Source organism: Capsicum annuum, chromosome 8 (genome assembly GCF_002878395.1).
Source record: "Capsicum annuum cultivar UCD-10X-F1 chromosome 8, UCD10Xv1.1, whole genome shotgun sequence".
Taxonomy (NCBI): domain Eukaryota; kingdom Viridiplantae; phylum Streptophyta; class Magnoliopsida; order Solanales; family Solanaceae; genus Capsicum; species Capsicum annuum.
The window spans coordinates 96,987,014-97,059,102 of record NC_061118.1 but is presented as its reverse complement, the minus strand read 5'-3'; the positions used below and the strand labels follow the sequence as shown (position 1 = coordinate 97,059,102).

At 35.1% G+C, this 72,089-nt stretch overlaps 1 non-coding gene across 1 annotated transcript; it reads right to left on the bottom strand.

The window, feature by feature from the left end:
* Window positions 1-55,166: 55,166 nt before the first annotated feature.
* LOC124886942 lies at window positions 55,167-55,273 on the bottom strand. The gene has a single exon (XR_007044338.1). It is a non-coding gene; the product is annotated as a small nucleolar RNA R71 (small nucleolar RNA).
* Window positions 55,274-72,089: the final 16,816 nt, after the last annotated feature.

Sequence of the window (72,089 nt, the reverse complement as noted above, 5' to 3'; positions counted from 1 at the left end):
TGTAGTATTTGCAAGATACATGAGTGCACCAATTGCACTAAGATATGATACTTCATAACCAATTCAATTTAGTATATTTCTCAGTTCAGCAAATAATCTATTGCTTTTGAAAACTCTCCAAGAATTTCAATAATATTCAAATCATCAATTTATCCCTTATGAGGATAATAAACAAGTTTCCCAGAAACTTTATATGCTTCAGACATTTTAAATCTTTTAGGAATTTTCATACAGATTTTTGTCAAGTGATAATATTCAATATGTGTGACATTTTCAAGCATCTAGATTGCGATCAAATAAGTGTTATGCTTATCAAGATGCATCCTTTCATATCACTTGATAAATATTTCTATGTCAGCATGCTTAAATAAACGTAGAATTCAGATCATCATAATCTTTCATAATATTGCATCAATAGTGTATCAAAGATATCATCGATGATATATCATTTTGTATCGATTCATAGTGTGACATAACATTTTGAGTTCTCATCACTTTATTATTTTCAGGTACCTGAACCTTTATAAGATTTCATGAGGTGTTATATCGTAGGCTCTTTAAGAGCACATTGCCTTCTTATTATGATTATTTGCTCCTTATCATTTTCAAGGATTATTTCATTTGGAACCGATTGGTATACCATGTTTCACGCATGCATAAACTTTGTCCTTTATGGACACAAAATAGGAGCACTTGCAGCTTAAATATAAGATGCATTCGGCATTTGACTTGAATTATCTTTTGAATGAGGATCTAATGATAATTCCTAACATATTTTATAGTTGCTTATAATCTCCCCCGTATGTTAGGAAAGCTAGCATACACCCTCAATCTTCTTTGAGGAATCCATCTTTGTGTATTATGATATATTCATTAACCGTATACCGCACATCAAAACTATTAGATGAGCAACGTGTGGTTCCTGACTCACAACCAACTTTGAGGGAGAATTAATCATAATTTATTAATTTGATGTATACAAGTAATTTTGTGTATAATATTTCAAACCAGCACATGAAGTTTTTGTTCTCATTAACAATGATTTAGCTATTTATCGAATGCATTCAATGTCAAGCCATCCTCATCAAGATGAATTATCTTGATTACACGATCTGAAAATTATATTCTTAACTCAATTTATATTGAGCAAGAAATTTTATGAATGTCAAACTGCAGGTTGACAATAAATGTACATGTGATCATCTTATATCGATGCATTTTATCAACATATCACATGATAGGTGAACGGACCCTTATTCACCTTTGATACTTTTCAGATTTTAAGGGATCCAATCTCAAAATTAGTTGGTCCAACCAACTTATCATGAGAACAAGCAACACTAAAAGTAATGAAGAATTTTTTAATTCTTTAATATATGTTCAATACTCAGTATGCACATTTTTGGGATGTCACAATCGTTCATGTTAATTTATGAACTTTTATTCTAGCAAACTCCAAGTTTACCATGACATTTATTTTTACTTTAGTAAATTTCAAATTTGCTACTATAGAAGTAGATTTCAAAGTAACTCTTCTGAATTATTCAGCCTCTTTCGGAGGTGAGTTGTGATACTATCACAATCAAGTGCTCGTTTGCATTGATAAACTTCTCATTCCCCAGGAATGAAATATAATCATGTCTAAAATCTATCAGATTCTGATAGCTTATAACATTTATCATGATATTGCTACATCAAGAGCACATCGAGGCATATATATCTTTCAAAGTGTATCATATATTGCTACCACATTCACTTCAAGAATTAATGTAAAACGAGTTACAAGATATAGAGATTCAAGAGATAATCAAGAAATTAAGAAGAGATAAGTAAGAATGAAAGAATAATCCTACAATTGAAGTAAATTAGAGATGAACAAATATTGATTTGTGACTCTCTAATTTGAACAAATAATTACATGATTAATTCAAGGGAGAATAGAATTAAACTCATACATGAATAATCTTACCAAAAGATATTCAAGAGAGATCCAATGTAGAGACAAAGGAATAAACCCACAAACTCATCAAAGAGCGTTCAATCTAAAAATGCAGTCTAACCTAAAATATGCTCATCATATTCTATTTATACTTCTAGGGTAAGCTAATATATGAAAAGACATAAATGCCCTTGATTTAATATGCATCATATTATGATTAAAAAGGACCCTAAAACATCATGTTAATGTTCTATTATGTTGATTCTTGGCTTCCATACTCTCTTGAAATACTTCACGTTTTTTATGTCAAATTGAAATCCATCTATGCAATTAGCACTTTCTGAACTTGCACCATTCTCCCCTTGTTGAAAAGAATTCCACCTCGAATTCAAACCTTGTAAATCATAGAGGGGAGTTAGTACTCAAGCCAGAAATAATCTTTCAAGTAAGTTACATACCACTCCCCAAACGACACTTTTGTGATAGAGCCAAGAATTATGTAGTTCCCTAAAAATCAACTTTTCAAACATAATATCAAGAACTTCACTCAAAAACATATCACAATCATAAAAAAGGATAAAGAAATTAATAATTTTACACATTAGAACTTTCAAGTTAAAACTAGTTTCTTCAACAACTTGAACCAAATAGTTCCTTAATTCACAATTTAATTGTACTCTTCTAACCACATGATTAAGAGAACTAGCAATATCATCCACAAACATTAAATAAAAGTATGCATTTTCGGAATAAATCACAAACATCAATCTCAAAAATTTCTTGTATTTCTCACCTAGTAACTCACAACATGAATCAAATAGCAACATCAAAGAATTCTCACTAATCATAACAAAGTTGCTACTATAACGGTCTAAGGCATAGAAATTTACCTTCATGGCTTTAGAAAGTCCAAAAATAAGCACTAGCCATTCAAACAAATCATTCTTGAATTTAGAAGGAAAAGATACCTCAAATCTTTTTGTTTCCCAAGAAGATGCTCTCAAGTATCTTACCTTATTGTAGATCCTCTCTTGATGGTGTTTCACAAATAGATTAACAAGGTTAGCAACTCATCAAAAAAAGAATTATCACATTTATGCCCATAGATATTTGGCAATGCTTCAAATAGATCATATTTACATTTCCTTCTAGAAGCATTCAAAAATTCATCCCAAATTATATCCTTAAAGGCAAGATTCGAGTAAGTAAATAAATTGATACAAAAGCTAGCATCTATCAATTTACTACTCTAATTGCTTGTGCCTCTCCCATTCTTTAAAAGATTTTCTTCAATTTTGGAGGACTTTTCAACACAAGAAGTACTTTCAACAAATAATTTGGGAGTTAGCTTGCTAATATCCAAAGAATTAACACCCTCAGACAAGTCACAAGAATCATTTTCACAAATCATGCACTCTTTAAATTTTGGATCATCACTTTCATCAAGTGCATATGAGTCAACAAGAAAAGAATCATTCAATTGAAAATCACCAAAAAGAGGATTGTCAAAAAATTTAAAATTTTGACATTCTTTAAGCTCAAAAATACTATGATCACACTTCTCATGCTCCATTTCAAGAGTACTACCACCAAGAACATTCATGTCCTCACAAGATAAAGAATTGTTACAATAAAATTCACTTGCAAAGAGACAATCATCATCAATCACATTTTTAGTGTTTCGAATAGCTAAAGAAGAAGTATATTCATCTTCATCACAAAAATTCAAGGAAACATTATGTGTTTTCATATTTGACATAACACTACCTTGAAACATTTTAAGCTCACAATCAAAAACAATTTTAGCTCAACAATCATATTCAACTAGTGTATTGTCATCATTCATTCGTCTATTGACACAAAGTAAAGAATCATCAACCTCACTAAAAGATGGTCTAACATTCACACTCAAGTCACTATCAAGTTCATTTGACGTAACTAAAGAGTTAGGATTAGTCTCCTTACCTTGATGAACACTTAACGAATCTACTTTACCTAGATTTTCTAAAAGTAAGTTCACTTGCTTACTTGAAATAGTTCCAACTTGACTTGCTTCTTTCAATTCTTCAATTTCTTTCCATGTTGAGTCAGTCTCTTTGTGCTCTTCTTCAAGAATACCTATAAAAAAGTGGCAATACTAGAAAAAAAGGAATTTAAAGGGTTAGAATTAGAATAAGAAAATCTCTCACTCACATTCTCTTATTTTTCTATTATCTTATTTTCTTTTCTCTCACTTGCTTCACTCTTCTCCTTTTCTTCTTGTGACAATTCATTGTCATTTTTCAACTCTCTTTTCTTTTGTGCTTGTAGCCGCTCACTCACTTCATTCCAAATATCCTTTCTTTTTTCCTCTTTCAAATTGTCACTATTCACTCCCTCACTCCTCTTTTTCTATTCTCGTTCACTCATTTCATTAGGAGTGCAATAGGCTCCAATGATACCTTTTGAGTCATTGGGATGACTCTTCACATCAATTTTCAACTTAGCATCACTAGAAGCTCCAAAGACTCTACTTGAATTATTGAAATCACTTTGCACATCAAATTTCAAGTTGGTAGCCTTCACTTTCACTTTCTAGACTGCCTCATTTGTTATTGAAGATTCCTTAATAGCCTTAGGAGTTAAGACATGCTTTCGTTCCATCGAATCTATAAGAACAAACTTTTCCAACTGTCTATCAAACCAAAATTTATTACGATTGAACCAAGTAGCTCCTAAACATAACAAACAAGTAGACAAAGGATAGACATCACACCAAATACCCCCTTAATAGCTTCCATGGTAAACAATGATCTTCACCTCTTTGTCAATCAACCTTCCACCAAATTTATATGGTGAACTTTTCGTATGACAAGGTATATCCAATCACTCAACTAAAGAAGGATCAATGAAATTGGTATAACACAATTTGTTTACACCTAAGGTGCAATCAAATGTGCAACCACTCTCATACCCCTCCACAATGACTTTAAATTTAGTCAAACCTTCATTAAGCTCATGCTCTTTTTTTCTTCTACAAGCACCACTATAATCATGAAAAACTTCACAACAACTCTTACTAGAAGTAGAATTATAAGATGATATTCTCCTTTTTCCATTGACATGTAAACCTCCATTGTAACTCCTTGAACCTATATAAGACATAATTAGGACAAGAAAAGTAGTTAGTAAAATAATGGACCTCATAAGTCACTCCCTCATGTGTATAACTCAAATGATGGCACTCAATTTTTTTTCAGCTCGTGTATACACTCAAAGGTCGTAAGCTTTTAGGACCACACTCAAATGATCTCACCACTCAAGCCTTTTACCACTCAAGAGTATTCCTTAGTCTCTTCACGATTCTACAATCTCAAATAATCTCAAAGTAAGCTTTCAAGTATCGGTTCGGAGTAAAGTTTATGTCAATAACAAAAAAGGACAAAACACACTAATGGACAAGGAATGAAATAAACACATAATGAAATTAAAAAGAGAAAAGCACGAAATAAATTGACACGAGAAATACGAACACAAAATTAACTAGATAACACAAGTATGACTAATACTCAATGTAATCTAGCTAAAGAGATTGACATACAATATGATTTTCCCATAAATCAAACAACTCAAAATTTTAGAGTTTGGGAAGAAAGATCACTCAAGACACCACATTCATCAAATCTATCAAGACCCAACTAAATTAAGTATACCCAATCAATATGGGACATTTTTAAGCATCACTTAATAGTTTCGAAGTAAGGAATCAACTCAAACTTCAAAATTTTACTAAAATTCGTACAAGGAAAAAATACACAATTTTTTAACCCAAAATTGACCCCAAATTCATCCTTAGATTCCAAAATTGAAACCTAATGTAGTTTACCCATGATCAAAACAACTTAGATCCACAAGATGGGGATAAATTTGTACAAGAGAGCTCAAAAACTCAAATTTTTGCACTTTAGAAAGTGCTGAAATTTCAGCTGCGAAAATGGGAGAAAATAAGGCAAAATTAACTCCAAATCAACTTCAAATGCTCCCAAATTTAATATTCAAGAACTTTGAACTATTCTCAACAAAACCCAACAACGCCCACTTGAAAATTTCTCCAATTTTTGGATCTTTTTTTTTTTTAATTATTTTTTGAGATTTTCAGAAGATGCAAGCCAAGGATTAAGAACTATAGGAACAATTCTTTAGCCTTGCTCTGATACCAATTGATGTAAAACGAGTTACAAGATATAGAGATTCAAGAGATAATCAAGAAATTAAGAAGAGATAAGTAAGAAAGAAAGAATAATCCCACAATTGAAGTAAATTAGAGATGAACAAATATTGATTTGTGACTCTCTAATTTGAACAAATAATTACATGATTAATTCAAGGGAGAATAGAATTAAACTCATACATGAATAATCTTACCAAAAGATATTCAAGAGAGATCCAATGTAGAGACAAAGGGATAAACCCACAAACTCATCAAAGAGTGTTCAATCTAAAAATGTAGTCTAACCTAAAATATGCTCATCATATTCTATTTATACTTCTAGGGTAAGCTAATATATGAAAAGACATAAATGCCCTTGATTTAATGTGCATCATATTATGACTAAAAAGGACCCTAAAATATCATGTTAATGTTCTATTACGTTGATTCTTGGCTTTCCATTCTCTCTTAAAATACTTCACGTTTTTTATGTCAAGTTGAAATCCATCTATGCAATTAGCACTTTCTGAACTTGAATCAAGAATGGATCAAATTGTCATCTTTCAGACTTATCATATATTGCTACCACATTCACTTCATGGAATGGAGCATATTCAATGGACAAGCTTCATGACTTTTTATAAAATACATATTATTTTTGCCTTAGCTATTATAACATTATTAATATGGTGCATTGAGATTCAAACTCAACGTCTTATCCATATAAAGGCGTCTTAGGCATAACTCAGTGGGAATTGAACCCAACATCATATCATCGTGGTGCATTGAAACTTTTAACCCAATGTTTTATCCTCTTAATGAGATGAGACTTAAATTCATCATCATATTTTTTAACAATATTGTTCTTCAGGAATAAATTGAAAGTATAAGTGGTTCCAAACCAATTATTTTTTCTCAAATTCAACAATAATTATATCATTAGTAGCAAAAGACAAATAACATAAGGAATCACTAACCTTGAAATTACTTTTAGATTTATAATCCCACCTTGTTTGGTAGTGTCTCATGCTGATAATGTGTTATAAACTAATAAAGAATAAAGAAGAAGAGTAGAGAGAATAGAGAGTAATTCTTATTTCTCTTGAGGGATTCTTGAGGACTTAATTACAATGAAGGGAAAATTCCTTTATTAATGACAATATATTTATAACAATTACACAATATTTATTCAATTTAATGTGAAATAACTCAATCAGTTAGTAACAATAACAAACAATTACACAACAAAATATTATAAATTATTTTAATAACTTTTCCTTTTTGGCCACTATAAATTTAATTTAATAAATTCTTTTTTATGTTGACAGTAGATGCTTCTGCAGTTTATTTCCATTTTTGTTTTATCACTTATTTTTGGTCTTTTTAATTGCTCATATATTATGAGTTATATTTGGCTGAAAATTGTTGGATGCAAAAATGAATACAAATTAAGTGATTTTAATTTTTCACTAAATGTTACGAAAATGATCATATCTTATGTTGAAGTTAGATTTTATTTCTATTTCAACATATTAAGTTTCAAACGAGCTTAAATTACAGTGTGACAATTTTTGAACAAATCTAATTGAAAAAAAAAAAAAAAAAAATGAACCAAGAATTAGAAAAAGCGTATATAAATTTGAAGAGGGTATTACTATGTTAGGAGCAATGTGTCTAACATTGAGATAGATACTACATGCGTACCAAACTCTTCATGTAGATTACATACCATAAAATAATAAAAATTAATTACGAAATTCAGAACTGTAAAGTTTTCAACCAAAATATTTGCTAATCTTATGTAAAAATAAAAAAAAATAAAAAAAATAGGAAGATCCATTTGCAAAGAGATGATCAATATTCTTTCCATTGATTTCATTGTCTTCCTGCACATAATACGGAATCTTATTTTTCTTCTACATAAATAATTGAAAAGAAATAAAACATGACCTGAAGTTAACGTGGCAAGTATACCATGAACTCAATCGAGATGTGCGCAAGCTCATTCAAACATCATGATTATAAAAAAAAATAAAACATGATTCTCACATAAATTCTTCCTTTAATTGCTTCTTTCCTTTATGCATATAACAAATAATCCAACTCCCTATTAAACATACAACAACTGAAAATAAATTAAGCAACGTATATACAACTACATAAGTTTTACATACAAAAAACAAAAAAGAGAGTGAGAACAAACAAAACACATGTGGAAATTAGACTTTTAAACAAAAGCTTATAATTGAAAAACTGAATTAATACATTTTTATTAATTCTTTTTCCTCCATAAATAAGAAATTTGAGTAGATGTAACAATAAAAACTGTTTCATTACTCAATGGACATTGTGATTTAACTCAATAAATTAGTTCATGAATAAGAAGAGTATTAATAATAAAGTCATTTATTGTTATTATAATAAAAAACATTAAAATAAAATAGAATATAAAACAAAAAAAATAAAAAAAATAAAATTAAAAAAAGAGAAGAAAGATAAATATAAATGAATGTTATAGAAAAGTGTCACATTACCTTTGCTATGATCTTTCTTTATTTTATACTTGATAATTTATCCATGTTTTGCGCAGTCATAAAGGACTCAATAAATTTATGAATAAAAACATAAATTTTGTAGGTACAGAGATAAAATTTTCACAAAAATGCATATAAATTAATTATATAAATTGTTTAAACAGCTTAAATACTTTTAATTATTTATGATAACACATGTTAATTTTTTTTATTTTCCATAGTGATTGATGTCCGCATTAAATTCCCAACTAATCTTAATCACGTACTTCACGGCCTATTCTGAGGATGGGGCTCTCAACGTGATTTTTTCTATATCAAGGACTCGAACCTGAGAACTCTAATCAAGGATAAAACAATGTCCGGTAAATATAACGAAAACAAAAACAATCGGACTATAAAAAGTATTTGAGTTAAAGCGAATATGATCAAATTTTAAGATGGTATTGTTCGTCAAAATCCAATTTCTAAATTAGCCATATAAAGAATATTCGAAAAAGACCTTGTTCTTCAAAAAGGATTAAAAGAACTTTTGTATTTTGTTGGTATTCTCCAAAAATAAAAAAAAAATTATATTAAAGCCTTAAAAGAATCTAAATTTTTTTCTTATGGTGATAGTTATTTTGAAACGACCTCCCTACTTTATTTGATTTAGTGATATGGACTAGTATATTTTATCCTTTCAAAACCCTACTTTGTGAAAATACATTAAATATGTTGTTGTGCTATTTATTTTAAATAAAAAAAATCCTCTAATAAGTTCAACTTAAAATTCGAAAGCAAATAATGTATAAAATAATTTTAGATTTTTATTATTACTTAATTCACCATTTAAAATATTTTTTATTAATGCATTACAATTGATATTCGGACTGCTCTTATGTCATTCTAAATTTCAATTGTAACACAAACGAAAAAACTGAGAGGGAACCAATATTATACTGGCTTATAAGAAAAGTTGCATAGACATGAGAGAGGATCTACCTTAACCAAAACATAGCCACTCGGGATAGCTCATCATTCTAAACATTACTTATACTTTAAATGTTAAAAAGAAAAAAAAAAATACAACCTCACAAGTGAATAAAATATGAAAAATAGATAACCCATGGACTCTTGGCTTCAAAACATCTCCAAATATGCTTTAAAAAACAGAATGCCCTTCTTGTGTTAGCTTTCGTGGATAGAGTTATCTAGTACTTGCTATCGGTGGAAGGTGGCATGTATTCAGTGAAATTCGTCAAGGTGCGCATAAATTGACCTAGACAATACAATTATCAAAAAAGAAAAAACAGAATGCCCTTCCTATCTGTCGAAGATATATTGTTAGTTATTTTCTTGACTTTTCTTTCTTTTTTAAAAAAATTATACAAATGTAGCATAACTTAAAAAATAAAATTTATCTTCCGAAATGATGATTCGGTCACTTGCCCCATTCATGAAGCTATTAAAATCACATGTATCTTGAAATCTCTTCACTGCAATTTTCTTGTTGATAGTGTTGAAATCTAATTTTTGCCCTCTATAACTAAGTTTAATTTTGAGTTTCTTCAATTTTAAATAAAATTACAACATTTATTTTATCCGAAAATTATTTTTCAAAGTATTTTTCTGGATAATTTTTTCATTTTAAAAGAAAATTATATATTATCGTATTCAACTATACAAGATAATATAATTCTGTTACGTAAATATTTATTTTTACAAAATATCAAATTTTAATCAAGATTTATCTTGAAAATAAATTCAAATAAATAAAATCTTAGCTTAAATGTAATTTTTTCTTGAAAATAATTTATTTGAAAAAATATTTGTTGGATTTTTATTAAATCAAGAAGCCCGAAATTAAAGGAGGAATTAATTCTTGTCGAATTTCAATTGAATTTAATCAGTCTATTAAATTTGATCATAATTAAAACTAAATTGACCACAATTGCAATGCAATTGTCCAATTAACTTTTAATTTGATCAAAATTTAAATAGAATAGGCTAAATTCTAAATTGAAATTATTTTTGAATAACCTTTAGTCTAATTGGGATTATTCAGAAAATAACTCCAAGAAATTGTCTAAATTCCTAATCCACCAACCAGCCCAAAATAAGCATCAACAGCCCATTCCCCTAAACCCAAACCGCCCCAGCCCATAACAATTTCAACCCATCTAATAACAACTCCAAGACCCAGCCCACTCAAGCCTTCAACAACAACAACAGCCGACAATTATCAATAATACAAGAATACACGTGCAAACAGCAATGATAACAAACAACATCAAAATCTACAAAAACGACCCGTCGATGATCCGACGAACAACGAGAACCCTGACCTAACCAGCACCGACCCTCAACCCGATCCCCATCTCCAAACCCCTCAATGTCGTTGTCTTATCCTGTCGTAACGTAAAGAGGTATGCATGGCATAGTTGGAAGCCACAAGAAAAGAACGTCCAGGTGGATGAAAATTCAAATTCGACGTACGGATGGTACAATCTTGTACCAAATCCAGGTCATATCTTATCCCATTTCAACATTCAAAAAAATTCCTGCTAAGAATCCCAAAATTACCGTCAAATTGGATGTGGGAGCTCAAAAATTGCCCTCTTTTATTTGCTATAAATAGCTCTTTCTTGAACGAAAATGGACAAGTCTTGAAGGATTGAAAAATATCTTTTGAGCAAAAAGTTTTGTTTTTAGTTATAAAAAAAAAATATTACAATGAAGTTCATCAGCTAATTGGAGTTTTCGAGTTGACGAAGATTGTTTCTTGGTGGTTGCGATTTCGATGAATGCTCGAGTCCTGTTTTACTGCTCAAGAAATGGTTAGTCTTTGATTTTTCTTCTCTCGTATTGTCGCATTGTTGTAGTGGCTTTGAGAGCTGTAGGTATCGCGAAGAAAATGACGATTGTTGTTTGAGACGAAATGCTTGTCATTCTTGATTTGGCATCTTTAGTTAGTCTTTTGAGTTTGTCTTCCTGCTTTGGATGATATTTCTTTTGGCATAAAACCTGTGGTCATTGTAATCTTTTAATTTATCCTAATCGTCATCTCAAAATTTGACATTTTTCTCCTTTAAATCGGATGTCCTGTTTTGCTTTAGTCCACTTTGTCGTAGCTGTAAGTTTTGGTCAGTCATTGTCTATCTTGAATCTGTTCTGTGTTGTTTGTTTATGTATAAACTTGTGTTATCTAGGAAGTTTCTTCAAGTTTAATCAGCGTTTAAATTTCCTTGTTTTCTTTGGGTTGATAGCGACTGTTCTCTAAGCATTCCTGATTTCTCACCGACAAATGGTAGTAATAGTCTTAGAATTCCTCTAGGATATTTTGATCTCTTAGTTTACTAACTTGTTGAGAAAAGATAGCATAGGCCTTAAACGACAAAATCTGGTGTTTATGAGTTCTTTTCACTTAGCTGTTCATCTTTTCCTTTACAAATATTTTCTAGCTTCTCTTTTTTTTTATGTGTAGATTTTCTTTGTCATTATGGTCGTTTGTTGGGAACTCGCATTGCTGAAAATATATCGTGCTTAAGTCGTTAGTGCAAACTTATTTATCGTTGTTGTAAGTTAAAAGATGCATTTTTTGGGTGCGTCATGTATGATGTAACTTGGAATTTTATTTAGCATAACGCTATGTTTTCTTGATAAATTAAAATCCTACTCATATCTAGTGTCTTACTTCTCCAATCTATTTAGTTAGGAGTATAGTCCGATCGTTTGAAGTGTTCAACGCTAATTCGGTATAATGTTTAAATGCTCTCGACATCATATATTGTTTGATAACCTTCATGTACCTGAAAATGCTTAATCTAACACTGATTGATTCTTCACATACCCCAAGTGGATAATCTTTATGTAATTAAACTTCCATGAGTTTTCTTTTTGCTTTCTAAGGAGAAATTTCATGTGATGTAGGGTTTCTGTGATATGTTTTTTTCTCTGTGACAATTTTGTCATCAGTACTTTGAAACTTTGCACCATGCTTAGTATCATAGTTTAAGTAATGAGATATTGAAAAGGAGATTTGACTCAAATTGTGGAAAATCTGTTACACATACACCTCTGATCAGTTTGAATAAATAATATGTATATGTTACGTGGGCCAATCAAGTCAATAATATTAATTGATCGAAGTCATGCTAGATTTTTTTAATTATCATTCTGAGTGGATATTGTACTTTTTGTTGTTTGGAGTGCATCAATATAGATTTAAAGTTTATGTTTAATATGTTCCTATAGCACAAAAGTGTTTGTTAAGATCAAGATTAGTATAACTCCTCGTACCCAAATTTTAAAAAAGGATATACAATAAGTGAACTCAAAACGAGAGATATCTGCAGCAACAAATGATGACTTGATGTTGTGAATTTCATTTTGGTGTATATTATTATAAAATAAACAAGTGTTACTATAGTACAAAACTTTATTTTGGGATGGCTAGTGTTTCATAATATTAAGGAGGGATACTTTAATTTTGATTTTTGTCTATTTGATAATATCCTAGTTACTTTGTTGATATAGTTGGCATGTATTGATTCGCTTTATATTTCGTCTCTTTCTAGGGTTGATCATGTATTAACTATGTTCAAATTTTTTTGTTTTGGTTAAATTATAAACTTGAATCGATGCGAATTTGTCTTACTATTTTTTACATCGGCTTATGATTATTTAAGATTCATACTATGTTTAGTTAAATCTGCAGTAGTTTTCGTCTATTTTTTCCTCTCTTTGACGGATCATGTGTTAACTAATTTTATTCCTTGGTTGGCTATGTGTTAATTTTATCTATCTTTCCCTTTTTTATTCATGTATTAATGTCCTTTATTCTTCTTGCTTTGCATGAAAATTCGTTGGAGTCCAAATGGACTCTTTCCCTTTGCTTTTCATAATGGGCCAATGAGGCCAATCTTTTGAGTCAAGCTTGAAAGAAAGCCCAAAAATTGACTACATAGCTCACGGATACAAGGAGTCAAAAGGAGAAGAATGGGCTAACTCCCATCTTTGAAGCGGCTAAGAGACTTGAAAGTCTCATTTGTTATTTTATTTATTTATTGTTGTTTTTATTTGTTTTATTTTATTTATTTATTTATTAATTCATTTGGGCCTCGAAACCAAAGTTGTATTTAATATAGGTGAAGCAAAACTTGAGCCAAAGGTTCGAAATATAGTTTAGGACAGGCTATGGGCCAAATCTCAAAAAAACTTAAGATTAGGACAGGTACAAGTGGATCAAAAGACAAATTAGAATAGACAGGGTTTGTTGACTTGGGCCCATTGACCTAAGTCTTTTACTTTCTCTCCTTCCCCCTTTTATGTGTTATTTGTTATTTTAATCACTTAGACTTAGTTGAAATTCCTAGTAAGTCGTCAAATCTGGTTTTGCATGAACCTTGAAAACAAAATTTTACCTTAATTGATTTCTTTTGAAAAATCAATATTTTCTTCTTCTTTTTTTAAGTTAGTTGAAAATTATTTTCAAACAGTCCGGATAACCACAAGTTAGCGGACGTTTTAGGTACCTTAAAAACCTTCCTAAAATGTCAATAAGAACTGCTTACCTAGAATTTCTAAACTTGAATGATTTTTTTGTTTGAGTTATTTAAAAGTTTTTAATTCCTTCTCAAAATTAAGTGGCGACTCTAAAAGTTAAAATTTTTACAAAACAGAAATTGTGACTCCATTGGGAATTCTCATTAGGTCCTAACCAAATGTTTGATTTCATCTTTTGACTAACTGTTTAAATTGCTTACGTGTTTATATGTTTCAATTTCTGCGAGATTTAATTATTACATCTCATGACATAATCCTACATTGATTATTAAATTGCTTTGGAATTTCGTGGATGTACCAGTCCCTGTTGTTTAATTCTCAAATAAAGTGTGGGTAATACGACAGTTTATTAGCACGTGAGGCGTCTGCTGGTTGTTCGTATTTTCAAACCCAGGTCGTCCACTTGGGAACCTAGTTCAGACCCACTCTAGACATTCAGGATAAAGCTAAACCAAAACATTATTTTTAGGCATGAGCCTAGGATGACCCAATACCTGAGGGAGTATTGGGCACATAAGAAAACTTGCCCTGGGCTTATAGACCTTGAGTCAATTACCGGCGAATCATATTTGTGTGTTGAAGAGATATATGTTTGTTTAATTCAATTCATTTTTCTTTGGAGGATAGGAGAAGTCTTATTTTGCTTACTTTTGGGTAAGGATGCCTCAAATCATACACTTATTGAGAAAGGAATTGAAGCAAGCAGAGCAAGAAATTGATTGATTTGGACGGTTGCATCTAGAGCACAGTTATACGATAATTGCTTGATCATCAACGGATGTCGCCAATGAAAAAAAAGTGGATAAAGTTAAAAGGACGAAGACCGATAAAATAGCATTCAGAAATTAGTATTTCCTATCCCCTGTGCGGTACATTGTTCTTTTTCTCAGGTTATTTTTTCCCCTTTTCCTAAAGATTGTATCCCTTTTTGTGCAATTTTTATAGGCAATTATGTCATTTATATATACCTATGGAGGTTTTTGGGATAATGGATTGGTTTTTAAAAAGGCATATACTTCCTTTAAATGCGTTAGGCCAACCCTTGGCTTAAAAGGGTCACCCAACTAGGATATGCGTTTATTATATGATATAACTGCCTTATGTGTTTATATCCTTTTGTTTGAATCAAAGACAAATTACCTGTGTAGGTTTTTGGGATAATGGATTGGTTTTAAAAAATCATATACTTCCTTCAAATGTGTTAGGCCAACCCTTGGCTTAAAAGGGTCACCCAACTAGAATATGAGTTTATTATATGATATAACTGGCTTATGTGTTTATGTCCGTTTGTTTGAATCAAAGACAAATTTATCCATTATGCTCCCGTGGATCAGTTTGGCTATGATGCAAATAAATCTATGTGGTTACTTCTTGTCAAATATCTTGCATTACTTATCACATATGGAACTAACACATTTGCCTTTGAGTTATTCTACTTTACAGATAACAGAAAACTACTCCATGTTGAAATAAGCTGGCAGGACATCCTTACTTCACCCGGTCAAAAGTGCATAAGATCTCATCCCCTAACCATCATTCAAATATGACTGTAAGTGACGAAGAAAATGCATTGACTATCAGGGACAATGTAATAGCCGAACAAAGTGAGATTATTACTGAACTCACGAGAAAATTGGAAATACTTCAGGAGGATATGAATTGTACTAGAGATTTGGCTAATTTGGCCATCACTGTCAATGCTCCTACCTCAGGAAGATATGGGCCTCCTCTCTAGATCTCTCCCCTCTGTATGCCTATTCTCGATATCGTCCGTCTCCGCTCCTTAACTTGTCCAAAACACCAATCGAGAAAATAACCTAGATTCTCCCCATCCACAAAATCCATCCCTAACCCCATAAAATTCGTCTCCAAATCCATAAAATTCATTCTCGAATCCCCAAAATACATTTTCAAACCCACAAAACCCGCTCCCAAATCCACAAAATCCGCACCCAAATCCACAAAATCCGCCCTCAAACCCACAAAATCCATCTCAAAATACACAAAACTCGTTTCCAAATCCACAAAATTTCTCTTAAATTCCACCAAACTATTATCAAATTCCACAAAGTGCTATCAATTTCCAAAACCTCCCTCCTCCCTACCACCCAACCTTTTCTCATCTTCAAAATCAAGTTACCATTCTAAATTTTTCCCATGTCATCATATCCCCTGACATCTACAATCCCTTTTCTAATCCCGAGGTAACCATTACGAGAAGAAGGAAAATGAGCGAAGGAACGAGCATGAAAAGAAGTTGCTAGCCATGCATGAAGAGATCATGAGAATTAATGAATCTCACGGGGCAGGTGATAATGATGCTTTGGGGTACTATGATCTGTGTGTGCACCCAGAGTAGATCTACCAGAAGGATACAAGGTCCCTAAATTTGAAGTGTTTGGTGGTACCAGAAATCCAATGGCATATCTAAGAAGGAATTATGATCAGATGGTTGGGGTAGGAAGAAATAAGACATTATTGATGCGTTTATTCAATCGAAGTTTAAGTGGCGAAGCCTTAGATTTGTTCACGTCTCAAGAACTGAAAAGATGGTCTAGTTAAAGGGCATTGACTAAAGGTTTTCTCCTTAGATTCACATTTAACATTGAGATAGTTCCTGATCAATACTCACTAGACCGGATTAAACAAAAGAATGATTAGTGTTTTTGAGACTATGCCTTTCATTAGAGAATAAAAGCTGCTAAAGTGCAATATCCCATATCTGAGGAAGAAATGGTATCGATTTTCTCTCGCACTCAAGAGGGAGAATTTTATACCAGGATGGTATTCGCGGTTCGAGCAACTTTCACAGATTTGGTAAAGATTGGGGAATTGTTAAAGGAAGGCATCCGAACAGAAAAAATTGCCTAAACCTCAACATCAGCTGAATTTTTTGCATTCTCAAAGAAAAAAAAAGAGAATGTGACTGCTATCTCTACTAATTCTGTTGATAAATTAAAGAAGAAATTCAAGCCTAGGAATATTGTTTCCTCACCTCCGTCACCGAGTTTTCAGCATGTATTCTACACTCAACTCCAGTACCAAGTACCACTTTTAAATATACAACCCCAGTACCAAGCTCCACTTTTAAATATACAACTCCAGTACCAAGCTCCACTTTCAAATATCCAATCCCAATACCAAGCTCCACAGCCAAATATTTTATGCCAATATTAAGTTTCACAACCAAATTATCAGCCTCATGGTCAAGCTGCCCTTTCAAATAACCGGACAAACATCCAAATGACTCCAAATTATCATCAAGTACCTCCTCCTACTAATTAAAATCATTATAACCCCCACGCCCAAACCTTGAAAAAAGACCTCCCCGAAACTTCATGCCATTAGCTGAAAGTCGTACCCAACTCTTCGAAAGATTGAAGAATGTCGGTCAATTGCATCCTATTCAACTGAAACTTATCAATCTGAATTCTCAATTTTATCGTGCCAATCAAAATTGTGTCTATCATTCGACAGCGGCAGGGCACAGTACCGAAGATTGCGTTAACCTGAAGCATAGGATTCAAGACTTGATCGATCATAAAGTCATAACCCTCCAGTCACTGGCACCAAATATGAACAGTAATCCATTATCTAATCATGGGGGAGCCGCAGTTAACATGATCGAAATAAAGGGCGAATAGGTGTCTAGCAAGCCCATCACTAAGGTGGATTCGAAAAATCCCAAAAAGACAGAAGGAGTGGAGAGGACAGAGAAAGTCATGATTGCCTTAATTATCTTGAGTACGGATTTCGAAGAATTAATTAAGCCCATTGTGATCACAAAAAAACATCTAAACATGGGTTAGGATACCAACCAAGAAAAGAAGATGAGATTGGAGATAAGTCAAAGACGAGTCTGTCTAAACCATTGTCACTCATGTACCAGTCTTTTCCTATGCTTAAGATGTTAGAGGATGATGGTCTTGGGGATGGGATAAGAAATCGGTTTGAGGGATACAATTATATATTAGAGGATTTCCCAAAGTCTGATGGGGTGACAAAGGTTGCACCAGGAGAGGCTTTGCAAAACTGAACCTCCACTTCGCTCATAACTCGTCGCCCATCGGGGTAGATAAAAGGACAGTTTTTAGTAGTTTTAAAAATCGATGATCATCCAGAGGAGGCCCCGTGATCCACCCTTTTATGACCTAAATTTATTTTTGTGTTTTGAAACTTTTAAAAATACATGGGCCCGTATTTACGCGGGTCATGAGCCATAGTTTGTGTTATTTTTCAAATTTCAGTAAAAAAACCCTTCTTTTATTTAAGAGGTTGTTTTGAAGTGTTATTGTCTTTTATTATCTTGTTATCATCTAACATGGTTTATTTTCATAGCAATAATTTAAAAACCTGTCAATGTCATGTCATGTCGAAGGTTAGACGAACAAAGCAAAGAGAATGATGATGAACAGAAAGAAGGTGATGAGGAGCAGTTAGTGGAATATATAGAGGAATTTAAAAATCAAAAGAAGCCCAAACTGGAGGAGCCCTAATCCTACCTGAGATAGATGGTCAAGAGTGGAATAAACCAATCAATTCTGATACGGTATAGAGATACTGTGTTTGAAAACGTTTTAGTTTTTGTTTTCCTACTTATTTGTAATCGCCTTTATGATATTATTTGTTTTATGATGTGTAATTGACTAGAATCTCTTTCCTTTTATGTACGAACTACGTTTGACCTAAATTCCCAAGAAAGGAATACGTAGGCGGCCTATGTCAACTTCTGTCAAATCCTTAGGAGAATTTATCCTTTCCTTTAATTTACGAACTACGTTTGACCTGAATTCCCAAGAAAGGTATACATAGCCAGCCTATGTCAGCTTCGGTCAACCCATTGAAATTTATATATCCCTAGCATAGTTATGAACAATGTTTGACCTGATTTCTGCTTCAACGGGATACGTAGGTGCCCCAATGGCTCGGTTATATAACCCCAATAAATGGAAACTGGGGCAAAATTTTTGAGAAAGAATCTCAAAAATTCACAAGAGGAAAATTATCGTCTAGCAAAGAGAACGAGGACTAACAAAGAGTTCAGATTCTCTCAAGCCAAGATCATCTCAAATAGTAGTAAACTAGGGCAGAAATTTTAAGGAAGGCCTTAAAATTTCTACTGAACACTGGAATATATTTCAAATGCCCCAGCACTAGAGGTCAAAGTCAAGCTTTAGAAATCACCAGCTGTGATAAAGTCTAGGTAGACTAAATCTACGGTTATGATAGAACTTTTGATAGAAACCCTCAGCAATGATGATGAATCCCTGAAATTCCTCCATCAAACATCGGATACAGTCAGAACCAAGAGAAAGATGTTCGTTGAGCTAGTAAATGACATGACTGGCAGCGATTTCCTAAATCTTTTACAGAAGTTTTGAAACTAGTTTTTTTATAAAAAAACTTAAGACTACTTTTGAAAGTCTATACAAATATTTTTTACTTAGTAATTGCCTAGGCATCTATTGGAACGAGGAGTCAGGGTGGAGGTCCCAACATGACGGAGCACCCGAAAGATGTCGAGGTGCAAACCAAGGATCGAAGGAGATCAACACGGAGTAGTTTCACTCAAGACTAATCATTTTACTATGGATACAGGGATCAATACACAAAAAAGAAAATCTTTTTCAAAAAATCCCCAAGTGAGTTACGAGCCTACACCAACGCATACAATGCTCAAGAACGGTATTTTTGGGTGCATTCAAGGGAGTTGGCACAATAAATACGACAATCAAAAGGACCACTCAATAGGAGGAAGCGCAGAAAGTCATCCACAAAATTTGCTTTGAAGCGAAGCAAACGGTATTTGAGTAATCTTCAAACAAAGACTTTGCCCCATTTACTTGCATCCGATAGATTTGTATTTTAATTATTTCTTCAAAAAGAGAGTATTAATAATGGAATAAGTCATTCAAATCATGATGCTTAGTATTCATCATTAAACTATCATAAATCTTGATGGTGGTCGCCAGTGAGAACGATATTGTGTCTACTAACTATCTACCTTCAGTACAGGTACATGTAGAAAGACACACACAGATGAACGAACTTAGGTGAAACTATTTTCAAATCACCGAAAGAACCATTTCATATCATTGCCGAGAGGTCTATTTTATGTCATTGCTGAGAGGGCTATTTCATGCCATTGTCAAGAGGGTCATTTAATGTCATTGTCGAGAGGGCCATTTCATATCATCTCATCATCGAGAAGACCATTTCATGCCAACGCCAAGAGGGACATTTAATATCTGTTGATACGCGAGACACAAATGCTGGCATCAAGGATATTATCAATATTTAATATCTATTGACATGCGAGATAGCATACGCTAGCATCAAGGATATCATCAGCATTCAATATCTGTTAACATGCGAGATAGCATACGCTGGCATCGAGGATATTATCAACATTCAATATCTATTAACACATGAGACACAAATGCTGGCATCGATGATATCATCAGCATTCAATATCTGTTGACACGCACGACACAAATGATGGCTTCGAGGATATCTTCAACATTCAATATTTTCTGACACGTGAGACACAAATACTGGCCTCGAGGATATCATCAACATTTAATTTTGTTGACAAATAAGACACAACCATTGGCGTCGAGGATATCATCAGCATTCAATATCTGTTGACACGTGAGATAGTATACGATGGCGTCGAGGATATCATCAACATTCAATATCTATTGATACTGGTCTTGAGGATATCATCAGCATTTAATACATATTGACATGCAAGACATAAACGCTGGCATCGAGGATATCATCAGTATTCAATATCTGTTGACACGCGAGACACAAATGGTGGCATCGAGGATATCATCAGTATTTAATATCTGTTCACATGCAAGACATAAATATTGGCATTGAGGATATCTCACCATTTTATGAATCAGCATCTGAATGCATCAAGAGCATACAATTTGAAGGGATGCCTTTAAGTCGCTATATGAAAACAAGTGATATATGAGATTTCCTAGAAATTGATAATTTGAAGGTCATCTGTAAGTCATATTATTTGAAATAGAATAGCGTGCAATATTACTTATGATTTTATAACCCATAGGTTATCCGTAAGCCACAACGATATCCTAATTGGATAGTGTGCAAAGTTATCCAAAAATTAGTAGTCCTAAGGGTATCCATAAGTCGTAACTAAATCCTTATCAAAGAATATGCGAGATCATCAAATTGATAAGTCCAAGGAATCTTATATAAGCCGCGTTATATCCAAGATCGATTATGTGCAGGATTACCCAAAGACTAGCAATTTGAGAGATATTTATAAGTCATATTGTATCCAAGGTCGGATGATATGCAGGAATACCTGAGAGCCAGCAATTGGAGGGATATCTATAAGCCATTTCTTATCTAAGGTCGGATAATATGCAGGATCACCTAGAAGCTAGCAATTCAAAGGATATCTGTAAGTCTCCTCATATCCGACATCAAATTATACGCAAGATTATCCAAATATTGACAATTCAAGGGAAATCTATAAGTCGTATCGATACAAAAGATGTGCAAGACCTACCCGAGATCATATGCAAAGAATTATTGACAATAACCGAAAAGGTTTTTATTCCACAAGCATTATAGGGGACTTAAAAGGGTTGCCGCATCAACATAAGATTACATAATTGCAGGGACCATTCTGCATAAAGTGTCATCGGTGTCCAAAGGGGCCACGCCACTTTGAAGACATATTCACTCGACAAATGAGATAATTATGCAACAACCAAGATGGTTGTTGTCTGTTGTTGCAAGTTATTTCCTTCCAAACAGGCACATGATAGGATGACTTTGCTTTTCAGGTGAAACTCACGTGGAGATATAGTAAAAACTATATACCTCTTTCGTGAATTATGTTTAGCACTAACGATTTTTGTTTGAGACATTATCAAGAAAATCTGAGAGGATGAAAATATCAAATTAGAACCACAGGTGCGGATGACTCTAGATAGGATACAGCACAACGTGAAACTCTTTCTTAGAAGCAAAATGAGACATAGTCTAGAGAGGGACGTCAAACTCTTTGTACGCGAGCTAAAGGATCATCGCCACCACTAATAAAACCACACCCATGTTAGGAGGAATGTAGGTATTTCGGGATATTCTGGTTTCACCTTCACTTTTGAGATATTTCTAAACTCATATCGAAGGTAACCTTCTCCTTTCTTTTAAATTCGGGTGGCAACATAGTTAGAGTTTTGAAAATTATGTCCAGGTAAATTTTATGTATGGATGTGAAGAGCTCCACATTCATGGTTAAGATGTTACAAGCCTCTTTCTGTAACTCAATCAACTTATTACTCATCTTGAGCCAAAGATCGTCTGAACTAAAATACTATCTTTTTTACCGATCGAGTCAAACTATAAGCAATTTGATTCCCTGAGTCTCGGGGATATGTAGGCTGGGATCTATTTTGAAAACTCAACTGCATTACAAACTCGGATAAAAATTAGGAACATCAAACACCCTTTGCCCAAGGTTACTTACATCCACCTTACCTAAAGGGAGGGGGGGCTATTGTTGATACCTAATTTTTGCCCTCCACAACTAAGTTTAACTTTGAGTTTCTTCAATTTTAAATAAAATTATAGCATTTATTTTATCCGAATAAAAGATTTTTCAAAGTATTTACCTGGGTAATTTTATTATTTTAAGATAAAATTATATATTATCGTATTCAATTATACGAGATAATATAACTTTGTTACTTAATTATTTATTTTTATAAAATATCAGAATTTAAACAAGGCTTATCTTGACAATAAATTCAAAGAATTAAAATATTGGCTTAAATGTAATTTGTTCGTGAAAATAATTTATTTGAAAAAATATTTGTTGGATTTTTATTAAATCAAAAAACCCGGGATTAAAGGAGGAATTAATTCTCGTCGAATTTCAATTGAATTTAACTAATCTATTAAATTTGATCATAATTAAAACTAAATTGACCACAATTACAATGCAATTGGCAATTTAACTTTTAATTTGATCCAAATTTAAATAGAATCGGCTAAATTCTAAATTGAAATTATTTTTGAATAACCCTTAATCTAATTGGGGTTATTTAGAAAATAACCCCAAGAAATTGACTAAATTTCTAATCCACCCACCATCCCAAAATAAGCATCAGCAACCCACTCCCCTAAACCCAAACCGCCCCAGCCCACAATAATTTAACCCATCTAATAATAGCTCCAAGACTCGGCCCACTCAAGCCTACAAAAACAACAACAATCAACAATTATCAACAATACAAGAATACGCGCACAGCAACATCGATCAACAACAAACAACATCAAAATTGGCAAAATCGACCCATCGACGATCTGACGAACAACGACAGCCCCGACCCGACCTGCACCAACCTCAACCCGATCTCTATCTCCAAACCCCTCAACGTCATCGCCTTATCCTGTTGTGACGTAAAGAGGTATGCGTGTCAAAGTTGGAAGCCACAAGAGAAGAACATCCAGGTGGATGGAAATTCAAATTCGATATACGGATGGTACAATCTTGTACCAAATCCAGCTCATATCTTATGCCACTTCAAAATTCAAAAAAATCCTGCTAAGAATCCAAAAATTGCCCTCAAATTGGTTACTCCCACATTGGTGGGAGCTCAAAAAATTGCCCTATTTTATTTGCTATAAATAGCTCCTTCTTGAACAAAAATGGCCAAGTCTTGAAGGATTGGAATATATCTTTTGAGAAAAAAGTCTTGTTTATAGTAAAAGAAAAAATTTATTTCGATGAAGTTCGTCGGCTAATTGGAGTTTTCGAGATGACGACGATCGTTTTTTGGTGGTTCCGATTCTGACGGAGGCCCGAGTCCTGTTTTGCTGCCCAAAAAATAGTTAGTCTTTATGTTTTCTTCTTTTGTATTATCGCATTATAGTCGTTAGTAGCGTTGATTAGTATATTGTGTGCCGCGAGTTATTGTTGTAGTGGCTTTGAGAGCCATAGGTATCGCGAAGAAGATGGCGATTGTTGTTTGAGACGAAATGCTTGTCGCTCTTGATTTGGCGTCTTTAGTTAGTCTTTTGAGTTTGTATTCCTGCTTTGGATGATATTTTTTTTGGCATAAAACCTGTGCTAATTGTATTATTTTGATTTAGCCCAATCATCATCTCTAAATTTAACATTTTTCTCCTTTAAATCAGATGTCCTGTTTTACTTTAGTCCACTTTATCGTAGCTGTAAGTTTTGGTCAGTCATTGTCTATCTTGAATTTGTTCTGTGTTGTTTGTTTATGTATAAACTTGTCTTATCTAGGAAGTTTCTTCAAATTTTATCGGCGTTTAAATTTCCTTGTTTTCTTTGGGTTGATACCGACTGTTCTCTAAGCATTCCAGATTTTTAAATGACAAATGGTAGTAATAGTCTTAGAATTCCTCAAGGATATTTTGATCTCTCAGTTTGCTGACTTGTTAAGAAAAGATAGCGTAGGGCTTAAACAACAAAATCTGGTGTTTATGAGTTCTTTTCACTTAGCTGTTCAGCTTTTCCTTTACAAATATTTTCTAGCTTCTCTTGTTTTTGATGTGTAGATTTTCTTTGTCATTATGGTCGTTGGTTGGGAACTCGCATTGCTGAAAATATATCGTGCTTAAGTCGTTTGTGCAAACTGATTTATCGTTTTAATAAGTTAAAAGTTACATTTTTTGGGTGCGTCATGTATGATGTAACTTGGAATTTTATTTAGCATAACGCTATGTTTTCTTGATAAATTAAAATCCTACTCATATCTAGTGTCTTACTTCTCCAATCTATTTAGTTAGGAGTATAGTCCGATCGTTTGAAGTGTTCAACGCTAATTCGGTATAATGTTTAAATGCTCTCGACATCATATATTGTTTGATAACCTTCATGTACCTGAAAATGCTTAATCTAACATTGATTGATTCTTCACATACCCCAAGTGGATAATCTCTATGTAGTTAAACTTCCATGAGTTTTCTTTTTGCTTTCTAAGGAGAAATTTCATGTGATGTAGGGTTTCTGTGATATGTTTTTTTCTCTGTGACAATTTTGGCATCAGTACTTTGAAACTTTGCACCATGCTTAGTATCATAGTTTAAGTAATGAGATATTGAAAAGGAGATTTGACTCAAATTGTGGAAAATCTGTTACACATACACCTCTGATCAGTTTGAATAAATAATATGTATATGTTACGTGGGCCAATCAAGTCAATAATATTAATTGATCGAAGTCATGCTAGATTTTTTTAATTATCATTCTGAGTGGATATTGTACTTTTTGTTGTTTGGAGTGCATCAATATAGATTTAAAGTTTATGTTTAATATGTTCCTATAGCACAAAAGTGTTTGTTAAGATCAAGATTAGTATAACTCCTCGTACCCAAATTTTAAAAAAGGATATACAATAAGTGAACTCAAAACGAGAGATATCTGCAGCAACAAATGATGACTTGATGTTGTGAATTTCATTTTGGTGTATATTATTATAAAATAAACAAGTGTTACTATAGTACAAAACTTTATTTTGGGATGGCTAGTGTTTCATAATATTAAGGAGGGATACTTTAATTTTGATTTTTGTCTATTTGATAATATCCTAGTTACTTTGTTGATATAGTTGGCATGTATTGATTCGCTTTATATTTCGTCTCTTTCTAGGGTTGATCATGTATTAACTATGTTCAAATTTTTTTGTTTTGGTTAAATTATAAACTTGAATCGATGCGAATTTGTCTTACTATTTTTTACATCGGCTTATGATTATTTAAGATTCATACTATGTTTAGTTAAATCTGCAGTAATTTTCGTCTAGTTTTTCCTCTCTTTGACGGATCATGTGTTAACTAATTTTATTCCTTGGTTGGCTATGTGTTAATTTTATTTCTCTTTCCCTTTTTTATTCATGTATTAATGTCCTTTATTCTTCTTGCTTTGCATGAAAATTCGTTAGAGTCCAAATGGACTCTTTCCCTTTTCTTTTCATAATGGGCCAATGAGGCCCATCTTTTGAGTCAAGCTTGAAAGAAAGCCCAAAAATTGACTACATAACGCACGGATACAAGGAGTCAAAAGGAGAAGAATGGGCTAAAATTCCATCTTTGAAGCGGCTAAGAGACTTGAAAGTCTCATTTGTTATTTTATTTATTTATTTATTTATTTATTTATTGTTAGTCTTTATTTATTTTATTTTATTTATTTATTTATTCATTATTTGGGCCTCGAAACCAAAGTTGTATTTAATACAGGTGAAGCGAAACTCGAGCAAAAAGTTCGAAATATAGTTTAGGACAGGTTATGGGCCAAATCTCAAAAAAACTTAAGATTAGGACAGGTACAAGTGAATCAAAAGACCAATTAGAATAGACAGGATTTGTTGACTTGGGCCCATTGGCCTAAGTCTTTTGCTTTCTCTCCTTCCACTTTTTATGTGTTATTTGCTATTTTAATCACTTAGATTTAGTTGAAATTCCTGGTAAGTCGTCAAAACTGGTTTTGCATGAACCTTGAAAACAAAATTTTACCTTAATTGATTTCTTTTAAAAAATCAATATTTTCTACTCTTTTTTCAAGTTAGTTGAAAATCATTTTCAAACTGGATAACCACAAGTTAGCGGATGTTTTAGGTACCTTAAAAACCTTCCTAAAATGTCAATAAGAACTGCTTACCTAGAATTTCTAAACTTGAATGATTTTTTTATTTGAGTTATTTAAAAGTTTTTAATTCCTTCTCAAAATTAAGTGGCGACTCTAAAAGTTAAAATTTTTACAAAACAGAAATTGTGACTCCATTGGGAATTCTCATTAGGTCCTAACCAAATGTTTGATTTCATCTTTTGACTAACTGTTTAAATTGCTTACGTGTTTATATGTTTCAATTTCTGCGAGATTTAATTATTACATCTCATGACATAATCCTACATTGATTATTAAATTGCTTTGGAATTTCGTGGATGTACCAGTCCCTGTTGTTTAATTCTCAAATAAAGTGTGGGTAATACGACAGTTTATTAGCACGTGAGGCGTCTGCTGGTTGTTCGTATTTTCAAACCCAGGTCGTCCACTTGGGAACCTAGTTCAGACCCACTCTAGACATTCAGGATAAAGCTAAACCAAAACATTATTTTTAGGCATGAGCCTAGGATGACCCAATACCTGAGGGAGTATTGGGCACATAAGAAAACTTGCCCTGGGCTTATAGACCTTGAGTCAATTACCGGCGAATCATATTTGTGTGTTGAAGAGATATATGTTTGTTTAATTCAATTCATTTTTCTTTGGAGGATAGGAGAAGTCTTATTTTGCTTACTTTTGGGTAAGGATGCCTCAAATCATACACTTATTGAGAAAGGAATTGAAGCAAGCAGAGCAAGAAATTGATTGATTTGGACGGTTGCATCTAGAGCACAGTTATACGATAATTGCTTGATCATCAACGGATGTCGCCAATGAAAAAAAAGTGGATAAAGTTAAAAGGACGAAGACCGATAAAATAGCATTCAGAAATTAGTATTTCCTATCCCCTGTGCGGTACATTGTTCTTTTTCTCAGGTTATTTTTTCCCCTTTTCCTAAAGATTGTATCCCTTTTTGCGCAATTTTTATAGGCATTTTGTCATTTATATATACCTATGGAGGTTTTTGGGATAATGGATTGGTTTTAAAAAATCATATACTTCCTTTAAATGCGTTAGGCCAACCCTTGGCTTAAAAGGGTCACCCAACTAGGATATGAGTTTATTATATGATATAACTGCCTTATGTATTTATGTTTGTTTGTTTGAATCAAAGACAAATTTATCCACTATGCTCCCGTGGATCAGTTTGGCTATGATGCAAACAAATCTATGTGGTTACTTCTTGTCAAATATCTTGCATTACTTATCACATATGGAACTAACACATCTGCCTTTGAGTTATTCTACTTTACAGATAACAGAAAACAACTCCGTGTTGAAATGAGCTGGCAGAACATCCTTACTTCACCTGGTCAAAAGTGCATAAAATCTCATCCCCTAACCATCATTCAAATATGACTGAAAGTGACGAAGAAAATGGATTGACCATCAGGGACAATGTAATAGCGGACCAAACTGAGATGATTGCTGAACTCGCGAGAAAATTGGAAATACTTCAGGAGGATATGAACCGTACTAGAGATTTGACTAATTTGGTCATCACTGTCAATGCTTCTACCCCAGGAAGATATGGGCCTCCTCTCTAGATCCTTCCCCTCAGTATGCCTATTCTCGGGAACCATCCTAAAAACATATCGTCCGTCTCCGCTCCTCAACTTATCCAAAACACCAATCAAGAAAATAACCGAGACGCTCCCTATCCACAAAATCCATCCCTAACCCCATAAAATTCGTCTTCAAAACCATAAAATTCATTCTCGAATCCCCAAAATACATTTTCAAACCCACAGAACCCGCTCCCAAATCCACAAAATTAGCACCCAAACCCACAAAATCCATCTCAAAATCCACAAAACTCGTTTCCAAATCCACAAAATTTCTCTTAAATTCTACCAAACTATTTTCAAATTCAACAAAGTGCTATCAATTTACAAAACCTCCCTCCCCCCTACCACCCAACCTCCTCTCATCCTCAAAATCAAGTTACCATTCCAAATTTTTCTCATGTCATCGTATCCCCTGACATCTACAATCCTTTTTTCAATCTCGAGGTAACTCATTATGAGAAGAAGGAAAAGGAGTGGAGGAACGAGCATGAAAATAAGTTGAAGAGATCATGAGGATCAAAGAATCTCACGGGGTAGGTGATAATGATGCTTTGGGGTACAGCGATTTGTGTGTGCACCCAGAGTAGATCTACCAGAAGGATACAAGGTCCCTAAATTTGAAGTGTTTAGTGGTACCAAAAATCCAATGGCACATCTAAGAAGGAATTGTGATCAGATGGTTCGGGTAGGAAGAAATAAGGCATTATTGATGCGTTTATTCAATTGAAGCTTAACTGGCGAAGCCTTAGATTGGTTCACGTATCAAGAACTAAAAAGATGGTCTAGTTAGAGGGCATTAACTAAAGGTTTTCTCCTTAGATTCACATTTAACATTGAGATAGTTCTTGACCGATACTCACTAGACCGGATTAAACAGAAGATTGATTAGTGTTTTCAAGACTATGCCTTTCATTGGAGAAAGAAAGCTGCTAAAGTGCAATCTCCCATGTCTGAGGAAGAAATGGTATCGATTTTCTCTCACGCTCAGGAGGGAGAATTTTATACCAGGATGGTATCCACGGTCCGAGCAACTTTCACAGATTTGGTAAAGATTGGGGAATCGTTAGAGGAAGGCATCCGAACAGGAAAAATTGCCTAAACCCCAACATTATCTGAATTTTTTGCATTCTCAAAGAAGAAAAAAAGAGGATGTGACTGCAATATCTACTAATTTTGTTGATAAATTAAAGAAGAAATTCAAGCCTAGGAATATTGTTTCCTCACCTCCGTCACCGAGTTTTTAGCATGTATTCTACACCCAACTCCAGTACCAAGCACCACTTTTAAATATACAACCCCAGTACCAAGCTCCACTTTTAAATATACAACCCCAGTACCAAGCTCTACTTTCAACTATCCAATCCCATTACCAAGCTCCACAGCCAAATATTTTATGCCAATATCAAGTTTCACAACTAAATTATCAGCCTCATGGTCAAGCTGCCCTTCCAAATAACCGGACAAACATCTAAATTCCTCCAAATTATCATCAAGTACCTCTTCCTACTAATCAAAATCATTATAACCCTCACGCCCAAACCTCGAAAAAAGACCTCCCCGAAAATTCACGCCATTGGCTGGAAGTCGTACCCAACTCTTCAAAGATTGAAGAATGCCGGTCATTTGCGTCCTATTCAACTGAAACTTATCAATCCAAATTCTTGATTTTATTGTGCCAATCAAAATTATGTCTATCATTCGAGAGTGGCAGGGCACAGTACTGAGGATTGCATTAACCTGAAGCATAGGATTTAAGACTTGATCGATCATAAAGTCATCAGCCTCCAGTCACCGACACCAAATGTGAACAGTAATCCATTGCCTAATCATGGGGGAGCCACAGTTAACATAATCGAAATAGCGGGAGAATGGGTGTCTAGCAAGCCCATCACTAAGGTGGATTCGAAAAATCCCAAAAAGACAGAAGGAGTGGAGAGGATAGAGAAAGTCATGATTGCCTTAATTATCTTAAGTACGAATTTTGAAGGAATAATTGAGCCCATTGTGATCACAAAAAAACATCTAAACATGGGTTAGGATACCAACCAAGAAAAGAAGATGAGATTGGAGATAAGTTAAAGACGAGTCTGTCTAAACCATTGTCACTCATATACCAGTCTTTTCCTGTGCTTGAGATGTCAGAGGGTGATGGTCTTGGGGATGGGATAAGAAATCAGTTCGAGGGATATAATTATATACTAGAGAATTTCCCAAAGTCTGATAGGGTGAGGAAGGTTGCACCAGGAGAGGCTTTGCAAAACTGGACCTCCCTCCGCTCATGACTTGTCACCTATCGGGGTAGATAAAAGGGCAATTCTTACTAGTTTTAAAAAATGGTGATCATCCGGAGGAGGCCCCGTGATCCACTCTTTTATGTCCCAAATTTCTTTTTATATTTTAGAACTTTCAAAAATACATGGGCCCCTATTTACGCGGGTCATGAGCCATAGTTTGTGTTATTTCTCAAATTTTAGTAATAAAAACCTTCTTTTATTTAAGACGTTGTTTTGAAGTGTTATTGGCTTTTATTATCTTGTTATCATCTAACATGATTTATTTTCGTAGCAATAATTTAAAATCCTGCCACTGTCATGTCATGTCGAAGGTTAGACGAACAAAGCAAAGAGTGATGATGAACAGAAAAAAGGTGATGAGGAGTAGTTAGTGGAATATATAGGGGAATTTGAAAATTGAAAGAAGCCCAAACTGGAGGAGCCCTAATCCTACCTGAGATAGATGGTCAAGAGTTAACTAAACCAATCAATTCTGATGCGGTAAAGAGCTACTGTGTTTGAAAAATGTTTTAGTTTTTTGTTTTCCTGCTTATTTGTAATTGCCTTTATGATATTATTTGTTTTATGATGTGTAATTTCCTAGAATCCCTTTCCTTTGATGTACGAACTACGTTTGACCTGAATTCCCAAGAAAGGGATATGTAGGCGGCCTATGTCAGCTTCAGTCAATTCATTAGGAGAATTTATCCTTTCCTTTTATGTACGAACTATGTTTGACCTGAATTCCCAAGAAAGGAATACATAGGCAGCCTATGTCGGCTTCGGTCAATCCATTGAAATTTTATATATCCCTAGCGTAGTTCTGAACAACGTTTGACCTGATTCCTGCTTCAACGGGATACGTAGGCGCCCCAACGATTCGGTCATATAACCCCAATAAACGGATACTAGGGCAGAATTTTTGAGAAAGAATCTCAAAAATTCATAAGACAAAAATTATCGTCCAGCAAAAAGAATAAGGACTAACAAACACTTCAGGTTCTCTCAAGCCACGATCATCTCAAATAGTAGTTAAATGGGGCAGAAATTTTGAGGAAGGCCTCAAAATTTCTACTGAACACTGGAATGTATTTCAAATTCCTCAGCACTAGAGGTCAAAGTCAAGCTTTAGAAATTACCAGCTATTATAAAGTCTAGGTAGACTAAATCTATGGTTATGATAGAACTTTTGATAGAAACCCTTAGAAATGATGATGAATCCCTGAAATTCCTCAATCAAACATCGGATACAGTCAGAAACAAGAGAAAGATGTTCGTTGAGCTAGTAAATGACATGACTGGCAGCGATTTCCTAAATCTTTTACAGATGTTTTGAAACTAGTTTTTTACAAAACAATTAAGACTACTTTTGAAAGTCTATACAAATATTTTTACTTAGTAATTGCCTAGGCATCTATTGGAACGAGGAGTCAGGGTGGAGGTCCCAACATGACGGAGCACCCGAATGATGTTAAGAAGCAAACCAAGGATCGAAGAAGATCAATACGGAGTAGTTTCGCTCAAGACTAATCATTTTTCTGTAGATACAGGGATCAATACACAAAAAAGAAAATCTTTATCAAAAAATCCCCAAGTGAGTTGCGAGCCTACACCAAAGCATACAATGCTCAAGAATAGTATTTTTGGGTGCATTCAAGGGAGTTGGCACAATAAATACGACAATCAAAAGGATCACTCAATAGGAGGAAGAGCAGAAAGTCATCCATAAAATTTGCCTTGAAGCGAAGCAAACGGTATTTGAGTAATCCCCAAACAAGGACTTTGCCCCATTTACTTGCATCCGATGAATTTACTTTTTAATTATTTCTTCAATAAAAGAATATTAATAACGGAATAAGTCATTCAAATCATGATGCTTAGTATTCATCGTTAAACTGTCATAAAGCTTGATGGTGGTCGCCAGTGAGAGCGATATTGTGTCTACTAACTGTCTACCTTCAGTATAGGTACATGTAGAAAGAGACACGCTGACAAACGAACTCAAGTGAAACTATTTTCAAATCACCGAAAGAACCATTTCATATCAGAGAGGTCCATTTTATGTCATTGCTGAGAGGGCTATTTCATGCCATTGTTAAGAGGGCCATTTAATGTCATTGCCGAGAGGGCCATTTCATATCATCTCATCATCGATAAGACCATTTCAAGCCATTGCTAAGAGGGAAATTTAATATATGTTGATATACGAGACACAAATGTTGGTGTCAAGGATATCATTAATATTTAATATCTATTGACACGCGAGATAACATACGCTAGCATCGAAGATATCATCAGCATTCAATATCTGTTGACATGCGAGATAGCATATGCTGGCGTTAAGGATATTATCAACATTCAATATCTATTGACATACGAGACACAAATGTTGGCATCGATGATATCATCAGCATTCAATATTTGTTGACACGCGAGACATAAATAATGGCGTCAAGGATATCTTCAACATTTAATATTTGCTGACACGTGAGACACAAATGCTGGCGTCGAGGATATCATCAACATTCAATATCTATTGACAAGCAAGACACAATGATTGGCGTTGAGGATATCATCAGTATTCAATATCTATTGACACGTGAGATAGCATACAATAGCGTCGAGGATATCATCAACATTCAATATCTGTTTACACATTAGACACAAATGCTGGTGTTGAGGATATCATTAGCATTCAATATCTATTGACATTGAAGACATAAATGCTGGCGTCGAGGATATCATCAGTATTCAATATCTGTTGACATGCGAGATAAAAATAGTGGCATCGAGGATATCATTAGTATTTAATATCTGTTCACACGCGAGACACAAATATTGACATTGAGGATATCTTATCATTTTATGAATCAATATCTGAATGCATCAAGAACATCCAATTTGAAGGGATGCATTTAAGTCGCTATATGAAGACGAGTGATATATGAGATTTCCTAGAAATTGACAATTTGAGGGTCATCTGTAAGTCATATTATTTAAAATAGGATAGCGTGCAATATTACTTATGAGTTGATAGCCCATAGATTATCCGTAAGCCACAATGACATCCTAACCGAATAGTGTGCAAAGTTATCCAAAAATTAGTAGTCCTAAGGTTATCTATAAGTCGTAACTAAATCGTTATCGAAGAATATGCAAGGTTATCAAATTGATAAGTCCAAGGGTTCTCTATAAGCTGCGTCATATCCAAGATCGATTATGTGCAGGATTACCCAAAGACTAGCAATTTGAGAGATATCTATAAGTCATATTATATCCAAGGTCGGATGATATGCAGGAATACCTGAGAGCTAGCAATTGGAGGGATATATGTAAGCCGTTTCTTATCTAAGGTAGGATAATATGCAGGATCACCTAGAAGCTAGTAATTCAAAGGATATCTGTAAGTCTCCTCATATCCAACATCAAATAATACGCGAGATTATCCAAATATTGACAATTCAAGGGAAATCTATAAGTCGTATTGATACAAAAGATGTGCAAGACCTACCCGAGATCAATTGCAAAGAATTATTGGCAATAACCAGAAAGGTTTTCATTCCACAATCATTATAGGGGACTTAAAAGGGTTGTCGCATCAACATAAGATTACACGATTGCTGGGACTGTTCTGCATAAAGTGTCATCGGTGTCCAAAAGGGCCACCCCACTTTGAAGACATATTCACTCGCCAAATAAGATAATTATGCAACAACCAAGATGGTTGTTGTCTGTTGTTGCAAGTTATTTCCTTCCAAACAGGCACATGATAGGATGACTTTGCTTTTCAAGCGACAACTCACGTGTAGATAGAGTAAAAACTATATAGCTCTTTCATGAATTATGTTTAGCTCTAACGATTTTTGTTTGAGACATTATTGAAAAAATTCGAGAGGATGAAAATATCAAACTAGAACCACAGGTGCGGATGCCTCCAAATAGGATGCAACACAACGTGGAACTCTTTCTTAGCAGCAAAATGGGACATAGTCTAGAGAGGTACGTCAAACTCTTTGGACGCGAACTAAAGGATCATCGCCACCACTAATCAAACCACACCCCTGTTAGAAGAAATGTGGGTATTTCGGGATATTCAGGGTTCACCTTCACTTTTGAGATATTTCTAAACTCATATTCTCCTTTTTTTTAAATTCGGGTGGCAAAATATTTAGAGTTTTGGAAATTATGTCTAGGTAAATTTTACATATGGATGTGAAGATCTCCACATTCATGGTTAAGATGTTACAAGCCTCTTTCTGTAACTCAATCAACTTATCACTCATGTCGATCTAAAGATCGTCTGAATTAAAAGACTATCTTTTCTACCGATCGAGCCAAACTATAAGCAGTTTGATTCGCTGAGTCTCGGGGATATGTAGACTGGGATCTACTTTGAAAACTCGACTGCATTACAAACTCAGATAAAAATTAGGAACATCAAACACCCTTTGTCCAAGGTTACTTATATCCACCCTACCCAAAGGGGGGAAGGGGCAATTGTTGACACCTAATTTTTGCCCTCCACAACTAAGTTTAATTTTGAGTTTCTTCAATTTTAAATAAAATTATAGCATTTATTTTATCCGAATAAAAGATTTTTCAAAGTATTTATCTGGGTAATTTTTATTATTTTAAGAGAAAATTATATATTACCATATTCAATTATACGAGATAATATAATTTTGTTACTTAATTATTTATTTTTATAAAATATTAGAATTTTAAACAAGGCTTATCTTGACAATAAATTCAAATAATTAAAATCTTGGCTTAAATGTAATTTGTTCTTGAAAATAATTTATAAGAAAAAATATTTGGTGGATTTTTATTAAATCAAAAAACCCGGGATTAAAGGAGGAATTAATTCTCGTCGAATTTCAATTGAATTTAACTAATCTATTAAATTTGATCATAATTAAAACTAAATTGACCATATCTTATCCCACTTTAAAATTCAAAAAAATCCTGCTAAGAATCCCAAAATTGCCCTCAAATTGGTTGATGTGGGATCTCAGAAAATTGCCCTTTTATATTTCCTATAAATAGCTCCTTCTTGAGCAAAAATGGCCAAGTCTTGAAGGATTGGAATATATCTTTTGAGAAAAAAGTCTTGTTTTTAGTAAAAGAAAAAATTTATTTCGATGAAGTTCGTCGGCTAGTTGGAGTTTTCGAGTTGACGACGATTGTTTTTCGGTGGTTGTGATTCTGACGGAGGCCCGAGTCCTGTTTTGCTACCCAAAAAATAGTTAGTCTTCATGTTTTCTTCTCTCGTATTATCACATTACAGTTGTAGTAGCGTTGATTAGTATATTGTGTGCTGCGAGTTATTGTTGTAGTGGCTTTGAGAGCCGTAGGTATCGCGAAGAAGATCAAGATTATTGTTTGAGACGAAATGCTTGTCATTCTTGATTTGGCGATCTTTTTTTAGTCGTTTGAGTTTGCCTTCCAGCTTTGGATGATATTTCTTTTGGCATAAAACCTGTGCTTATTGTATTCTTTTGATTTAGCCCAATCACATCTCTAAATTTAACATTTTTCTCCTTTAAATCAGATGTCCTGTTTTACTTTCGTCTACTTTGTCATAGCTGTAAGTTTTGGTCAGTCACTGTCTATCTTGAATCTCCTCTGTATTTTTATGCATAAACTTGTCTTATCTAGGATAGTTCCTTCAAGTTTAATAGGCATTTAAATTTCCTTATTTTCTTTGGGTTGATAGCGACTGTTCTCTAAGAGTTTCTGATTTCTCAATGACAAATGGTAGTAATAGGGTTAGAACTCCTCTATGATATTTTGATCTCTCAGTTTGCTGACTTGTTGAGAAAAGATAGAGTAGACCTTAAACGATAAAATCTGGTGTTTACGATGTTCTTTTCACTTAGTTGTTCAACTTTTCCTTTATAGATATTTTTTAGCTTCTCTTGTTTTTGATGTGTTGATTTTCTTTGTCATTATGATCATTTGTTAGGAACTCGCATATGCTGAAAATCTATCATGCTTAAGTCTTTAGTGCAAATTGATTTATCGTTGTTGTAAGTTAAAAGACGCATTTTTTGGGAGCGCCATGTATGATATAACTTGGAATTTTATTTATCATAACGCTATGTTTTCTTGATAAATTAAAATCCTACTCATGTCTAGTGTCTTACTTCTCCAATCTATTTAGTTAGGAGTATAGTCCGATCGTTTGAAGTGTTTAATGCTAATTTGGTATAATGTTTAAATGCTCTCGACATCATATATTGTTTGATAACCTTCATGTACCTGAAAATGCTTACTCTAACACAGATTGATTCTTCACATACCCTAAGTGGATAATCTTTATGTTGTTAAATTGCCATGAGTTTTCTTTTTGCTTTCTAAGGAAAAATTTCATGTGATGTATGGTTTCTGTGATATGTTTTTTTCTCTGTGACAATTTTGGCATCAGTATTTTGAAACTTTGCACTATGCTTAGTCTCACAGTTTAAGTAATGAGATATTAAAAATGAGATTTGACTCAAATTATGGAAAATCTGTTACACATACACCTCTGATCCGTTTGAATAAATAATATGTATAAGTTACATGGGTCAATCAAGTTAATAATATTAATTGATCGATGTCATGCTAGATTTTTTTTATTACCATTCCGAGTGGATATTCTACTTTTTCTTGTTCGGAGTGCATCAATATAGATTTAAAGTTTTATGTTTAATATGTTCCTATAGCTCAAAAGTGTTTGTTAAGATCAAGATTAGTATAACTCATCGTACACAAATTTAAAAAAGGGGTAGACAATAAGTGAACTCAAAACGAGAGATATCTGTAGCAACAAAACATGACTTGATGTTGTGTATTTAATTTCGGTGTATATTATTATAAATTGAACAAGTGTTACTGTAGTACAGAACTTTTTTTTGGGATGGCTAGTGATTCAAAAAATTAAGGAGGGATACTCTAATTTTGATTTTTGACTATTTGATAGGATCCTAGTTACTTTGTTGATATAGTTGACATGTATTGATTCTCTTTATATTTCCTCTCTTTCTTAGCTTGATCATGTATTAACTACGTTTAAATTTTTCTTTTTTGATTAAATTTATAAACTTGAATTGATGAGAATAGGTCTTACTATTTTTTACATCGGCTTATGATTATTTAAGATTCATACTATGTTTAGTTAAATTCGCAGTAGTTTTCGTCTAGTTTTGCCTCTCTTTGATCGATCATCTGTTTACTAATTTTTTTTCCTTGGTTGGATACGTGTTAATTTTATTTCTCTTTTCCTTCGTTAATCATGTATTAATGTCCTTTATTTTTTCTTGTTTTGTGTGAAAATTCGTTGGAGTCCAAACGGACTCTTTCCTTTTACTTTTCATAATGGGCCAATGAGGCCCATCTTTTGAGTCAAGTTTGAAAGAAAGCCCAAAAATTGACTACCTAGCGGACGGATACAAGGAGTCGAAAGGAGAAGAATGGGCTAAAATCACATCTTTAAAGCGATTAAGAGACTTAAAAGTCTCATTTTTTATCTTATTTATTTATTTATTGTTGTCTTTATATATTTTATTTATTTATTTATTCATTCATTTGAGCCTCGAAGTCAAAGTTGTATTTAATACTGGTGAAGCAAAACTCGAGCCAAAGGTTCGAAATATAGTTTACGGCAGGTTATGGGCCAAAGCCCAAAAAAAACTTAAGATTAGGACAGGTACAAGTGGGTTAAAAGCCCAATTAGAATAGGACAGGGTTTGTTGACTTGGGCCCATTGGCCTAAGTCTTTTACTTTCTGTCCTTGCCCTTTTTATAGCTATTTGCTATTTTAATCGCTTAGACTTAGTTGAAATTCCCTCTAAGTCATCGAAACTAGTTTATCATGTACCTTGGAAACAAAATTTTACCTTAATTGATTTCTTTTGGAAAATCAATGTTTTCTTTTTTTTTTAAGTTAGTTAAAAATTATTTTCAAACAGTCTGGATTACCGCAAGTTAGCAGACGTTTTAGGTGCCATAAAAACCTTCCTAAAATGTCAATATGAACCACTTACCTAGAATTTCTAAACGTGAATGATTTTCTGTTTGAATCATTTATAGGTTTCTTAACTCTTTCTCAAAATTAAGTGGAGACTCTAAAAATCAAAATTTTCGCAAAACAGATAGTTCATAAATAGTTATAGATACAAGTTTGATTCCTATATCTAATTGTAGCAATGCTGTCGTTATTCATAAAATTGTAGCTGAAAAACATGTCAGGCATTTCTTTTAAACTTAGGAAAAAAATATTATAGAAGAAGTGATTAAGCAAAGATCAGAAGAAAAAAATTACTATGTTGATCTCAATGAAAACCATCCACTCAAAGAGGGGAGGTATGTGGATGTGGAGGTAGTGGTACGCGGTGGTAGGGATGAGAGGTGAAGGAGTGGGATATTAATAATATAATTTCTTTAAATTATGAATAATATAGTAAAAATAATATGAAACTTAAATTTATTTTTATAATTACATAATTATTAGTTTTTTGAAAAATTTAGTTAGAGGTATGGGATTAGGTGGGAGCGATGGGATGGGTGGGGGTGGATGCCTGTGTGGGGGTGGAGAGTTTTTATTTTTATTTTTAAAAAATTGAGGAAGGAGGAGGGTTGCAGAGACAGAGGTGGGGTAGGAGTAGATTTTTATTTTTTTGACATTTCATTGAGAAATAATATGACAGTTAATTTTTTTTAAAGATAATATATGCTCAAACGAGACCTTTCAATATAAAATAATTAAAAATAATTTTTAATATTATTCATGCATCGCACGGGTGTGTATACTAGTATATATATAAAGGAGGCTTAGAAATATGCTGAGGCATACTTCTAAGGCCTCCATTCCTATTTTTTCTTTTTCTTATTTTTTGACATTTTTTTGATTTGTTTCTTCACTATAATGCAATTATTTAGTTATCAAAGGAGCAATAGTTTAGTTGTTGGAGAGTCACAGCCGAATAATTTCATTTAGCTTCCCTAAAGTAAATGCTAGGTGCATTTATGCTTTTGAAACTTTTCAACTTAAATTTTCTTAATTACTGTTTTTATCTTCCACTTCTGTCAGTTATTGTTATAGTTAAAAAAGATAAAATGAAGAATTTTGAAGACTATTCAGAATCATTAAATATTTGAAGTAAATCAAGATAATGAATAGTCATGCGTGAATAAAATCCTCCATCTTTAATCAAATTTATACAAAAAAATAATTATGTAATTGTAAAAAAAAAAATTATGTTTCATATGTTTTTATTATATTGTTAATAATTTAAATCTATTAGATTATTAATATCTCTCCACCCCACCCCCCTCCTCCCCTCCCCATCTCTAACTAAATCTATCTAAGTAAAATCAATTATGTAATTGCAATATATATATATATATATATTGACAAAACTTAGCATTTAAAAATATCAGTCTGACTAAAATTTTTAGTAGAAAGTTTTAATTTACATAATCGAGTATATTTACTTTCTAAAATTTTTAGTAGAAAGTTTTAATTTACATAATCGAGTATATTTACTTTAGTAAAATTATAATGAAAAATATTACTCATTTAAATTCAGGTTTTGATATAATACGAAACAATATTTATTAAACAATTATCATCTGCATATAAAAATAAAAATGTGAAATCAAAAAGAGTTTCTAAAATATAAAGAACATGGAGAATGCAATCAATATATTAATTAACAAACAAAGCGAATGATTAATCGAACCAAAAGAAGAAGAGAAGTTTAACATTATGTATTACTGTAGGAATACATACATACATATATATATATATATATATATATATATATATATATATATAGAAACATTAAGAAGCTATAGAACTTTATTTCAAATCAACTTTCATTTAAATTTAAATTCAAATATCATATTCATTTTATAAAAAAAGATCAGTTTATTATTTTTTCTTATCCATTCTTTTTCAAAAACAGTACATATTTATCTTATAAAGTATGTATATTTGATCAATTTCTTACTCCTCATTATCTTTACTTTTTCATCTTTTTCTATTTTTCTTATTGGTTATTGTAACACCCCAGATTTTGGTTCCTAAAAAAGTATTGATCTTTGAGCTTAGTGCCCAGATTACAACTTACCTTAGGAGTCGTAAGGTGTCCATACGGGTCGTAGGACCCCAAATCGTAGGGTAACCAGTGTGTTGTTACCCAAAGTCTCTCACCTGAGTAAACACCCAAAGTCTCTGACCTGAGTACGACTAGGACGTAACGAGTCATATGGATTTTTTATGAGTCATAGGGTCCCTTACGTATCCAAACCAGTATAGTGCCCAAATATTTATGTTCTGACTATGACTGGATCTTATGAGTCGTAAGATCCGACCACGAGTTAAAGGATGTAACTCGTAGGGTCAGCAGTAAGTTGAACCTAAGGCACTGCCCAGATCATGAGTCGTGGTGACGACTCGTAAGGAGTCATCATGAGTCATATGGTGACCCGTGACACCTGGGCGTTCTTTTTCTACACTTTTAAGTGAGGGCATTCTTGTTATTTCTCTCATTTCCCACTTAATACTTACAACCATAAGACATTTGGAGACCCTATTCTCAACACTTAACTATCAAATACCCTCTTTCAAGCTCTCTCAAATCCTTAAGTCAAGAACACCTAAGGTTTCTAAGGAATTGGCAATTAAAGACCAAGAGTTGATTTTTCTCCATAATTCTTAATATCTCAGGCATGTTACTCTACCCCAATGTTTATTTTGTTAAAAGCGTGAATTTATAATTTTTATTCATCTAATTAAATTGTGGTTTATGAATGTGGGTGGAGGGTTTTGAGTCTTAATGAATGAATTATTTTTCCCATAGATTTTATGAATGATTCATGGTTTGAATTGATAGTTTCGAACTATTTAGTGTGCATGGGTGTGGTTAATTAGAATGGGGGTCGTGTATTCCCCCAAATTAATGGTTTTAAATATTGTAATTGGTATAACCTCAACATAATCTTGTGAAACTTGTTTTAAACATAAAGGTATGCATATTAAACTACTTTTAAAACCATTGCACGATATAAAGAGGTTGTTGAAACATAATGGTTTTGATTTAATGAACAAAGGTGGTCGAAGCTTTCCCCAATGTTGACTAAATTATAATGGCATAATGATAATACCTTGCAAGCATAGTTGGTATGACGATATCGACAGTTGTATGCCTGATGTGTATCATGGTTCAACAAAGAGGAATGTGTAAATATTTTAATTGCACTTAAAGTGGATTGGGTATCCTGATGGACCAATATAGGCAATCGCATTTGTCGATGCGGGGATCTAAATGGTCGGGTGCTTGAGTCACCCTTGCTTGATGACTGGGTGTCCGAGTCACCCTTGATATATGACCAAGTTTTCGAGTCACCCTTGATGTATATTTCATATGATTATTCTTTGGTTTATTCGGCTAACACGCACTAAGCTGCTTTCAGCAGGACGAGCTGAGTCCGTATAGCTCGTGGGTGTCTTTTAAAATGGTTAAAGCTATACAGTCCTTGCTAATGTTTTACATTCATACTAAACCTTGTTTCCTATCCCACCATGTTAGATATATGTAAGTACAATGTGTGCATGTAGATTTTACTGTGGTTTTTTCTTGGCATTATTATATCCCTTCCTGGAGTTACATGCTAGTGCTCACCCTGCTAATCATCTCCGGACGTTGTATCCCCAAACGATGTAGGAACTAGAGACACTTCTACATTTCTTAAGTAAGATTTCTGTATTGTCATCAGTCAGCTTTGAAGTGATGAGCTTCCATTCTTCAGAAGGGCTATCATTTTGAAGTCTGGTTTCATTTATGTCTTAGACTACGTCCATTGGATTGTTTTTGCTATTGTTGGGAGCATGTTCTGACTTAGATTAGTTTGATATGTTTATAGGCTTCGTGGATAACTGTGGATTGGAGAGTTGAATTCTTAAATTCCTTTTTGAGTTGCCTATCTTGTTATATGTTTGAAACTCAGCTTATCTTGTTATATGTTCAAAATTCATCTGTTGCTAGCTGTATTGTATTCTGTTTGGCTAGGCAAAGAGAGTGGTGTCTGGTCCTCAGCGGACTTGACTACCCGTTACGTTCAGGCCCTAGTTTGGGTCATGAAAAGTTGGTATCAGAGCCCTAGGTTTATGGTTAATTAAATGTCCATAAATCCGTGTCAAGTAGACTCTCTTTTATGGGTGTGTAGCTATCACAACTCGAACCAAGGCCTGTCCGTGATGGGTATCCCAAGTCCACCGTGGACCGGAGACCACCCCCTTAACTTAACCTAAATACCACACATTTCCCAACAATGGATGAATTCCAAACATAATAGCATGAAATAAACTAAAAGAATAAAAGATGTCTGTAATCGATAACCGACAACCGACCACTAAACAACCAACCAACACCACACAAGTCCACAGTAATTCAACAAAGTCTCCACGTAAATAAAACCAAACCCAATCTTGGTCACGACATGTCCCCGACTCTGATAATGAGAATGATAATGTAAACTCTCAATTCTAGTCTATGAAAGGAACTCATGAAATGTCTAAGTCTTTCGGAGAATGAAAGCTTACCACTTGACTACTATAAACCGACAAACCAAGTCGATCCACCTAAATCTATACAGAAAAAGTACCAGCATCTCCGGTGCCTGCATCGCGTGGGGATACAGCGTTCGGAGACGGTTAGTAGGGTGAACACTAGCATGTAACTCGGGGATAGGGGACAAACTAATGTCAAGTCAAACAATTTCAAATATCATATGAACCACATCAGAAAATATATATATAATATGCCACGATAGGGAGCAAGGTTTAGCATGACGTAAAACATTATCCCGGACTATGTAGCTCAACTATCATAATAGGTACCCACAGGCTATATGGGTTTGGCTCCCCCTACTGAAAGGGTCCCAGTGCATGTAAGTCGCATAAATCAGAGAAAATCTGAAGAAAGGGTAAAGCTATCAAGGCAACTATCCATCCCAAAATACATATCAGCTGTGATATGTGCACAAAGACCAAACCTCATGTCGGCAACCACGAGTTTCCAGTATAAGTCATCCAAGACCCACACCTTCACGGTTTCACTACAAAACCCCCCATTATGCCCAATTTAAAGCAAGTTTCACATAACCCATTTATTAATTCATGAACCAACCATTAAGGAAAACCATGGGTATCATCATACCCAAACACTTGCAAGCTTATCTCTATGCCATAAAAATCATATTAAAACTCAGGGGAACATCTCACCCCCCTTGTTCATTAAAATTAAAATCTTGGAGGAATGATTCACCCCCTTTGTTCATTAATATGATAGAAATAAGGCCTTTAAAATCCAAGTTCACTTGTTTACCAATTATGCAATACAATAACAGAGGTGAGCAAATCAACCCGAGTGATATTTTTTACAATTCAAAACTATTTACACAAGTAGGTTGAGGAAACACCATTATTCAAAATCAATTCCAATTTTTAAAACATCAATTTGGCAAAGCCATGACCCCTTATTTCATTCACCATTCCCATGCACCCCATAAGTTCAAAACCATCAATAAAGCATAAAAATGTATAATAAATCATGGGAAAATAGTTCAAGAAGAAACCTTGTCAAAACCCTCAACCATGTTGAAACTCACATTTAAAACCAATTGATTGAACCATGTAACAAATTCATGCGTTTCACAAAATTATAATTAGGGAAGACTAACATGCCTGAAATACGAAGTTTTACGGGAAAAATTCAATCCTTGAGCCCTTGCATGACCTACTTCTTGGAAACCCTAAGTATCTTGCTTGAGAGAATTGGAGAGAGTTTTAGAGTGTTTAATTACGTTATGAATGAGAAATAACCCCTTTAAGTTCTTTATGAACGTAGGATTTTAATTTGGTAAGAATTGAATTGTCCAAAGTGCCCTTAAATTAAAGCTGAAATTTAGTCGTCAGTGACTACGGGTCACTATAAGACTCGTAGGGATCCATTACAACTCGTCGTCATGAGTCGTAGACAAGATAGTTTCTAGGTCACACACACATTATTAACCTTATGACTCACCTAATACAACTCATGAATAGGACAATACTTCTCGTTGGGTCCAGTCGTAGTCAAAACAATAGCCATTTGGGTATATACTGGACTCCTACCATTTTACACAACGACCTGTAAAGAGTCCTCACGACTCGTAGTGAGCCACTCATACTCAGAGCAGAAGACTTAGCCACACATACTGGTCAGGATAGGATTTAGGCCAACTACTCGTAGGGTAAGTCATAATCAGGACAGTGAGGATAAAATTTTAGAAATTTCTAAGAACCAAAAGTCTGGGTGTTACATTCTCCTCCCCTTAGGATCATTTGTCCTCGAATTATAGGACAAGGCATTTATTAGCATGATTTGACTCCCAATACATCCACACTTACCTTTACCAAAGACAAAAAATAAAGATATTAAGGAGTACACAAACCTCAAGCACGATTATCCAAAGCAGAAAACAGGAATGGGTATTTAGACTTCATGTCCTCTTCGACTTCCCAATTAGCTTCTTCATGCTTTTAGTTCCTCCACAGAAACTTCACCGAAGCGACATCCTTAGTTCGCATCAGACGGGCTTGTCGATCCAAATCCCCACCGAGACTTTCTCGTATGATAAGGAATCCAAAACATCAACACTCTCCAATGGAACGACCAAGGAAGGATCACCCACGCACTTCTTTATCATTGGCACATGAATGTACAGATGAATAGAATTCAAACTAGAAGGAAACTCCAACTCATAAGTAACCTTCCCAACTTTCTTCAAAATATGATATGGGCAAACATAACAGGGACTGAGCTTCCCATTCCTTCAAAATTGAATCACTTCCTTCATGGAGACACCTTAAAAAACACCAAATCATCCACATCAAACTCCAAATATATTTACCTTACATTCGCATAGGAATTTTGGAGACTTTGGGTGGTATTATGCCTATCTCAAAATACTTTTGCCTTCTCCAAGTATTGGTGAACAAAGTTCGGACCAAACAATCTCTTTTCACCAACCTCAAACCACCCAATAGGAGACCTAAACCTCCTACTATACAATGCTTCAAAAGGAGTCATCCAAATACTCAAATGATAGCTATTATTGTATGCAAACTCTATAAGAAGAAAATGGTTAACCCAACTACCACCAAAATCAATCACACAAGAACTTAGTATATCCTCCATAGTCTGAATGGTCTTCTCCCCCAGTCCATCTGTCTGAGGGTGGAAAGTAGTGTTAAGGTTCATCTTAATCCCCAAACCTCTTTGAAATAAATGCCAAAAATGAGAAGAGAACTGAGTACCTCGGTCAGAAATGATGAAAACTGAGAACCATGTAGCTTAACTATCTCCTCAATGAATAACTTGGCATAATCCTCTAAAGAGAAATCAGTCCTCACCGGTAAGAAGTGAGCTAACTTAGTCATCCTATCCATGATTACACAAATAGAATCTAACTGGCCACGAGCCCGCGGAAGGTCGGTAACAAAATCCATATAAAATATTTCTCACTTCCACACGAATAACACAATCTCTTGCGAGAAACTACCTAGCCTCCAGTGCTCAACCTTTACTTGTTGACACACCATAAACTTGGCCATAAAATTATCCATATCCCTCGTCATGTTATTCCACCAATCTATATCCTTCAAGTCGTGATACATCTTTGTAGAACAAAAATGAACAATATACCTTGACTTGTGAGCATTATCCAATATCCTCTCTCGCAACCCATCAATATCGAGAACATATAACTTACCTTGGTACCTAAAAATACCATCCCACCAATCTAGAAAAATATCACTTTCTGGTGACCCACATCATCTTTGATCTGCATCAAAATAGCATCCAAAATATGATTCTCCTTCACCTCAGCACCTAGAGATGACTTGGCCACTTTTTTGAACAATCATACCGCCATCTTTGGAGTCCAAGAGACGAACCCCAAGATTAGCGAAATGGTGAATATATTTTTCCAATTCTTGCTTCTCCCCATCAATATGAGACAAGTTTTCCATGGACAACCTGCTAAGAGCTCCAGCAACTACGTTAGCTTTACCTGGATGATAATGGAGACTCATGTCGTAATCCTGGAGCAACACAAACCTTCTCTTTTGCTTGAGATTCAATTATTTCTAGGTAACCACATATTGTAAACTCTTATAGTCTGAGAAAATATCAACATAAACCCTATACTAGTAATGGAGCCCAATCTTTAGGGAAAAAACCAAAGCCAACAGCTCAAAATCATACATTGGATAGTTCTTCTCATAAACTTTCAAATGTCAAGAAGTATATGCAACAACCTTGACATGTTGCATTAATACAAAACCTAATCCTACACGGGATGCATCACAATAAACCACAAACCATTCGTTCCCTCGGGAAGGGTCAAAATCGGAGCCGAAGTTAACTTATCCTTCAACTTATCGAAACTACCCTCACAAGCCCCCGACTACAAGAATTTAGCCTTTTTTTGAGTCAACTTAGTCAATAGGGTAACAATAGAAGAGAATCTCTCCACAAACCTTCTATAATAACTGTCTAAACCCAAGAAGCTCTGAATATTGATTGGAGTCGTGGGTCTAGGCCACTTCTTAACAACCAAAAATTTTTGTGGTTCCACTGTGATCCCTTCGCTAGAAACAACATGACCAATATAAGTCACAATATTTTACTAGAACTCACACTTAGAGAATTTAGCATACAATTGTTGATCCTTAAGGGTTTGGAACACGAACTAGAGGAGATTGGCATGATCTGTATTGCTCTTCAAATATACCAAAATATCAATAATGAACACAATGACAACTAACTCCAAGAAATGATAATAAACCCAGTTCATAAGATTTATAAATATTGTCGGGGTATTAAGTACCTCACAAAAAAACTCAAAATGACCATACATGGTTCAAAAAGCAGCCTTAGGGATATCCACCTCTCTAATCTTCAACTAATGATAACCCAACCAAAGGTCGATCTTAGAAAATAACTTAGCACCCTAAAGCTGATCAAAGATATCATCGATCCTAGAAAGCGGATACTTATTCTTCATAGTAACCTTATTCAATTGGTGGTAATCTTTATGCATCCGAAAGGACCTATCCTTCTTATGCATGAATAGAACCAGAGCTCACCAAGAAGAAACCCTAGGGCGGATAAAAACCCTTATCCAGAAAATTTTTCTACTGCTCCTTGAGTTCTTTCAACTCAGAAAGAGTCATTCTATAAGGAGATATAGAGATAGGATGAGTGTCTGGAAAAAAATAAACCCAAAATCAATTTCCCTATCGGGAGGAACACCAAAAAGATCATCAAGAAGCACCTCGGGGAACTCACAAACCACAGGGATAGATTGAAATGAAGGACCTTCAGATCTAGAATCCTTAACATGCACTAAATGGTAGATACACCTCTTGGAAATCAATTTTTAGTCTCTAAGATAAGATATAAACCTTCTCTTGGGCACTAGGAAACTACCATCCCTTTAATACCGACTTATTCAAGAAATGGAAACTGACCCTTCAGGTGCGGCAATCAAGGGAAGCATACCAGGAGTGCAACCAATCAATCCCCAAAATAACATCGAAGTCAAGCATGTCCAACTCTATCAAATCTACTAATGTCTCCCTACCACAAATATATATCACACAACCCCTATAGACTTACTAGGCCATAATAGAGTCACCAACCAGGGTGTATACAAAAAGAGATTCAAAATACACTCATGACCAATACCAAAATGAATATCCACGTAAGGGGTTACATAAGAAAGAGTAGACCCATGATCAAGAAGACAATACACATTACGAGAGAAAAGATTTAGCATACCATTACAACATCTGGAGATGCCTTAGAATCCTAATGGGTATCAAGAGTGTACAGACGGTTCCAACCAATACCGAAGCTAGAAATACCACCCTTTGGTGCGACAGCAGAAAAAGTAGCAATCGGGACATTATTTGCCCCCGTAGCAACATTTCCTAAAGGACAGTTCCTCTGAAAGTGGCCAGGGTGGACAGACTTAAGACACTTATTTCTCTCCTCATCACAAAAACCACAGTACAATTGTCCATAAAATCTATAAAAAAAAATGAGATGGAGCTGACTGGGCCTCACTATCCTGAGATTAGGCACCTTGTGCCTTGGTACCAATACCATTTTGAAGACGATGATCACCCGATGACTTCTAATATAGGGTACTAGCATAGAGTAGGAACCAAAATTTCCTCACTTATTCTTAGACCATTTTCCACCATCCCTACCACTCTGTTGCTGACCTCCACCCAGATACGAATATCAAAATTTCTTATTCTACCTTTCACTTATGTCAACCTACTTCTTCTTTTCTCCCTCTACCTGTTGCAATACATTACCAACTTGGAGATGTCTATGTCGTTGTTTAATAGAGAAGATTTGCATTCCAATACCAAATCATGGGACAATCTTGAAACAAATTTTCTAATCTGAGCTCTCATAGAGGATAAAAACTATGGATCATAATGAGACAACAAGTGAAATTTTAAGTCATACTCCTCCATTGCCATCCTACCTTACCTCGGGTCCATGTTTACATTTGGAAGCCCGTAGATGTCATTGATTTGCTCCACCCTAAATTCCACCTCCTTTCCTTGATCCTGATAATCCTAATAGACGAGTTTAAGAAAGATAATACATTAAGGTTAGCGTAAAATTCTTGGACTCATTCCTGGTTTGCCTTGTAAGGATTCGGGGCTAAGCACCACCACCTATTTTCCATGAGTCTATCATGAAATGATGAAAGATTTTTTGGTACTTTATCTAAGAATATTCCTCTCTCTAGGAGCAGCTTTATTCTCGGAAGATCACCATAGTAGAGATTGTGGCACTTGGGGGCCAAGAAGCAAAATTGGTCGTATTCTTCCATGGGGAAATATCAAAAAACATAAAGACAACACAACAACATTATCATCAACATTTTCATGCACCAACTAAGCTATGTTGTCCGCTAAAGCTCATGGGATATTTACTCGGTGGTGTTTGGATAAAAAATTAAAGTGCAGTATTTTTGGCCTAGGTCGACACTCAACCTCAGATATATCAATCGCAAGCCATAGAGCCACAATCGTGGTCTCAACGACCGCAATTGCAGTATCTAGACTGATTTTAATCCAAAATTTTCAATGTCCAAAAATCCAAATTCTAAGCCGAAACATATTCTACAACAAGAATTAATAATAAAATCATTGAACAAGATTACTAGGTACTCGATGATGCCCTTATAATGTGAAAGAAGGTAGCTAAGACCCGTTTGGGCATTTGATCCAGTACTTGGTGTGAACCCTTTATTTTACTCAACCACATGCACAATTTGGGTACTCAAGACTTCCCTACGCATATCCACACCATATTCTAGCAGTTAACCACCATATAAGTTCATTTCAACACAGATTTAACAATGAAAATTATAGATTTAGGCCTTCCTTATAACATGCATTCTATCGCCTATTTTCAACAATTAAAGCATAAATTCAAGACACTTACTGGAGGGAATGATGTAAGAGGGATGGTCTAATGCTTTTGAATACCTAAAATATGTCCAAGAATGGGTGCAATTTGAGAGAGAATTTGAGAAAGGAGTGTGAGGGGAATGGGAGTCCGATGGTCATTTAAAATTGTTCTGACTGTGACCGCGGTCCAAATTCTACAATCGCGGTGATACGGGTGACTGCGATTAATGTTTGATGTCCGCAATCGCGATAACAAAGAGCATTTCTACACCTCTATTTTACCTTGTTCATTCCAATATGTGCAATTCATACTTTTCTCTGCACAAACTCACTCAAAACAATCCATAGTGTCACAGATGCATGTATTAATCAATTACAAAATTTTAAAATCTACTCTACACAATTGAAAAAGAAAGAATACGAGCTACTTTCATGGAATTTGTGGGTTGCCTCCCACATAGCACCTTAGTTATCATTGTATGCACTTCATCATCTTCAACATATATAACGGACGCTACTTGAAGCTCCATGGGTTATTTCTTCGTGTTGCATACCCGAAAGGATACTTCACCATCATGAATCTAAGCCTCATTTCCCCAATCTACAAATTGATAATGGCTCCATAGGTAGCAAGAAAGATCGATCAAGGATAATTGGTACCTCTTGGTCCATCTCATAATATAACACCATAAAATTCATTGGAAGAATGAATTTATCCACTTTCACCAGCATGTCGAACAAAATACCAACTGATTTCTTAATAGACCGGTACGCCATCAAAATCTTCATAAACGTTGGTATAGGGGTACTCAAGACAAGTTTCCTATGTATTACAAATAGCATGAGGTTTACACTCGCACCAAGATCATATAAAGCTTTTTAAAATTTATGTGTCCCGATTGTGCATGGAATGGTGAAGACCTCAGGGTCTTCCTTCTTTTACGCTATTGTGCTACTCATGATAGTGCTAAAACCATGAGTGACTTCAATAGTGTCACCTTCAACAAGTTTCTTCTTTGACATCAATTTATTCATAAGCTTAGCATAACCTTTAATCTTGGATAGCCTTGAGTAACGTGATATTGATATATAGGTTGCTAAGCTTAGCCATAAATTTCTTGAGCTTATCGTTCCCTTCTTTTCTGTTAAGCCTCTGGGGAAATGGAAGAGGGATTTTAATGGTGGGAAATACATCACCTTGCGGCTTATCATTCTCAACCACCTCTTCATCAATTTCCATTGATTTTTTCTTCTCCTTCTTTATGAGATTTTAAGATCCTTCTTTTAACTCAACTGCTAGCTTTGTCTTCATATTTATTACCTCAACCTTGGGCTCTTTATCACCTATATTTTCTCCCTCTATTTCCTTCAAATGACCGCCAAGGGTCTTACCACTCCTAGTGACTATTGCCAACACTTGATCTTTATTTTTTTGATTCATAATAGTGCCACTAGGAAAACCCCCCATTTGTCTAGCATTCAATTGAGTAGAGATTTGCCCGATTTGCATTTATAATTGTTTGATAGAAGTGGAATGGGATACAACCGCTTAGTTGAGTTGCAAAAAATCTCCTTTCAATTCATTGACCATTTTGTCCGTCCCCTTCACTTTTATCAAAATTCTTGCCAAGACATCTTTGATTTTGTATTTGTTGGGGTCGATGGGGCTACCTTCTTTATTATTTGCCCAGTCTTAAGAAGGCACATAACTATCATAATCATGGTGTCTATCCCTCCATTCACGGTCACGATCACGATTTGTCTAACCTTGATTCCTACCTAGCCGTTGATAGGCGGGGCGGGAACCCACCGAATAATTTGTCAAATACCGAATCTCCTTATCAAGCTTCTTGGCCTTTTCATTATAATAGGCCTTGAATTCCATGACATTCACTGATTTTGTAGGTACACCCATCACATATTTCGTTAAAAGCTCCAATTAAGTCATTATTTTTGTGATATTCTCCTATCTCTCCTCATCTTTCTTCCTTTGTTCCTTATCAACAACGAAGGTAGTAGGATATCATTTTGGTACCTCAATATTTCAGGTATGCCACCCTTGATTTTTATCAAAAACTTTCTCCAGAAAAATTTTAGCCACATGATAAGTCAATATCACAAGAGAACCCTCGTTGCATTGTCTAGCATGGTTTTGTTGAGCGAATTAAGGGCTCGATAGAAGATTTGGAGAAGCAACTTCTCCGGGACCTTATGGTTAGGACATTGCATGACTTTTCCATTAAATTTATCCCATACCTTGTACAAGGGTTCACTATTCAATTATCTAAAGTTAATGATCTCATCCCACAATTAGATCATTTTAGAAGGTGGGAAATACCAGTCAAGGAAGGCCATGGTGAGTTCATCCCATGAATAAATTGAACCGACCGAAAGAGAATGAAGTTATAGTACCACCTCACTCGTTAGAGAGAATGGGAAGAGGCGTAGACGGATGGACTCTTGGGTTATGTGTTCAATATCAAATGGTAAACACATCTCTATAAAATTCTTCAAATGTAAGTTGGGGTCTTCATAAGCTTGCCCCTCAAAAAGTCCCTTCATTTGGAGCATATGCAACATTACGTTTGTGATATAAAAAACACCGTTCCTATGAGTAGGTGGGATACAAATGACACTTGAACGTCCAACGTCATTGAGTTACTCCTCATCATCAAGAGGTCTATCAAAGGACAAGGCGTGACTTGCATTATTGATCTTGGGCGTATATATATGTCTAAATACCACTATTCACCCATATTTGGAATTGTTTTGAGAATACAAATTGTGTTAATTATATTGAATTATGAGCTAAATTGTATTTCATGGCTAACCCATGTGATTAGAGATATAGGATAAATTTCCCATGGATTTAGAAGAAAATTGGATAAATATCATAAAGTTGTGAAAGACCATATTGATCAAAGTCAAAAACATATGTAGATGCATGAGAGCAAGGATAAAAGAAAGGAGTTGAGGATTTATGAGAAGAAAGGGAAGAAATAGAATAAAATTCTAGTGCCGCAACGCTAACTCGATGCATTGCGTCGACTGGTTAAAGGTGTTCCTTAGACAAAAATTTAATGAGCAACATCCGGTACATCGATGCTAAGTCAATGCATCACACCGATTCATAAGTTTTGAGACTTAGTCAAATTTGAGATGATAATTCCAGTGACACGACGTGATGTCGACGCATCACGTCATGTGTTGAAGAACTTGACTTAGTCAGATTTTTAAAGACAAATTCCAGTGCATCAATGCGATGTTGATGTGATGTGTTGGATGGATCGATGCGATTAGCGACGAGTTTCATCAAGGCTTTAGATATGGTGAAATTTTTCTAAAGTATAAAAGGAACACGTGAGCACAATTTTAAACACTTTTTGGCAAGCATAGCAGCAGCGGAAAAGCATAGAATTTTTTCTTTTAGGGTTTTTATTATTTCTTTCAAACTTCTTTACCTCAAGATTAATTTTAGGTATGACTAATTACTTATTTTTGATGTTTAACTCAAACATGAGTGGCTAAACACCCTTGTTCTGGGGTTGAGGCCAAGAACATGATTACTCTTTGATATTCTTTATAGTAGTTTCTTTTTGGATTATCATCTAGGTTGTTCTTAATTTCTTGAGCTTACTATTTTGATGAGTGGCCACCATTAGAATAAATTTTTATTTCTACGTGAATCCAGGAGAAGAATCATGGGATAGAACGAAGAAATTAAGAAGCAAGGTTCTTACCCTTTTATAAAATAAAGGGTTTGAATTAGCATGTAGGATAGGTATATACCTAGAAGCCTTGTTTGGTTCAGTTACAAGAAGATTACTATATGAATCTAGAAGAATTGTTGTATCTACAATATTCAATAGATAGAATATTTGAGGTTGGGAGACCAAAAATTATAGCCTCAACCTTGCGAACCAACAATCTGATAACCAATGAGACTGTTATAAGAATAGAGATTTGTATGATTGTTCGAAAGCCTCAACCGTGGAATACTTAACATTACTGTTTACAACCGTTGCTTGCTTTGCACTAGTCATTAACTTTTATCTCTTAGTTAATAATTTACATTTTTATTCTTAATTTCAAAACCATCTTGATACTCTACAACACTTCCTACTCATTGTCTAAAACTAAAAGTTGGTTAAAATTCTAGTTGATTAGTCCTCGTGGAAACGATATCTGATTGTCTAAATCACTATATTACTTGTACGATCACGTGCACTTGCGTGTGCTTCTGAGTAGAAACAAGTGTTTGGCGTCGTTGCCGGGGACTAATCTAATTAGTAAATTGCTAAATTTTTGGTTTTTGATATTAAGTTTAACTGTTAACAACTTGATCTTAGCGGCTGAATTTTTGTAGGTTTAGCGTAATAAAGGACTGGCGAGAGATAAAGAATTGGTAGAGCCTTTTGCAGAAATAGAATAGATCTTTCAACAAAATCAAAGAATGGTTAAACAAAGAAATGAGTCAATCGATCCAAATGCTGAAAATGTATCACCTCCGGTTATTCCAGTTGTTCCTACTCAACCAGCTGCTAAACCTGTTCATGAAGTAGCAATCCCACTCATGAATTATCTGAAGAACAATATTCGCAAGCCCAAACCAGTGTACAATTTGAATTAAAGAAGAATATGGTGCAATTGTTGAATTCAGCGGGGCAATTCCATGGCCTTTAACATAAAGATCTACAGCAGTACATACAGACCTTCCTGGAAATAAATGATACTTACATTCGTGAAGGGGTGAGTTCAGATTGTGTCAGATTGAAACTCTTACCTTTCTCTCTAATAGGGGAAGCAAAAATGTGGTTACATGCTGAACCACCACTCTGTATTACTTCATGGAAAGATCTAGCTCAGAAGTTTCTTATTCGACTCTATCCATCCGGGAAGACTGCATACTTGAGAAGTGAGATCTTGAGTTTCAGACAGAAAAAAAGAGAGAATCTCTACCAAGCTTAGGAGAGATTTAAGGGTATACTCAGAAATTTCCCTCAACATCATCAGTACAATGATGTTCTTGTTCATACTTTCATTGAGGGACTGGAGCCACACACGAAGATTCTCTTAGATTCAGCAGTAGGTGGACAGGCTCTTGAGAAGACGTATGAAGAAATGTACACATTGCAAAATTAGATTTCACAAGGGAGTCCTGACTGGCATGCTGATTCAAGGAGTACCCCTAGGAAGGTTGTAGGGGTATTAGAGGTAGACCAGTTCACAGCATTATAAGCACAGATTGCAGCCATGCAAAATCATATGATTACTCAGCTTAATAACATAATGTTGGGAGTTACACAAATAGCAGCCACAACTAATGCAGTTCAAACAGCGAATTCTTAGTGTGAGGTTTGTGGAAGTGGTAAGCATATAACAGACGCTTGTATGGATAATCCAAATTCTGTCAACTACGTCAGAAATGTAAATCATCTAGGGCAGCAGAATTTTCATAACACGTATAATCCCAATTAAAAAAACCATCCTAATTTCTTATGGGGTGGAAATCAGGCGTAAAATATAAACCAGTTCAAGGGACCAGTGCAACCAAATCAATAGCCAACTCAAAATAATTAGGTAACTGCTCAATCTAACAATATGAAGGAGTTAATGAAGCAGTTTATGGCTCAACAAGCACTGTTTGCAGTAGAAATAAAGACTCAACGGGTACAATTTACAGCGGAGTTGAAGAGTCAAAAATTTCTTAGTAGAAATCTAGAGTTGTAACTAGGTCAAATTGTAGGAGAACAGAATACAAGACCTCAAGGAGCATTACCTAGCGATACAGAGACAAATTCTAAGCAGGTGAATGCAGTTTCAACAAGGAGTGGGTTGAAAACCAAGAAGACAGTTCAGGAGCAGGTTAGTCCAACAGTCACTGATGACAGTTCTAAAGACAATGTAGGGAAAAAAGTTAGGGAAACAATGGCAAGTAGTGAAATTCATCTGGAGAAGAAGACTCCCCCCTTACCCTTTCTTTAAAGGGCAAGGAAGCATCAAGAGGGGGCGAGTTACAAGAAGTTCTTAGATCTTCTAAAGAAGGTTCAAGTAAATCTTTCTCTTGTTGACATTCTGTAGAGTGTGTCAAAATATGCAAAATACTTGAAGGATATAGTTGAAAATAAGAACCAGTTGATCGAGTATGCTACAGTTGCACTTACTAAGGAGTGAACCTCTAAGATTTAAAATAAATTGCCCACGAAGCTAAAGGATCCAGGTATTTTCACTTTATATATTACCATTGGACAGACCATTAGTGCTTGTGGATTGTGTGATTTAGAGGCTAGCATTAATCTTATGCCCACATCGTGGTACCGGAAGATGAATCTTAGGAGTCCCAAATCCACTACTATTGTTTTGTAGTTGGCAGATAGGTCCCTTGCTAGGCCTGATGGTATTATCAAAGATGTTTTGGTGCAAGTGGGATCCTTAATCTTTCTGGTGGATTTTGTAATTCTTGACTTCGAAGCTGATCTTGTTGTTCCATTTATTTTGGGATGACCTTTCTTAGCAACATGACAATCATTAATTAATGTAGCAGCAGGAAAAATTAAAATGAGAGTGCAATTTAAAGTGGAGGTTTTTGATATGTATAGAGAACTAAAATTGCCATTTATATATGAGGAGTTGTCAATTATATTTATTATTGGTCTCAAGTCTGATTAGAGGCTGCTATTGTCAACTGATCCTTTAGAGTAAGCTTTGGTAGGTCGTGATCTGTATAGAGATATGGAAGCATTGGCGTTAGTCCAAGTCATGAATTTGGCGCTCATTAAAACAATAAAATATCCTTTTGAGCCATTGAATAGACCAATTGGTCCATCCCCCCATGCGTCATTTGATAAAGCTCAAAATTAGAGCTTAAGGTCCTTCCTCCTTAATTGAAATATGTTTACCTTAGTGATAATGATACCTTGCCTTTTATTTTATCTATAGGATTATCTGATATATACGTACATCAAGAAATAACAGTGTTAAAAAAGAGGAAGAAGGAGATCGGGTGGCAAATGTCTAACATTACAGGAATAAATCTAACTTTTTGCATGCACAAAATACATATGGAGGAAGGTTTTAAGCCAAGAGTGCAGCAACAATGCAGGTTAAATCCAGCGATGAAAGACGTGGTGTGGAAAGAGGTCATTAAATGGCTCAATAATGGGATTATTTATCCAATTTAAGACAGCAAGTGGGTGAGCCCAATACATTGTGTCCCAAAGAAAGGTAGGATAATCGTGGTTACTAATGAAGAAAATAAGCTAATTCCCACTTGTATGGTGAATGGATGTAGAATTTGTATCGATTACCAGATGCTAAATGAAGCTACAAGGAAGGATAACTATCCTATTCCTTTCATTGATCAGATGTTAGATAGGTTGGCAGGGTAGAAGTATTACTGTTTTCTTGTTGGTTACTCAGGCTATAATCAAATCACCATTGCTCTCGAGGATCAAGAAAAGGCAACTTTTACTTGCCCATAAGGTACCTATTTCTTCAGACGTATGCCCTTCGGCCTCTGTAATGCGCCTACAACGTTTCAGTGATGTATGATGGCAATCTTCTACGACATGGTGGAAGAATTTTTTGAGGTATTCATGGATGATTTCTCTGTGTACGATGATTTTTTTGATAAATACTTACAAAATTTAGATCGAGTCCTAGCTCGATGTGAAGAGACAAATTTGGTACTGAACTAGGAGAAGTACCACTTTTTGGTAAAGGAAGGAATTTTCCTTGGCCACAAAGTGCCATGTAAAGGACTTGAGGTAGATTGTGCAAAAATTGAAGTGATTGAAAAGTTGCTACTCTCAGTTATAGTGAAAGGAGTACAAAGATTCTTGGGGCATGCAGGTTTCTACAGGCGTTTTATTTAGGATTTCTCAAAGATTGCAAGCCCGATGTGCAAACTTTTAGAAAAAATGCCAAGTTTAATTTTGGGGTAGATTGTCAAGAAGCATTTGAGAATTTAAAAAAGAAGCTGATTGAAGCTCCTATTCTGATCTCTCCAGATTGGGAGTTACCATTTGAATTGATGTGAGATTCTAGTGACGTGGTTGGAGCTGTTTTGGGGAAAAGTAAATATAAGGTATTTTGCTCTATTTACTATACTAGTAAAGTCTTGAACGATGCCTAAAATAACTATACAGTCACTAAAAAGGAGATGTTGGCGGTGGTGTATGCATTTGATAAATTTATAATGTATTTGGTGGGCACAAAGGTTATTGTTCACACTGACCATGAGGCCATCAAATATCTCTTCAATAAAAAGGATGCAAAGCCTAGATTGATACGGTGGATTTTGCAATTGCAAGAGTTTGACTTAGAGGTTTGTGATCGTAAAGGAGAAGAAAATCAGGTTGCAGACCATTGGTCAAGGTTAGAAACTCATGACTATGTTGTTGATGACTCTCTCTACATTTGGGAAGAGTTTTCAGATGAAAAATTATTGTCTATAAAGGAGTGTTAAGTTCTTTGGTATGCGGACATTGTAAATTTGTTGGCGAGTAGCTTTTATCTTCCTGAAAGTACAATTCAACAGAAGAAAAAACTGTTTTATGATTCTCGTGCTTTTATTTGAGATGTACCTTATCTTTTCAAGTAGGGTCCAGATGGTATTATACGAAGATGTGTTCCAGAAGCTAAATTTGCACAAGTACTACAAAAGTGTCATTCAGCCCCTTATGGTGGCCATCATGGGGTGGAAGTACTGTAATCTGATTTTTTTTGGCCTACGTTCTTCAGGGATGCAATTGCTTTCGTGAAAAATTATGATCAATTTCAAAGGTTGGGTACCATATCGAAACGTCATGAGATGCCCCTCAATAATATTCTAGAAGTCGAAGTACTTGATGTTTGGGGGATTTATTTCATGGAACTATTCCCACCTTTCAATGGAAATTTATACATCCTTGTGGCGGTTGATTATGTCTCCAAATGGGTGGAAGCTGCAGCATGTCCTACTAATGATACAAGAGTAGTGTTGAAGTTCGTGAAGAAGTACATATTTTCCAGATTTGGCACTCCAAGAGCTATAATCAGTGATAGAGGTATGCACTTTATTAACACTTGGTTAAAGAATTTTTTAGCTAAATATAGTGTTAGGCATAAGGTGGAAACTGCGTATCATCAACAAACGAGTGGACAAGTTGAGGTCTCCAACCGGGAGATTAAGCAAATACTATAGAAGGCGGTTTATGGGCAACAAAAGAATTAGGCCGAGAAGTTAGATGATGCATTATGGGCATATCGAACAGCGTATAAGACGCCTATTGGTACTTCTCCATATCATTTGGTTTATGGGAAAGCATGTCATTTACCTGTTGAGCTTGAGCATCAAGCTTATTGGGCTGTTAAAAAGTTGAATCTTGAAATAAAAGCCGCGGGAGAAAAAAGATTATTGCAGCTCAATGAATTAGGTGAAATTTGCCTCAATACTTATGAAAATGCAAAGGTTTGTAAGGAGAAAACCAAGATATGGCACGATAGATAGATTCAAGATAGAGTGTTTGAACTCAAACAACTAGTTTTGCTATTTAATTCGAGATTAAAGTTGTTTTCGGGCAAATTGCGGTCTAAGTAGTCTGGACCGTTTGAAGTAGTACAAATGACACCTCATGGAGCGATTGAATTGTGGAACAAAGAGAAGACTGAGAAGGTCCTAGAGAATGGACAACGTGTGAAGCATTACTGGGATGATCATGGAGACAAGCACAATGTGTCCATCACTTTTCATAAGGAGTGAGACTGAGCTATGTCGTACCACGACGTAAAATAGAGCATTGTGTGGAAGGCAAGCCACAAATATAATGTAATAGGTAGTTTAATTTTTAGTTGTTATGGATAAAAAAATAATAGTACAAAAATATGAGTCATTTCTTGATCGAAAATAAGGCGTTTGGTTGTAGGCAACCCATATTTTGCTTACATGATTTTGTTGTTTTTGGTTGATGTGCAGAAACAAGAAACTTGGTAGAGATAGAAAAGATGAGAATAAGGTGAACATTGACCTTTGAGTAAGTAAATAGGTGATACATGGTGAGAAAAAGGTAAGGGGTAAGAAAAGATACATTAAAATATGGGAAATATAACCTTAGAAAAGTTTTTGGATGCAATTTCCAGTGGATCGACGCTATCTTGATGTGTTGCATTGATGTGTATATGTAATGCCCTAAATATGGTACCTGAAACACTACATGGTGCTCATGACCCTGAAGGACCACAAACTAACCCATGACTGATATCAGTACCTATATACTGGATAAAATACTTTATAAGGCGAAAACATGAACTCAAAGGCCATAAGGTTCAATACTGAACATGATCTGAATGATATAACATCTATGTGGGGTAATAGAATACCCAAAACAAAACTGAACATACTGAAGTCTGAAATATGATAGCCTAGAAAGCCTCTAACTGACTAAATTATCTGAGTAAGGAGTTGATGGGACATGTCCCCAACTAACTCCAACTAATAAACTGATTAATGAGATAATAGGAAAATAATTATGTCCTCGAAAGATAGGACTCGCTTCAAACTTTGTGTGCGGATATCTGGAATCTACTGTTGCTCTGAAGCTCGTGTCTCTGAACCTAAGGTAAAAGACACCATAGCGCAAATACATCATTACTTTAAATGTACTGGTATGCATGTGAGGTAGGCTGAATGCATGGGGTTCATATGCATGAACAATAATAATAAGTGACTAACTATCATGAGCATGATAATAAATAAATGAGACATAACAACTGACACTAATATTGTGATAACATGATTACTGAATCTGAATATAACTAATAACATGAGTGACTGTATCTGACAGTCCTGAATCTGATGGAACTATCTGAGTTTCACACTGCATCTGAGTTGACTGTATCTGACAATCCTAAAATCTAAAGAACTATCTAATTACTGAGACTGATTGACTGTATCTGGCAGTCCTGATTCTATAACATGAAACTGTGAAAAGTAGTTATCTAACCGACATGCCCCTGATACTCCATTATAGCTGAGTTGGAGTCCAATCTGTAACCCCAATTGGAAGGGTGTCAATACCGTGCCACTGGTAAGGACAAGCTACGGGTGACCTTCATCTAATAGTGTCCCCTTTACGAGAACGGTAGGTCCCTTATCCGACAGTGCTTATCCACCTCATCAACCCTTAACAGACAGTGTTGATATCTCAACCTATGCTGGCTACATAGTTCTAGAACGCAAGGAACTTTTAAGAATTACACCCTCATATGATAGTGTGTGTTCCCATCCTTGGGTTCACTCGGTGCTAATTTCTACTCCTATCTGAATAGACACTGAACATGATTTAACTGAACTGAGCATGGGCTAAATTATTGAATTCAGTTGACTGATAAAATACTACTGATATCTGACAACTAACTGAGTTTATGAGATCATAGAGATTTCCTGAGTCATAGGACTGTCTGAAGTCTAAGGATTATAGCTTGACTGAGATTATCGTGAAAACATGACATGGATCTAAGCACACAGCTAATATTTTGGGTACGAGTACCCCCAGGACTTGATGGAAGGAAACTGACCAAGCATAACTTACTTGAACATATGACTAACATCATAATCCATAATACATTTATAGAAGCATTTCACCAAAATATGTGATAGGCATAACTTGTACATACATGGGGATTTCATGATATCATACTAGTTTGGCATTGTTCCTTCATCTAGGCATTTAATCAAACACACGGTAGGCATAGTACATGTAAACATCATTGTACAATAATTAATCATCATGATTCATCTCTAATTTTATCATCTTAGGGTTTATTCACAGGTTCACGTGAATATACATCTATACAAATAAATTCCACATAAAATTGATCACCCAACATGGATTTGAATTCAATTGATCATTCTCAACATACACAAACCAAATCCAACATGAAATTCATATAGAAATCCATAAACTTAAACTTAGAAAAGATATTCTTGGGATTCATGGACGAAAGGAGTCCATGAATGAACACTACGCATATCTTATTTCATGATTTTGTGAAGATTGACGGAGAAACTTTCTTGGAATTGGATCTTCTATGAAAACCCTTTAGGTGAAAAGTGGCTGAATCATGTGTTAAGGGGCTTAAATAGGGGAGGGAAGTTGACCCTTTTAACCATGGATACATCATTTAATTTCAGTAAATTTTTCCCAAACTTAACCCCTGACACGACACGGCGCTATCACGTCATGTCACTGGAATTTGACAATTGGAAAACTGAGGGATGGCTCAATGCAGAGCCATCGCGTTGCCCCTTCTTTTGTGACCTGGAACTTTGGCGCGACGCAGAGGAAATCGCGCTAAGACACTGGAAAAGGACAATTTTGAATTTAGGCCTTGGCGCGATGTGCCATAGTCGCGGACCACTACTGGAATTGGAAAAATTACATTTCCTCTTGTGGCGCAGTGCGCCACTGACTAATATGGCGTTGTTTTATGATGGGAACTTGAAATAGTCGTAACTTCTGATCCGGTTATCAGATTTGGGCGAATCTTATATCGATGAAAAGCTTATTGAATTTCCCACATAACAAACAGTGAAAATCTTTAAAATTCATCATGGAATAACCATCATTCAATTTAGAAGCTAATACTAGATATTCTTGAGATTAAATTATCTAGGAAAAGTATGGGGTATTACAACATATCCCCCTTGATAACATTTATCCTCGAATGAGGCTGGCTAAGAAGGGAGAAAAGACAACTGATGTACATGCTGAACATGAATAACTAGAATATGATCTCATGACTGACATGACTAACAAGTTGAACATATAATACTAAATATGCATATCTGATACATGTGTAATTGATTCATGATTGCATGATTGAGTGTTCTGAAGAACTTTCTCACAATGAGAATGCATGTCTGATGCATAATTACATAACTGAATTGATACATGCGTGTATGACTAAATATGCAATGGTACTTGATACCAAGTTTCTAATGGGAACATAAGCATGAAGTTGCATACCAAGTTTGTGATGAACACCAAACATGAAACTGAGTAAGCTTAAGGAGAACTGTTACCTTAAGCTTGATCTGAGTTGGCGAAGAAGAGGTGGGGATACTTGGTATGCATGTCTGCCTCTGCTTCCTAAGTAGCTTCCCCAACGGACAGCTTTCACCAAAGAACCTTAACTAGAGGGACTTCTTTGTTCCTCAATCTACGAGTATGATAGTCTAAGATTTCGACTGGAATCTCTTCATAAGAGAGAGTATTCTGAACATCAATGCTCTGAATAAGAACTACAACTGATGGGTCACGTATGCACTTCTTGAGAAAAGAGACATGAAAGACTGGAGGAACTGAGGCTAGATCTGAAGGCAGTTTGAGCTCATAAGCTACCTTGCCAAATCGACTGAAAACCTTAAAGGGATCGACATATCAGGGACTGAGTTTCCCTTTATTGCTAAACTGCTTCACTTCCTTCATGGGAGAGATCTTTAGATAGACAAAGTCACCAATCTCGAACTTGAGATCTTTTCCACGAACAACTACATAAGACTTCTGTCGGCTCTGAGCAGCTTAAAGTCTTTCTCTGATCAACTAAACTTTTTCTAAGGCGTCTAATACCAAGTCAGGACCTATGACTGAGGCCTCACTAACTTTGAACCAACCAATTGGAGATCTACATCACCTACCGTAGAGAGTTTTGAATGGAGCCATTTTAATATTGGAATGATAGTTGTTTTTGTATGCAAATTCAATCAAAGGCAAGTGGTCATCCCAACTTTCCTTGAAATCAATTGCACACGCCCTTAGCACATCCCATCTTTCTGAGGATGAAAGGTTGTACTGAGATAAACTTGGGTACCAAGACCCTTTTGGAATGCTTTCCGAAAATGAGAGGTGAACTGGGTACCTCTGTCTGAGATAATGGACAACGGAACACTATGCAATCTAACGAACTCCTTGATGTAGAGTTTGGCATAATCCTCAGCTGAATAAGAGGTATAAACTAAAAGGAAATGAGCCTATTTGGTCATTCTATCTACAATGACCCAGACTGAATTATGCTGATGACGAGTTCGAGGCAAAACTATCACGAAGTCTACATTCACAACTTTCCACTTCCAAGTAGAAATACTGAACTCCTGTATGGACCCACTAGGCTTCTGATGCTCTATCTTAACATGTTGATATGTAGAGTACTTAGCCACAAACTCTGCAATATCTCTTTTCATCCCGCTCCACCAATAGATTTCCCACAAATCATGGTATATCTTTGTGGCCCCTTGATGAATAGAGTAGTGCACACCATATGCTTCAGCAAGAATTCGCTACCTTAAGTCATCTATACCTGGAACACAGAGACGACCATGACGACGAAGAACACTATCTCCTCCCAAGAGAAAACCTCTATTATCTGATCCTGAACTAACTCATTCGACTTGACAAGGCTGGGATCTCTATCTTGTTTTTCTTTTACCTCGGAAACTAGAGATGATTCTGAACTACTCTGAACCTATATATCACCCTCATCTGTATCGACTAAGCAAACACCTAGTCAAGCAAGCTGATAGACTTCCTGAGCTAACTTTTTATTACTATCCTCAACATAAGAAACATAACCCATAGATAGTCTACTGAGAGCATCGGCCACTATGTTGGCCTTGCTCGGATGATAAAGGACACTCATGTCATAATTTTTCAAGAGCTCTAACCACCTTCCCTGACAAACATTAGGATCTTTCTGAGAAAAGACATACTGAAGACTTTTATGATCTGTGAAGAAATCTACATGAACTTCATAGAGATAATGCCTCCAAATCTTCAAGGCAAAGACTACGACTGCTAACTCAAGATCATGAGTAGGATAATTCCTCTCATGGGATTTAAGATGTATGAAGGTGTAGGCTACGACCTTACCATGCTGCATGAGGACACAACCCAAACCTACTCCGAATGCATCACAATACATTATAAAACCATCTGAACCATCTGGGAGAGCTAAGATCGGAGCTAAGGTGAGTCTAGTCTTCAACTCCTAAAAACTCTTCTAGCAAGGATCTGACCACTGAAACTTGACTTTATTCTGAGTCAATCTGTACATAAGGGATGCAAACGAAGAAAATACCTCAACAAACCATCTGTAATAACCTACCAAACCCAAGAAACTCCTGGCATCTGATGGAGAGATAGGTTTGGGACAGTTTCTTACTGCTTCAGTGTTTTGAGCATCTACTCTAATGCCATTACCGAAAATGACATAACTAAGGAATGCTACTGACCTTATCCAAAATTTACACTTATTGAATTTGGCGAATAGCTGATGATCTTTGAGATTTTGAAGTACTATTCTGAGATGGTCTACATGATCATGGTCACTGCGGGAATAAACCAGAATATCATCTATGAAGACTATGATGAACATGTCCAAGTACTGCTTGAACACATGGTTTATCAAGTCCATAAAAGTTGTTGGGCATTGGTAATACCAAAGGACATAACTAAGAATTTGAAATGACCATACCGAGTACGAAAAGGTATTTTTAAAATATCATATTCTCTAACTCTGAGCTGATGATTGCTAGATCTGAGGTCTATCTTAGAGAAATAACTGGCACCCTAAAGTTGGTCAAATAAGTCATTGATTCTAGGAAGAGGATACTTGTTCTAGACCGTAACCTTATTGAGTTGACGGTAGTCTATACACATTCTGAGAGAACCATCTTTCTTGCGCACTAATAATATTGGAACGCCCCATGAGGAAACGCTGGGCCTAATGAATATCCCTTACTAAGAGATCCTTCAATTGTTCTTTCAGTTCTCTGAGTTCTACTGTGTCATTCTGTATGGTGGAATAGATATAAGCTAACTATCTAGAAGAAGATCAATGCCAAAGTCTATTTCCCTTTCGGGAGGAATTCCTGGAAGATCTTTGAGAAAAACTTCTGAATATTCACCTACAACTGGAACTGATTCAAGGCTGGGAATTTTGGAACTAGTGTCCTTAACTCAAACAAGATGATAGGAACATCCTTTAGATATTATTTTCAGTGCCCGAAGGTAGGAAACAAGCTAACCTCTGAACATTGAAGTACTACCCTTCCACTCAAGGACGGGTTTATTCGAAAACTAAAATTGGACTATTCTATTTCTGCAGTCGATTATGACATAGTAGGAATAAAGCTAATCCATGTCAAGAATGACATCAAAATCAGTCATCTCTAATTCGACTAAGTCTGCTGATGTGACTTTCTGAAATATCATAACTGGGCAGTTCTTAAATACCTGCTGGGCTATGATAGTTTTACCTACTGGGGTAGAGACTGAAAAGGGCTCTGAACTTTGAGAATTTGAGGGATGGTACGACGTGGAGCCATCGCGTTGCCCCTTCTTTTGTGACCTAGAACTTTGGTGCGACACGGAGAAAATCGCGCTAAGACACTGGAAAAGGACAATTCTGAATTTCGGCCCTGGCGCGATGCGCCATAGTCGCGGACCCCTACTGGAATTTTACAAATGCCATTTCCTCTTGTGGCGCAGCGCGGCACTGACTAATATGGTGATGTTTTACGACTAGAACTTAAAATAATCGTAACTTCTGACCCAGTTATCGGATTTGAACGAATCTTATATCGATGGAAAGCTTATTGAATTTCCCACATGAAAAAAAATGAAAATCTTGAAAATTCTTCATGGAATAACCATCATTCAGTCTAGAAACTAATACTAGACATTCTTGAGATGAAATTAGCTTGAAAAAGTATGGGGTATTACAGTATAATGCCCACACTTAGAAAATTTTTCAAAGGCTATTTCCAGTGAACTTATACAATGTCAACGCATCGCGTCGGTCCTACAACTCGTTACCTATTTCATCACTTCGGTGGTCATCCAGGTAATACTTAGAATAATTATTTGAGACAACTTCCAGTGTGACAACGTAGAGTCAACGTATCACGTCGGTTCTGCACTATGATTTCTGACACATCGCGTTGTATGCCCATTTCTTTGTTAAAAAATTTCACCTCTATATATATGACCTTAACTTCATTCACCCTTTTTACCCTAACCCTAGCGCCACAGCCACCCCAAAATTCTCCCAACTTGAATATAATCTATTTTTTTCATCAAGTCAAAAGTAAGTCTTTTATTTTTCAAAATTGCTTAAATTTGCTTTATATGATAAAAAATATTTTGAGTGATAAATAGTTAGAGATTTAGGTTTGTGGAACTTAGAGATTTGTATTGATTGGGGGTTTTTATCGAACTAAATTTGTAAATCCTTTGTGGCGGGTTGATGAAATTATTTGGCTGTACTTAAGATTATGTGTAGTATATGCATGAATGATGTTGAGTTGTATAAAGATTTGGTTGCGTACGGTTTGCTCTAGTTTAATTAATGAATTGCACTGTAAGATTGACTTGATTTCTACATAAAGGTGTTATTTTACTGAATCATGAGATGAATTTCAATAATGTTAGGGTGTTGATGTTCAATATATGAAGTCAACTAAGTGTGGGATGGATCTAGATTCTTAATTATCTTAGTGGTGGCTATAAATCGTTGAATGGAGTGTTATTGAATTGAACATGTGTTGATATAGTAAAGGCGTAAATAGGACATGTTTGAAAAAGGGTAATGTGTATGTATATAGATATTGTATATGTAGAAGTTGTTAGACTGTTAAGCTATTGAGACAAAAATACGAATTACAAATTTTCAGAAATCCCTTTTTATGTGATGTTGGATGCGTATTGATAAGGGTAATTGTGTCGAACAAGGAAAGTTTGAGTACCTTGCGTCCCTCTTTTATGAACCTATGCTAGCAATTAAGTGTGGGGTAAATTTCACACTTAGTGGTTGCGAGTTCCAAAGGTGCTTGCTTTATGTGTTTATGGGTTGTTATGATTGATAGGTACAATGTCGAGTAGCCATCCATAATGAAGCAAGGGGAAGAATGCAGCTAGTACATCTGAACCCAAGTATATGAGGAGTCGTCAAGCTGATCGGGTGTCCTCAGCCCCACATGTTACTAGGGGTCAAAGGAGGTTTGGGACTAAGGCTGTGGTTGAAGTAAGGAGGAAATGGTACTCACAGCATAAAGAGTCGAAATATTCAACCAATTAATTCATTAATAGGGCAAGCTTGATGAAAAAAAATCCATCTATGGTGCAAAGGATAGAGGTGCAACATATGAATTTTCTCTTTGAGCAGCCGGGTGAATGCAACTTAAGCCTAATGAGGTAATTCTACGCGAATTAGTACCCAAAAGACTCTGAGGTTGAGGTACGTGGTCATGTGATCACTTTTACGGCTAAATACTATTAATGAACTGCTAGGTACACCCTTTATGGATGCGGAGCCATTAAAGAGAATGATTATTTAGACACCATATCAGCACATCTGTCATCTCCTTTGCGGCACTCATTCGACGGCTAGGTGGATTCGCCACAAAGAGGGTGGCACTCATGTATCACTCCCATTTGTTCATTTGAAAAGGAAGGCTCATCTATGGGCAAGAATTATCTATGCTTTCCTTATTCATGGTACGCATTTGATGGAGGTATCTCGTGATAGGGTTTATATCATCTATGCTCTAATGTGTGAAGATGTGGATTTGAATGGGGTGCTATTATATTTTTAGTGATGAGAAAGGACAAATTTTTGGGGGGTCGTAGATATGGTTTCAGTAGGTTGCTGACTAGATTTCTGAGCCAGCAGGGTATGCCCGAGGAAGAAGTAGGTTATATACCATCTGTTGGTGATAGGCCATTGGATTTTTCCCCCACTAAGGGACCTACTCATCATGGTGTGAATTTGATAATGCCCGACCATCATGCTCGAAATGATGAGATCATAGCCCATATGTATGGGCTCACTATGTTGCAGTTGAAGACTGGGGGGCGTCCAGCCACCCCACAAAAGAATTGTGTTGTCGAGTTGGACTATCCACTAGGACCTCATGCTCGAACTATGCTACGTATTGGCCCATATTTTGATGAGTTATTGGATGATGACGTCCCCACGAACGAGAAGAGGTGCATGGGTTATTTTGATGATAAGTCCATGGATGAGAAGCAGTCATATAAAGGTGATTCAGGTAATGACTTTGGCGACGATGATGGTGCTGCTGATGATGTGATGGTGTTAGTGACATTATTATACTGAGCAGGGAGTACGATGTCTGCCTTATGCTTATTGCTAGCACTGGAATAGTGTTGGGATTAAGTTTGGGGAGCTTGTTCATCTTTGATTTTCATCTTTACCTCCTTCATCTTTAATTTCTGAACTATGTTGGTTTTAGTTGTTTTGGTTGAACAATGTCTATTTCTATTTTTCTGTTTTTATGTTTTGTTGGGTTTGTAAGTTGATATTATTGCCCTTTTTGGCAAATTAAGTATAAAGTGTTTGCTTTATTTTCACCTTTCGTGCTAATTTTCAGATTACAGTAATTATGTGTGCCCTTTTTGGCAATTCTCATTATGCAACATCATAATTAGTTGCCTTCCCCTATGATAGATGGATGATGACCGTCTTAAGGAGAGTGCATCTTTAGAAGATGAGAAAATGATAAGACCCTGATTGCGACCTTTGAAAAATGTTGTGTGTTGGGCAATGATGTTTTATTTTGTAACTATAAATGCAATTGTGTTGAAACAAAAGAATGAGATATTTTTAGATGTTAAATCTCAACAAGTGAATTTTGATTTGATTGGCTTAATGTTGAATTTGATAAAGAGCAATATCAAAAACCGTAAGGATCCGACTTGATTCTTAGCATGCACTGAGTGAGTGCGTATTTGTTTATATTTTACATGTATAGGAATGAGTAGAACTTACCTGGTGTGTTTACAAAGTGAAATAAAGGGTGTTGGGTGCAGGAAGTGATTTAGGCATTTCTTTGTTTACCGAATTGTAAAGACTTTATCCACCTACCCTTATGCATGACCTTAGTTAGCCCCGTTGAGCCTATAGCCTCATTTCTTTAGTAGCCTCATCCATAGCCGAATCCTTTCTTTGATAGACCTTAATTCGATTCATAGTTCCTAAGTGCTTTAATACAGCTAATGGAATTAGAGGGAATGTGAAATATTAAGAAGGAAAAAGGTGAAAGTGAAACTCTAGAGAAGTGTTCATTGTGTGTTTAATTGTGACGGTTAGGAGTTAGAAAGAAAAAAATGTGTAATGAAAGTTTTAGTTATTGTTGCTCGATTTTTGTTACAATGAACCTGTTTTGGCCTTGGTCCATTTAGGACAATTTGCACCTTAACCAAGGTAAATCACTTAGGTTGAAGGTGGCTACTATAGGGGTGTGTAACAAGAATAGGGGTGTGGAGAAAAGATGAGAATTGAATTATGATGTAGAAAAAAATACTCCTACCGTGGTGTTGTTAATATGCTAAAAAGATTAGGGTGAAACAATGGATGTGCAAAGATAATGAAATGTAAAGTTGAGTTGATAAAATGTGATTCTGATTGAAGATGATTATGTATTAAAGTGCTTAGGTAGATTAGTCACTATTTCCCAAATAGTTCTTACCCATACCTTAGCCTGCATTACAACCATGAAAGACCTAATTGATCTTACATATCAATATCCGACTATTAGTGGAGTATTACACTAAGGGCAAGCCTATGGTTCATCGCCTATTATGTATGAATTCTTTGTTGATAGCGAATGGTTGAATTTTGATATTCCCCTCTTGATTAAGATTGTAAAATTATGAGTGATATGGGGAAAACTTTGTTGTTGTGAGGACGCATGCGAATAAAAGTCCGGATCACTTCTTGTGTTTCTTGATTGCATGCTTTTATTAAGTTTGCCGTTGAATTAAATGTCACTTTTGGGATAATGAAGAGTGAAATAAAGTGTACATGTGCCCAATGCTAGCATGACTCTTAGGTTGTAATTAGAAGGTTTGATGATTGTGCTGCGTGAAGTTGTTCGATGACGAACAAGGTTTTAAGTGTGGGGTGGTGATCTTGGGCGTATTTATATGTTCAAACATCGCTATTCACCTATATTTGAACTTGTTTTAAGAATACAAATTGTGCTAATTATATTGAATTGTAAGATAAATTGTGTTTCGTGGCTAACCGATGTGATTAGAGATACAGGGTAAATTTCCCATAAATTCGAAAGAAAATTGGATACATATCATGAAGTTGTGAAAGACCATATTGATCAAAGTCAAAAACATATGTAGATGAACAAGAGCAAGGATAAAAGAAAGGAGCTGAGGATTTATGAGAAGAAATGGAATAAAATTCCAGTGACGTGACGCTAACTCAACACATCATGTCAACTGCTAAAAAGTGTGCCTTAGAAAAAAATTTAATGAGCAGCTTCCAGTGCATCGATTCAAAGTCAACGCATCACGTCGATGCATTAGTTTTGAGACTTATTCAGATTTTGAGATGATAATTCCAGTGACACGACGCGTCGTGTCGTGTGTTGAATAACTTGACTTAGTCAGATTTTTAAAGAAAAATTCCAGTGCATCAACGCGATGTCGACGCGGCACATCGCGTCATGGCTTTAGATCTGGTGAAATTTTCCCAAAGTATAAAAGGAACACGTGAGCACAATTCCAAACACTTTTTTCCAACATATAAGCGACAGAAAAGCATAGAATTCTTTCTTTTAGGGTTCTTATTATTTCTTTTGAATATCTTTACCTCAAGATTAATTTTGGGTATGATTAATTACTTGTTTTTGATGTTTAACTCAAACATGAGTGGCTAAACACCCTTGTTCTGGGGTTGAGTCCAAGAACATGATTACTCTTGGATATTCTTTAAAGTAATTTATTTTTGGATTATCATCTGGGTTGTTCCTAA